We start from the raw sequence: 72,089 nt of genomic DNA, 5'->3' as shown, positions 1-72,089 counted from the left end.
TAAGGTTAGAGCTGGTCTTGTGTATTGCATTGTCACTGGAAAATCTGTTGATGCTGGGAGGGTGATTCAGGAGTCTATTATTGCTGCAGTTAGGGGTTCCTCGACTATCAGTTTACCCCACTCGTCTTTGATTACTCAACTATGCCGGTTAGCTGGTGTTGTGTGGGATGATACGGAGCAGATTCTTCCAATTCGAGGTCCTATAAGAATTACTGGTGCACTGAGACGGGACAAGAAGAAGAAAGCAGCCATTACTTCTGAACAGGCAGCTGAACCACCGCAGCCCTCTGAGCCACTACCACACTTTGAGCCAGCACCTTCCCATTTGGAAGGACCTATGTCACTACCGACGCATCCGGCCACTGAGTATTCTACTCGTGATGATTCTACGGCCGTGCTTACTCAGATGAAGAAGCAGTGGAAGATGATGCGAGCACACATGACATATATGCATGACTTTACTGCCGCTTTCGCCCAGAATTATCCGCCCACTGTTGTGCCTTATCCACCTCCTCCGCAATGGTCTTCTGATGATACTGCTGCTGCTGCACCTTCTTTCCATGGAGATGATGATGATGACGTCGAGTCCTGATGCTCGGTGTCAACGGTATGAGTCCCTTGTTCTTTTTATTGTTTTTAATCATTAGGGAAAATGATTACATTAAGTTTGGGGGGGTGAATCAATGTTTGATTTAGTTGTTTGGTTGATAGTTGAGTAGTTGAATTTTATTGTGTGCTTTATAGATAAAATTTTAATTGTTGTTTTTGTTTAGTTGAGTTGAATTGAGTTGAGAAAGAAATGGATGCATGGCCAACGAAAAACATTTTTGTGCTATAACTGAAATCCATGATTGTCTACCTATCAGACAAATATTTTTGAAAAAATGGAACCAATTAGATGAACAATTTCCTATATACTCTGTGATTAATACTTGAATCTGATTTTTGAGACATACAAACATAGATATGATTGAGGCATTGTTTGAAAGTTTTGGGCCTAATTTTCATTGAATTTATCCTTAGTTGCCTATTTGAGCCTACATTTGTATATTAGTACATTGAGGAACGAGAAAATCTGAATTTTTTGTGAAAATCATCGTTAACTGCTGATGATTATTTTTTTTTGCACTGATTGAATTTGTATGATTTAATTGTGGATTGAGACTTGTCTAGAACTAGTTCAAGCACTCTTCGAGGTGAAATATGGGCAAAACTGAGATTAGGAATGATTTAGGCGATTTTTCTGAATTCGTTTGAGCCTTTCAAGCTACCTATTACTATTTTATCCCTAGTACCTTGTTTGAGCTTTATTGAAAATCGAATGGCATGCGTGTAAACGTGTGATTAAACCCTCATTCGTCATTATTTCAAGGTCCTACATTGACTACCTGAATAGCCTATACACTATTTCCTACCTTTAAGGGAGTAATTTGAATGCTAAAATATTTTATGCTCCTAGTTTTATTTGTGAGAAAAAGGATTGGTGTGGTGGATGAATTGAAAAGATGAAAAGAGATAGTAGAAAAAAGAGTTGAAAAATGTGGTTGAAAAAGTTGTGAAAGAAAGAAAAAATTTGTGAGAGAGTTGTGAAAAAGTTGAGAAATGAAATGAAGGGAAATAGAAGTGGAATTGTGAATGAAAAAGGAGTCGTAATTGAGTATAAATATAAATTACTCCTTATTTTTGAATTCTTATCCTTCATTTGTAGCCATGAGCCAGGCCTTACATTATAAGCTGAATAAGTCTTATTGACCGAGTCTCAGTTGCCCAATATACTAGTGGAGAAGAGTTGCGAGAATTTAGCCTATGGACTGTTGATTGATGCTTTTAATGATTATGAATTTTGATCTAAACACTTACATGTTTATTCGTTGCATTTATCTATTTGTGAGTGTTTTTTATTTATATCCTATTTTTGATCCTATTGCTACCTTGAAAAGACCTCATGATCTATGAATGTTTGAATTGAATTCGGAAGAAGGGTGTTTTGAACTTGAGTTGTGGAGATTGTGAGTTTATGCGGTTATTATTTTGTGATTGGCCGAAACTTTCAAGTGTTAGTAGGTTGGATGAGATTGGATTTGATATTTTTTTGAAATCATTGCTGAGGCCATTGCTCCATAATATTTCTTGACTATTCTTGTTGGTTTTTGAGAGAATGAGTTTTTGGAATTTAATAATTTTGCTCGGGACTAGCAAAAGTCTAAGTTTGGGGGTATTTGATAAGTGTATTTTATACACTTAATTTATATATGCTTTTAATTGTTAATTGCTTGTTTCGAGCAGATTTATGTGGGTATTTTGTTGTTTTTGTGTTTACAGTGAATTATGGAATTTTGTGGAGAAAAGAATAATTATTGAATTTATTTGAAGAAATAAATTAAAGAGAAAAGAATTGAGAAAGTTGAGAAGAAAATAGAAGAAACGTACAGAAGAGAAGAAGAGAAAGAATGAACAGTGTTGGGTTTCTTATTGGGTTTTAAAAGTTAGCGCTTGATTGAGCGCTAAACAAAGAAGTGAGAAGAGCTAACGCGCAATGCTATATTTCTGAGAGAATTGAGATTTCAAGTTGAAGGCGCGCCCGCTCCGTTCTTAGAGCGCCCGCCCCGTAGCTGTTTGGAAAGTTTTATTATTTCGGGTAATTTTTTATGGGCTTGGTTTTGTGGGCTTTTGTACGCAATATAAAAAGGAATTCTTATCAGAGGAGAAAAGAGGAGAGCCGCCACACACACATTAGAATATCAGAAGGTTTGATCGAGAGATTTTCCTGAGGATTTATCTGGAGCTTAACTGAAGAACGAAGACGGAGTTTGATAGTCCGGACACGGCATCGACGACGGATTTGTTTCTTTTATCTTTTATTTTTTTAATTCTGAATATGTTTGGATTTATGATTTATTATTTTCAGAATTTTATTATGAACTAATTTTTATAGTCTAGAGGTCGGATGGAACCTGGTGTAGACACTTTCATGAATTTTTGATTTTATTGAATTGAATTTCTTCTAGATTAATTGTTTTTTCTAGAATTGATTGTCTTTTCAATTATCTGATCAATAATTGATTTGTTATATTTATTTGAAATCATTGCTCGGGAGAGGGGATTTTGAATAGGACATTAGAAAATACACTGTTAATTACTTATACAGCTCGGGAGAGTGTATGATTTTAACAGAGCTTTTAAAAAGAACATTGTTTTGTGATAGATCACTGCGATAAATTCTTAATTGGAATATTGGAATTGAATTGTAGTTGATAAACATTATTTGTTGCTCGGGAGAGGGAAATAATATACGTAAGTGTTCTTGGCTATTAATTGACTGAAATTCATGAAGATTAATTATTTAGGATTGACTGTTGTTGAAACCAGGTGAAATCTATACCTCTAGACCATTTTTCTCTGATTGATTTTTAATCTGAAAGTTGTGTGCGTGCTTTTAAATCATCTGATTATTTATTTTATTGCAAAATTCTCAAATTTTGATTTTCTAGATAAAGTTTAGACTATTTTAATTACAAGTACTAAATATTTTCATTTTACTCCCTGTGGGATCGATATCTGAATTAATCACTATATTAAAACTTGACACTCGTACGCTTGCGAGGAAATTTTCACAACAGTTGATCTGTTCCAATCCTCTCAATTGTCTGATGAAACATGTTGAATACACGTGAGAACTTATCAAAACAACAAGTGTCCAACTAAAATCACAATTTTGCACTTTGGCCCCTTAAATCTTCAAAATTTGCAATTCAGTTCTCAACTTCTCATTTCATTCAATTTCAATCCTAAATAATTTAAGAATATTAGAATTTAAATCAAAACTCCAAATATTCTCAAATTAAATATTCTCGGATTAAAATTAAATAATTCTGGGCGTTACAGAAGATTCATGGTTAGAGTAAACCTGGAAATCCATAAAGCAAGTATCAGTTGATCAAGTGATCGTTAAGGGAAAGCAAGAATTTGGCCTCTGCTCAAAACCAAGACTCATTCAATCAAGGTACCCTTCCCAAATCTCCTGCAGCCCTTAATTTAAAAAAATAGTCAAAATACATTAATCATGTCATCATCCTTTATAAGAAATGGAATATTAATAATAAAAAACTGGTTTGAAATAGAAGATGATCATGAATATGATACATTTCATGAATATCGTTTGAATACTTTTGATTTAACCATATTTAAATCAATTTATCAACTAAAATTTGTAATAATAACCTATGAATGGAACCAAATTAATCGAAAAACATTTATCTGTTATAAATGAATCAGATCTGTAAAACATGAATGAGAAATTCATAGATCTGTAAAACATCATAGAACATGAATGAGAAATTCATAAGAATTAAGAATTCCGCAACCTGGTATCAGAGCGGTTAAATAAAACAGATTATTAATGCCTGGATTAACTTTAGATATTGAGATTAAAAATTTATTTGATAAAATAATCTTACTAAAAGATTTACGTCAAATAGATCAATTATGAAATAAAATAAAAGATCTCCAAACCTTTTATTTCAAAAATCATAAAAAAGAACATTTTTCAAGCAACTGAAAAATGATAATTCAAAAATGATGAAATTGAAGACATAACAATATGTTATGAATAAGAAAAAACTTTGTTATCGAAATCCGATCAACAAAAACAAAATAATAAAAGTAACAATTTTTACTAAATGGAAAATGTATGAAAATACAAAAATAAATATCTTTAATTTATATTCTCAAAATATAAATTTTGATATAGAAAATTGTGAAAACAATTTGAAACATCTTAAAAATTGTCAATCTTCAATTGATAGTTTCAAAGATTTTCAGAATTTATTAGAACAGATAGATTCAATAAAAAGGCTTTTAATAGCCTTAAGAAAATTAAGAAGTTCTATCATCTGTTAAAATGACAGAAGTAACAATTCCAAATCAAAATAGTCAGATTGATGAATCCGAAGAGAACCAAGAGTATAATTTGAATATTATATTTAATCAGAATAAGTTTGCTGAGATACAGAAAACAGGATTTTCTAATTCAAAAACAAATCTAATAGACCAACCAGGAATATTAAGCAAGATTTCAAATTTTATTAATCCCAGAAAAAATTTAATTTATTATTCGATTCGTACAAAAGAACGATCTTGTAAAATAAATAGCGAATCAAGGTCTAATACTCTGAAGTTATTAACAACTCAAGATATTGATACCATCATGACAAAAGCCAGTGAAAAAGAACGATCTGAACTAAAATATGTTCATATCGGATGAATTGAAATAATAGGATCCGCTCACTACCGAGAAGGAATAGATACACCAATTAAAATCACAGTTCGCGACAAAAGGATACGTAATTTTGAGGATTCTATCCTTGGAAAAATTGAAGAAAACTTATGTTACAAAAAGATGAAATTTTGTATCTATCCACAATACAATATATCATTTTTGATAAAAACATAAATGACGTTTTAACATTAGATTATTACTTTTATAGAAATAATCTTATGTTAACAGGAAACCATCCGATCAATATAAACTATGTTGTCGGTTTAGCAATAAGTAATAATTCTCAAACATGAATAATTTCAACAAAACCAACTATTTCTGTTGAAAGAATGTTTGAAAATATTACAAGAATTGAACACCCTCGAAAAGTATTTATTGAAGAAATAAATCCCTATAAAATATGGAATTCAGATGACCTCTAAATCACAAAACAGTCTGTACCAAGAAGATCATTATCATTTGCTAGAAATGATGAAGATATTCTTGAAAAGATTGGAACCATGAATCAAAATATTCTTAAAATTAAACAAGCTATTGTTAATGAATCAACCTCATCGCAATGACGTCCTTAATAAAATTAGAAAAAGATCTAGGAGATTTAGAAAATAATATCAATAAGATCAATCTATCAATACAAGAATTAGAGAAGAATTTCAAAGAATATATTGATTTAGCAACGACTAAATTAATAATTGAACAGGAAAGACATAGTAATAAAATATTAAACTATCTTAAAGAAGTTCTTCCAATAGATAAAGGAAAAAGGAAAATGAAAGAAGAACCACCATTCAAAATTGAATCATGGTATAGAAATTCCCTTAGTTATGGCAAACATAAGTATGGAGATGTTTAGTGAAACAGACTCATATGATTTTGAACAAATAGGAGTAAATACAGAAGAATTATATCATTCACATCAGGAATCAGAACAATACAGAGATATGAATATTTCAAAATCAGAATCTGAAGATGGTTCTAGACCACGATTAAATCTACGAACGAATGTAGAAGGTAGTGATGGAAGAGATGATGAAGAATTTAAATATAACAGATACCAATACTCTGGATCTTATAAAGATGTTAGAGATATTCTGAGAGAATCAAAAACATCAGGATTTGTGAAACAGAATATCTTAGATTTAGGTTGTTCAACAGCCAAAGAAAGAAAATCAAAGATAGATCATTGGGCAAATGAACTATCAGTACAAATTCAATTAACAGCATTATTAAACAAAAGTGAGAATATTCAAGTTTTAACTCATGGGATGATAAAAATGACACTGGTAGGAGCAGTAAGAACTTGGGCTGAAAACCTAGTAATTACTAATCTACCACAAGGAATGACAGGACATCGATATTTCGAACTATTTTTTGATGCCTTGTACCAAGAATTTTTAGGAGTTTCTAATAATTACGCTAATTTAGTAGCCAAAAATATAAAACCAAATAGAGCAATTTTTATTCTAGATAATATTAAACTATGCAATTTATGTTATCTAGAAGAATTTATATGTGATTATGAAACAAACTATTATCAGTTAATAGATGCTGATAAAAAAGAACATTATAAATTAAGTATTTTTAATAAAATATCTAATATACCAATAAATAGTAAAGATGAATTCTTAACTAGCGCTTATGCCAAAACACTAGGAGGAGCTATTAAATTCATTAAAGATATTATAACAAAGAAATGTCATGAAGTAACATTAAATAAAAGAATATCCAGATCTTACAAACAAAACAATAAACTTTGTTGTGACAAAATGAAATTCACAGTAAAAGAATACGGTTGCAAAACAAACATGTCACACAAACATTTAAAACGACAGAAACAGAATAAATTTAATAAATCTTATAAATCTTTTAATAGAAAATTTATTTCCTATAAGAAAAAGAAATTTAAAAAGGAATTTTTTCAGAAAACTTTATAAAAAAAAATTTATAAAAAATTTGATAACAACCACCTAAGGAAAGAATTGCACATGTTGGTTGTGCAACAAAAAAAGACATTATGCGAATGAATGTCCAAAACGAAACGAAAAAAAAAATAAAGTTAAACTTCTTGAAGAAATATATACTATTGGATTCTATCCAGTAGAAACAATTGAATTTTCATCCGACGATGAAAATATTTATTATCTTGATGAATCAAGTGAATCAGATTTTGAATCTGATTCCACATTTGATAATTCAAGAAATAAAAATGATTAAAATAACGACAAGGGCATTTTTGAAAAATGCAATTCTAGGTACTAAACTCAAACTTTTGTTTGGCTTGAGTACCTATTTCCAAGTTGCCCTTATTATAATGTGACATAATAGATATGCTCCACAAATGTATTCATCAAGGCTCAGTTTATACCATGACTCCATTTTTCAAGTATCTTTTAGAACAAAATTAATTTTAATATCTCGTTATATAAAAATAACTTTTCTTTAATTTTAATTAAGTAGAATTCTATAAGATATTTACTCCGTTTGATTACACAGTCCTATTTTGTTTTTCACACAGATTAAGAAAAATTTATTGAGAAAACAAATTTTATGTAAAATTCCTATTTTATCCTTATTTAATGTATTAAAAAATAATTGCACAATTTTCAAGGTTTAGATAATAGGGATATATTAGTAAAGAAGTGTAAAAAATATTACTAAATATAATATATGATTATATATTTGGACAATATAATTAAGACGGATAGAGAATATTTTTGCACGTGCTTCGCAAGTTTTTTAAATCATGAGTTAAATTATGTACAAAAATATTTATCTATTAGGAAATACTTAAAAAAAATTTCAGAACCTTGTCGTTACCTGATACAAGTTAGCGAAGTTAAAACATTTTGGACTGTGATCCACTGATTTGCATGGGCCTGAAGTTTAGTTTATGCAACTAATTAACAATACAGAATTATAATAGTCGAAAAGAATTAAATGGGCTGGGCCGAAAAACCGCTCAATTCAGCTCAAAATAACCTTATGTTAAAATTATTATAGAGAGCGATCCAACATTTTGATGGATTGAGCTGAGTTCCAGCCCAAATCCAACAAGGAATCTTTTTACAAATGCAAATGCTTTCAATTTTCCTTGAAAGAGCGATGAGGAGAGAAACCAGCGGAGCACCGATCGGCTCCCATATCCTCCATTCAATATTCAATCCTACAGTTGGGACAAACCCCCATTTCTTCCTGTAATTTTTCCCCATTTTCCTGTAGTTTGATAGAATTTCGGGGCAAAAAAGAGTTCAATCACGGCTCTACTTGGCTTCATCGGTTGTCACTTTGAAGCTTCATCGGTCGAACGATATCAGGAAGCGGTGGCTTTCAATTGTGCAGTGGACGACAAGCACAGGAACCCATCTCCTCACGGAGGCCGGGGTGCTCTGCCCTCGGAAGGCGGCTGTCCCTCTGATCTTCTCTTCCTCGCCGGCGGCGGCTGCGTTCTTTTTGTCGACGCCGGTTTAAACTAATTATAAAGCTGTGAATCTTCGTTTACTGTTGTTTTTTTTAGTTCGCTTTCGGGATAAATATAGCTTTACAATGTTGACTATAAAGAGGGTGCCAACTTTGGTTTCAAACTATCAAGAGAATGCTCCATTGGAGGACAACAAAAGCGTGACTCTGGGCTGCGGCCGCAATTGCGTCGGAAACTGCTGCTTGCCGGGTATTTTCTTGGATTAGATATCGCTGTGTTATGACAATATTTGATGATAATTTCTATAGTTTTTATCGAGCTAAATTAATTGTGTTGGGAGCCCAGCGAAAGAAAATCACGAAAGGAACTTTTGAACTGCGTATATTTCTACGGTTTTATGGTGATCTGCTGATGTGCTTCGCTGAAAGTTTGCGAGGGTCATTGTTAACAAATCAAAGTAAAATGTGTTATTAGGAGTTAGGACAATCTTTAGCATCTGGATTGATTTCTTGCTTACGAGGAAGTAGCAAACTGTGAGGAAACCTTTTCATGATTTTGAGTTATGTTTGGATTCCTTGTTCACTTTTTTTCCCCTCCTTTTCCAGTTTCCAATTTACCCCTATACAAGTTCAAGAATGCTGAGCATGCCATAGTCGATGAAGATAAATGTGAATTTTGTGATGGTGGACTTTCTCAGATGTCCTTTTTAAACAATTTGTTGTTAGGACAGTGGGAGGATCGCATGGGTAGAGGACTTTTTAGGTACGATGTAACATCCTGTGAGACAAAGGTCATTCCAGGGAAGTATGGTTTTATTGCGCAGCTGAATGAGGGGCGCCATCTTAAGAAACGACCTACAGAATTTCGTATTGACAAGGTCATCCAACCCTTTGATGAGAGTAAATTTAATTTCACTAAAGTGGGGCAAGAGGAAGTGCTCTTTAGGTTTGAGCCAGGCACTGGAAACAAATCTTACTACTGTGCCAATGCCTCGGCATCTAGCGTGGAATCTTCACCCACAGTGGTTACGATAAATGTGAGTTGTTTTACGACATTCTTGAAATTCATCTGCATCGATGTCACATGTTTTGATTTAAATAATTTGTGCACCTGTTTTCCAGGTGAGCCCGATAGAGTACGGGCATGTGCTTCTGATACCCCATGTTCTTGATTGCATGCCGCAGAAAATTGAACCAAACAGCTTCCTGCTTGCGCTTTGCTTAGCTAGAGAAGCATCAGACCCCTATTTTAGAGTGGGTTATAACAGTTTGGGTGCATTTGCCACGATCAATCACCTTCACTTTCAGGTCATTGAGCAGCATTCTCTTTTTGTCGGGGATCACGTGTAATTTAGCTCTTACATTTTATCCACTTAATGATCATTTCAATATCTATTGTTTGTAGGCATATTACTTATCAGTACCTTTCCCATTAGAAAGGGCACCGACTCGCATGATAATGAACGGCGAGGGATCGGATGAAGTTGGAGTGATGGTTTCTGAGCTACTGGATTATCCCGTGCGAGGTTTTGTTTTTGAAGCTGGATGTAAATTGAGTGCGATATCTGACGCCATTGCAAATTGTTGTTTTTACCTGCAGAACAACAACATTCCTTTCAATATACTGATTTCAGATTTTGGCCACAGGGTTTTTCTGCTACCTCAGGTGATTTTTCTCAAAAAGTCATTTGCAGTTTTCTTGTTGATTTGAAAGATATTTCTCAAACTTATATATGATAAAGATACAACTCTTAAAGAAGTTCAGGCTACCATAATTATGTGCTAAAAACACAAGTGTGAGAATTGATATTCTACACTTCTATGAATACCCAGTGTTACGCCCTGAAACAAGCACGTGGAGAAGTGAGCCACGAACTTTTAGAATCACAAGTTAACCCTGCAGTTTGGGAAATGAGTGGGCATATTGTGCTGAAGCGGCGAAAGGATTTTGTTGAAGCATCTGAAGAATACACATGGAAGCTACTCAATGAGGTTTCTCTACCCGACGATCAATTTCTTGAGGTGAAGGAGCATATTATTGGGGTAACCAGTCTGCTGTCCCGAGAAGAACCTGCCTGGATACAACAGGAGAGTAACTTTGAGTCTACTTCACCAAAAGTTACCTCACATCTTCCTCAAGATTGCCTTGTCCTGCATTGAATCTCTTAAATTCCCTGCTTGGCTTGCTGAATGGTAGTTGTTATTCGTGTTCTTGTGCTCCCATGTTTGATCTGTGGTTCGAGTGGCTTGTCAAAGATTGTATGAACTTGGAAACAAACCCTTTTTCGTAAATATTTTCTTCTTTGTGATGCTGATTTGTATTGTCCGTTGACAGACCCGAGAAATTAGTCAAATTTGCTTGCGTCTTTGTCTTGTTTGTGATGGCAAGTTTCGGATATCCACACTACATCGAGTCTGAAATAATTTGGATAGTTGAGATTGCCTGAACTTGATCTCTAGCTAGGTTAGCCTTAGGGCCATATGAGGTTAAAGAGAGAATCACTGATTAAAAACAATTGTGGATTGTTGGAATATACATTCTGGGTAGCTTGAATTCAAGCCCCGTTGGAGGATGCCAACTTGGATGGATTCGTAATATATATGCTGATATAAAGTCTCACAACTTTAAAATATTAAATAAATGTTTCTTGATGAAGATTAGATACGTAGTCAAAAGGTGTATGAATTACAATTTGACAACCCATTATTAATATTGGATGATCTTGTCAAATGGCCAAATGCCACTCAAGATTGCACCCAATATTTCTGCATCTTCATGGACATTTGGCCTAATAAGTCATAAGAACTATTAATTGATTAGGCGGTTACTTTTAGCCAATCCCATTTTAGCTATTCCACGTACCTATCCCCGGTGTTGAATAGTGCAACCCCACAACACTATGTATATTTATACCACATAAAAATCGTACGTAATTAGGCAATTAATTATCCTATTTTTTAGCCTGGTATATATTTGTGTTAGTTTTCAAGTTATCTATGGCAGCTTGATACAAACAAATCGATTAATATGCATTTATTTCGAAATTAAGTTGAAACTGAATTATTATATATCCGCAAACTATATTATATAATGAACTGCGCACCATTTATTTACAAGCATGAAAAGAGAATTAAAACACGAAGCTCATGAACAATCTAAGTAAGTCAAGCAGATCAAATGAAATCACGAAGATCTTCCCATCATGGATATGAATTCGTCGAAGTTAACGCATCCATCGCCGTCAACATCGACGGAGCCGATCATCCTCCGGCAATCCTTGAGCGAGCACTTGTCTCCGAGGCAGCGGAGCACAGCGTGCAGCTCACTCGCCGAGATCTTCCCATTCTTATCCTTGTCGTACAATTCGAACGCCTCTTTGAGTTCCTTGATGTGGTCCCCTCCTCCGCGGCTGTGAAAAGCTTTGAACTCATCCAAGTCGATGAATCCATCCCGGTCCAAGTCTAGCTCGGACATCGCACGCGCCGCCTCCTCCTCCGGAGCCGTGGAGGAGCCCAGGCTCTTCAGAATGGCGCTGAGTTCGCTTAGGGAGATTTTGCCGTCGCCGTTGGTGTCGTATTTGTTGAAAATTTTCTGTAGTTGTTGTTGGGTAAGTGGAATGGCTTTCTCCATTGTTTTCTTCTTCTTCTTTTTTTTAGAATTGTAGTTTTGTATTGGGCATTTTGGGTATTTATAGGGCAAGGGGCAGAGGGGGTAACGTGGCTCGAATACGCGTGGAATGAAGAGGTTTGATTCTTTTTTAATTTAATAATATTAATTAATAGTTTTTTTCAGTTAAATGGAGCACAAACATATAATAATTAATTAATAAGCCTAACACACCTGACAGCTGTCCCATTATATTATTTTTACATATACGTTGCTTGGCGGATAAATTGCATATATCACCCTTGTGAAATTCCGTGTTAGCTAATAACCCTCTGTGAAAAATTTTTAAGCTAATAACCCCCTGTGATTCTAGATTTGTAGCATACGCACCCCTTCTGGCTAAAAAATGACGAAAATATCCTTGACTTTTATGAACTATTTAATTTATCATTTATTTTATGTATAGGTATTTTCGTCATTTTTTAGCTAAAAAGGGTGTGTATGCTACAAATCTAGAATTACAGGAGGTTATTAGCTTAAAAAATTTTCACAGAAGATTATTAACTAACACGGGATTTCACAAGGGTGATATATGCAATTTTTCCGTTACTTGGCACAACATTACAAAAAAAAAAAAAAAAAAAAATATATAAATATCTTATTAATCTCGATCGACTCTTAAATCCTTTTGCTTACGAAAAATAGAAATGAGTGATGACCGTGTGCCTTTAGGCCAAGTGGCATAGTTGATATGTTACTTGTCGACATAGTTTTTAGATTCGTATCTAGCGAGTCTATGATAACCCATATATATTCTGGTTCTTTTTTTTTTGTGTGTGAATATTTTAATTTTTTTTTTTATTTGGGCTTCTTAATATTTTTTTTACTTAAAATACAATATATTTCCGTGAACATTTGATACAAAACACATCAAGAATAGCACTTTCGAATAAAATAAAACAAAAGTGGAATTATTACTACATAAAAATTTATTCGATTAAGATACATTTCAAATCGAGTTATAATATTGTATTACGCTGGTTCATATGATTCTTTAGTTTCATTACAGCGATTCAAATAATTGAATCATGATCAACTCGAATTCTCGATTTGGATCAACTTGATTTTGTGGGCTGAAAGAACTACTACACATATTTTTTTTATTTCGTGAAATTATTAGTACATAGAAATTTTTTCGATTAAGATATATTTCAAATTCAGATTTAATGTACTACGTTGGTCTATATGATTCTTAGTTTCATTACTGAGGTTCAAATATTTCTTGATTCAGCAGCTTGATTTTGTGGGCCAAAAAATTTATTAGCATGATTTTGTGGAATATCACACGAAAATTTGTGGAACATCAAATCAAAATTTAATGTGCAATTGCACATTCAGCAACAGGCACTGACACTTTTTTTTTTTTTTTTTTTTAAGAAAAATGCATATTACACACCAATGTCTTTAAAAACAATAATACTAAGCCAAACAGGAAAACCAGAGAAGGTCCAAGTAGCTGGACGTGAACGCGAAGAAGTGAAGGAGGCAAGATTGTGAGCTATGTTGTTCGCACTTCTCGACATATGATTAAGACCCAAACTTACAAACGTATTTGGAGGTTGTTTTTCTTTTGCATAAGAAAATTGTTAACTTTCTCGAACATTTGACAAGCCAGAATCAAAAGTGTTTCGACTAAAGGTTTGAAAATGACAAGATCTTTGGGACATATGGCCTGGAAAGACTCCGGAAGGACGACGGAAGCGGCGTCAATAATGACGAGCAACCCAGATTGTGGACCGATGACTCTGGCTTGGCAAATATTCGAGAAAATGAACGATTTTCTTTTACAAGATAACGTCCATAAGATACTTGTAAATACAAGTGCATGTTGTAGTAGTGTGACCCTTTTTGTTATGGTTATCCATAAAATCCCGAAAAAAAATTCTTATTCTTAGAATCTATTCTAGAATACATTCAAAGGATTGATAATACGTTGGTAAGAAATTTTCTTAACGTATGTCTGTGTTGATGTGCTTTATATTTAAATATAAAATTTTTGGATTTATTTTCAGAAGGGTGACGGTGAGAAGAAGGGGTGAGAAGGGGGAGCTCAGTGGCGCACCCAAGGTTTTCAACCAGGAGAGACGATTTCAATAAATTAAAAAAAAATTATTACAACACAAAATGTATAATAAAAATTCATATATTAACTTCATATATTTTTACAATAACACACTTCGAAATCTTATAATTTGAAAATGTTGAATAATAGTTTTAATATCAACTGTATCAAACACATCACGCTTAATATACGATATCAAATCATCATCTAAAACATCATAGCTCCCAACCGATTCCGAGGTGATATTTTTATTATTTTTATTGTTGAAAACACTCGATCTCTACGGTATCAGTTGCAATAAGTAATAAAAATGTTAACTTAATTTAAAGTAAATATACTAAATGATATATTCGATCTTTATTCGATTGGAACATTATTTTAGCAAGTTTGATAATCCCCGCAACCTTAGAGAATTGATTGTTATTTCGCATGTCAAAAATAAAGTTATGAAGTTGATGCTCAAAGGGGTGGTCGCACAATTAAATATATATTTAAAATATATATTATGTATATAGTACTAAATTTTTTATAATTTCAGAGTGGACGGTCGCACTCTTTTGGGATTCCCCACAGTAGGGATCCTTTTCCATGAAGAGGGAGAAGCTCATTCTAACACTCCTTAAAAGAAAATGAAATTTTTTTAGGGTTTTGAAGATTTTTCGGCCAAGGGTTTTGAAAGTTATGAAAGATTTTGGACATATGGCTGAGAAATACTTTGGGCCGGCCGCGGAAGGGACTTTGACAATGACGAGCATCCCAGCTTCGGGATCAATGACTCTGTCTTGGCAAAGGTTCGAGAAAGTGAACGATTTTATTCTGCAAGAAAAAGTTCATAAGATTCTTTAAAATGTCGATGCCTGTTGATGTGGTATGGTCCATTTTGTTATGGCTTCCGATAACATTCCAAAGAAACAATTTTCATTCTTAGAATATATTCTAGAATGTATTCAAATTATTGATAATACGTTGGTAATTTTTTTTTTAACGTATGTATATATTGGTGTGTCTTATATGTAAATATAAAATTCTTGGATTTATTTTTTGGAGGGTTGACACTGAGAAGAAGGGGGAGAAGGGGAACTCGTTCTTAATGATCTCCTCAAAAGAAAATGAATTTTTTTAATGTTTCGAAGAGTGTCTCGGCCAAAGGTTTGAAAATGACGAGAGCTTTAGGACATATGACTGAGAAAGACTCTAGGAAGGCGACGGAAACAGGTTCGAAAATGACGAGCTTCCCAACTTTGGGACCGATTACTCTAGCTTGGCAAAGGTTGGATAAAGTGAACGATTTTCTTCTGCAAGAAAACATCCATATAAGATGCTTGTAAATGATGTTGCATGTTGCTATTGAAACATCCTAAAAGTACTACTGATTTTTTTTTTTATCTCTATCTCTAATTATAAAATAATGAATATAAAAATATATCTGCAATACATATATATATATATATACATCATACTTAAAAATAACTTTTCTTAATTTAATATGCATCTACACGATAAACATAAATAATAATAAAAGTACAAGCATGCAACTAAATACCTAACATTAATTACTAAATAATCATTTATAAAAATTTCCATAATAAAATTCCTAAATAATATCTCTTTCACAAAAATCCATGAAAACTTAGAAAATAAATACTTAAACGCATGCATATTCTAAAAATCCATAATAATAAAACATGTGCGGAAATACATATTTTATATCTCAACATAAATATCGTGATAGAGCTATGGTCACGGGTTTATCCGCCTAGAAACTCATACGCCCTCGCCGCCAGTCGGAAAAACTTAGAAAATAAATACTTAAACGTAAAATCCATGCATATATAAAAATTCATAATAATAAAACATGTGCAGAAATACATATTTTATATCTCAACATAAATATCGTGATAGAGCTATGGTCACGGGTTCTAGCCGCCTGGAAACTCATACGCCCTCGCCGCCAGTCGGGAACACATTATCCTTATTGACATTTTGCTCACCTGCACCATTTAAATCTAGTGAGCCTAGAGGCTCAGCACGTTCTATCCTTACATAACAAAATGAAACCACACACAAGCACACATCATATAAAATACGTGAATATAAATATACGTGCATGATCTTAAAATTATATACATATAAACATGAAATAAAATAATTATACTGATTTATCATAATTCTAAACATGTATCATCATACTTAATAAATCTCATAAAATAACTTATCATGATTTCTTAGTTCTCAACAGGTCGTATCCATGTCGGTGGCATCATACTAAGCGATTGATCAATCTATAAACCAACGTACGTGGCGGTGGGATTTCCACCCCTGTGCTGCCACTTCACCAGCCCTCTCAGTTGGATCCATAAGCTCATCATACATAAACATCATTAGGAAGGTCACCGGGCCCAGGTATCCCGGCCTCCAACCACATCACTTTCCACCTTCACTTCAACTTCCATAAAAATATATTTTTCTTAACATGCAATTAAACTTATCATAAAAATTCTTAATGATGCATGAACATAAAAATTCTCATTATTTCTTTATTTTCATGAAAATTTGTCCATAAATATATATTTAATTTATTTTCTTAAAAATCATACTTATATATCTAATAAAAATGCATGCATGAATTAAATATATATTTACGGACCTTTTAATTTTCCAAGGACTTGTTTGAGCTGCTGACCACTTAACTTAAACTCATAAATTCCTGGACTGACACAATAAGTAATTAGCCCAACATTACCTGACCCATTAATTCTCATGGACCCCTAGATCCATGTAAAACTAATAAGCTCACTAAAACCTTAATTAAATCCATTAAATTACTTAGAATTAATCAAATAAATTATTAACTAGTTCATTAACCTATAAATTAGACCATTAAATTACTAAACCCGACACATCTTGGCCCAATAATTCTCATGGATCACACGGCCCATGACAAGTTAGTGGGCTCACTTTATTAATTAATTAATCCCATAATTAAAATTAAACTAGTCTAATTAATTAATTAACTCGAGTCCAAACTCATTTATTATTAACTTAATCTCTTATTTAATTTAAAATAAAAATACCCGAGTCCAACTAATATAACCCAAACCCGGATCAAACTAACTTAACCCATTATATTTTAGACCCGACCCGGACCCGAAAACCAAGCCCGGCCCGCCAAAACACAAGACATAACCCTAGCCTTCCTCTCCCAAAGCCCAACTCACGGCAGCCCTGAGTGGCTTCAGAAAAACTGATCGTGCTGCCTGCGCAGGCCACCTTTGGCCGTGAAACCACTGCCCATACTTAGCTAACATCCAGGCGGTTCTAACGCAACAAATTTGACTTAAAACCGAGCTCTGTAGAAGGAGAACGAACCAAAACAACAGAACCTCTCTGCTGCTGTACGCGCAGAACGCGACTCAACACTTCAGGCCGTTTGGCCGCCCATATCCGGCCATCACCTGCCGGAACACCACCTGGAATACCTTCCCCAAGGTCTGGAGGTTCTAACCCCACCAGAACCAGACCCTAACTCACCCTATGGACCAAGAACGAGCCATTTTTCTGAAACTGCTCAACCTGCGCCAAATCTGTCTTCTATAGTGCACCCAGCCTAAACCAGCGATTAAGCCACATGAACCACCATACAATCACGACCCTAAGGACCCTAACTCAGCCCTCAACCAATGTGGACAGCCTTAGATCAGAATATATGAAGAAACATGGGTTATGCACCTAAAAATGTGAACCATGCATGATCATGTGAAGAATTTCATTCAAAACCACAAACGCATACATAATCTGATCATTCATGTTTAAAAAGAACTGTGTAATATGATTTAAATGGTGTTCAAAAATGGATTCGAGACGTGCCTTGTTGAAGATTTGGACAAAACGAAGAAATTGACGCGTATCGGGCTCGCCGGAACGAACGGCTTGAAAATTCCTTGCCGAAAAACGTCAAGAAAAATTGTGTGTGTTGTGTTCTCTGACATAGAACATGAGAGATGGGGAAGAAGGATGAGAGAGGCGGTTTAGAGAGTTTAAGCGTGAGATAGGGTAAATCTTTTTTTTTAAAAAAGATAATCTGGGTTTAATAAATAAATAGATAATTAAGATAAATATATACTCTAAACATATAGAATTTTAAAACTCTTAAATACAATATAAATTTGATATTTAACCTTAAATCCCGAAATTATAATTAATGGGATTTTTAAAGCTTAATAAAAGTCATTAAAATGACTTATCTTGGGTAAAAATGGACCTATAAATATATATATATATATATATATATATATATATATATATAAACACTATAATTTTCTTGAAATAATACCTTAAAATAATATTTTAAGGCTACTAAAAATCTCATAAAATATTTTGGATGAAAACAACATCTCGTCCGTCCACTGTCCCGCCTACGCGAATCATAAAATAATTTTTCTCAAATAAATTCATAAATCATATCATATAATTTAAATGCCGAAACAATATTTAAAGCATGCAAATAAATCACATAATTCACATACTAACTCATAAAAACAATTCAACACATTTTCACATTATTTTAAAATTATTAAATCTCCTAGTTATGCATGCGGATTTACGTGACGAATTTTCGGACGTTACAGCTATGGTGTGACCCTTTCTGTTATGGTTGCCGATAAAATTTCGAAGAAAAAAGTCTCACTCTTAGAATCTATCTACGAGAGTAAAAAATTTTCTTAACGTATGTTTGTGTTGTTGTGCTTTATATTTAAATATAAATTTTTATATTTATTTTTTAAAAGGGTGACAATGAGAAAAAAAAAAAAAAAAAAAGGGAGAAGGGGGAACTCATTCCAACTCTTCTCAAAAGAAAATGAAATTTTTTAGGGTTTTTAAGATTGTCTCGACCAAGGGTTTTAAAATGACGAGAGCTTTGGGACATATGGGCGAGAAAGACTCTGGGACGTAGTATTTTATAAGATAAACTATACATAGATATATAATATATACTACTGAGTACCAAACCGAACCTTAATATAGTAACTTGGATGTAATGGACTAAAAGTGATACTTTCAGTTAATCCCACATATTTTATATTACCAAAAATAAATATGTCCAAATTCGAATATATATATATATATATATATATATATATATATATATATAAAATATTGATCTCCTATATACACATCAGTGTGCAGGAATTTTGTGTGCACCGCATGATGTTCGCGCGAACATCTACGAACATCTGATTTTTATTTTCAGATGTTCGCGCGAACATCACGCGGTGCACACAAAATTACTGCACACCAGATCATTACTATATATATATATATATAGCTTGAATGTGATATTAAAATAGTATTTGAGATTGCTTAAAAATCCTTCAAAAGAAACATGTTTTTTTCGAACCAATCCCAAACAGTCAATTAAAGAAAATGATTCATATTTGTTTAAAAAAAAATTAATCATTCATATAAACATAATCAGTCGATTTCTAGTATCCAGATCAAAATCTATTCTAGTGTAGGGGCCCATAAACAGTTGGGCTGCATAGAAATTAATGGGCTTGGATTTGAAGACCGAGACGCTTCCTGCCAAGAAGCCCATATTTAGAGCCCGTGTGGTATAAAAGCCCAACAAAAAAGGTGTATTTTTTAAATTGTTTTTTTTAATTTGTAATATGTTGGGATGGACTTTTAGATCTTTAAAAAATATTTATTTAAATTAAAATAGAGTATTTTTTTTTAAAAAAAGATCAATATTTAATTTAAATTTTGATCGAACGTGTGTCATAGAACATTGAGCGTAATTTGGTAAAATCAGTTGAGAAAGTATGTCAGTCGACTTACAAAACAGAGCTACTTTTTCCCGTCAACCCATTTGTAATCTGAAAGTGTTTTTTCTTCCCCGGCAAGTTCATCGTTTCAAATAACTCAAAGTTTCCCAGACATGGCTGGAGTTCTCAACATAATTTTGGATGTGATCGAGAAAATCAACACTGTTTTGCAATGCATTAACCACGTTGCAATATGCCTAAGCTCAATGGTGACACTCTAATACTGGTGTAGCAGGAGGAGACAAGGTAACGCACCGGAGACAAAAACCACAAGGTTATAGATGGAAAGTTGGAAACGCAATGGGGATGGAGACCGAGACGAACAAGGTAGGAGCGAATGTATCATCGGAGACTGCAAATGCAAACGTAACGGAAGAAAACGAGGAAATAGCGATGGTCGCTGAAGAGTATCGTACGTCACAAATCTAGGATTCCAAGAAATAAGGAACACATCTATTGAATTTTTTTTTATTTTTTTGAATTGATTGATTATTTGCAGATGTTCATACTATAGTGCAGGAATGACAACTGAGCTGGTCTGGGGCGGGTTTAGCCACCCTTGAGACCCGCCCCACGAACCCGGCGGGTCTAATCCGGGTTAAATCCGTTGGACCTGTCACAAATTAAATAATTTTAATTTTATTAATTTAAAAAATTTAAAAGTTTGAAAACTAACAAAAAATATTAAATTTAATTTCAAATTTATCGATAATATTTAAGATAAAAAAATATTCTCACAAGTTAAAATTTATAAATTTGTAATAAATTAATAATTATTAGCCAAAAAAATATTATAATGATATATTTTTATACTAAATTTATCTGATAAAATAAATCATTTCAATCCAATAATATTATATAATAAAATTATGAATAAAATATTAATTATATAGTATAAAAATATAATTATGTATTATTAATATTACATATATATTTTATATTTATATATATACATGCATATTTTAAATTTATATATATAAATACTTTGACGGGGCAGGTCCGGGACGGGTTTGGCCAAACCCGAGACCCGCTTATGGACCCTCCCCGTCGGGGCAGGTTTTATGCGGGGTCGGGTTTAGACAAGGGCGGAACCAAGTGGAAGCTCACCCGGGCTAAACCCAAAATTTTTTTAAATTTTGTATATAAAATTTTTGAATAATTTTGGTTTAATTTGATTGTAGCCCGGGTAATCCAATTCAAAATATTATAGGATACAAGAGCTTAGAATTTTAGCCCTGATAGACTAAAATTTATGGGTCCGCCATTGGGTTTAGACCCGATCCATTGTCATTCTATGTATTATGAACTATGAGAACCGCTCATTAATATTTTAGATTATGAATTTGTTCAATTTAGAAATTTTTTTTCTGCTCGGTGGATTGGTGTGAATGAATGCTCAAATATAACAATTGTGATTGAATGGATTAAATGCTCATATTTGTACACTATTTGGATATTCATTCATTAGATTGAATTTTTAAAAATTTTCATACAACTGAATCTGGAGAATTACTCAATATTAAAAGGAGCATGCATGTGAAGTTATAAGACATTCAAAAATGCCTAAGCGTGTTGTTGCCTGGCCCATAAGATTTGTGACGCCTTTGATCTGGAAGTGTTGGAAGATCGAGAGCTAGGAGGGTGAGCTTGATATGTTCTGTTCTATATTCAATCAAATCCGTTATCGCCGTTGCACATTTGTTGCTTTGTATTCTCTATAACAATTGACTTGTGCTATATTTTTGTATGTGTCCTTAGACTATGCAGTGAAAATGTGAAACGTGAAGAACTAATGCTTGCAGATATTGTGTTATTATGCTTCTGTTATGTTAGTTGGTGCATGAAATTTGGTATAATGTATTGCTTTTTATGATTCATATTTGTTAAAAAAATTAGAAAGTTCATATGGTTTGCTGTAAAAGGCATTATCATCAATGGTTTCATATTATTGAAGAACGTCTATCTCCTTGATTTTTTTTCGACCTAATAGCATCATGTACTCGATTAAATTGCATCTTGGAAGTGTTTTACAAATTGTTATGTTGATCTGTTGCATCAATTACAAGGCAAGACATTATATTCTGAATCTTATTCAACGACAAGCACTCCACTTATAGAGTAAGTATGTGAAATCAACTACTTGTCGAAATTGATTAGTATCTCAGCTTGGGTAATGATGACTCTGGCTTGGAAAAGGTTCGAGAAAGTGAGCGTATTTTTTACTCCAAGAAAACTTTCATAAGATGCTTGTAAATGCCAGTGTCTATTGTTGTGGTGTGACCTTTTATGTTATGGTTGTCGATAAAAATTTGAATAAACAAGTCTCACTTTCAGAATATTTTATGGAATAAATTCAAAGTATTGATAATACGTTGGTAATAAATTTTCTTCATGTATGTCTGTGTTGTAGTGCCTTATATTTAAATATAAAATTCTTGGATTTATTTTTCAAAATATTATGAAGAATGGATTAGGATCCCCTACTATGAGGATCCTACAATAGGGGTGTTGTGGTTTCCTTTTCACAACATACCTTTCCTTTATATATATTTTTTTAATGTTTTTGTTTTTTTTTATTTTCTAATTTTTAAAATTTTATTAATTTTTGAAAAGTATCTTGGATTTTTTTTATGTATTCAATTTTTTGTTATAATTTATGCTTTTATAATATATAATTATGCACCAATTTTATAGATATTTTGGTCATTTTGATTAGCTGATAAAAATGTAATTTCATAAATAAATTTATTATAATCTATTTTTGAAATAAATGTTATTTCTTATAAGTAATTAATCAAAAATATGTATTAGATACATCTCCATTGAAATTAATAACTTCAATAAATATCGAAAAAAATCAAGCGACGTTTACATTAAATAGTGATAAAAATTATTTAAAAAAACACTTCATTTTTTATGAATGATTTTTTTCCGCATAAATTTTTTTACATATCAAAGTTTTTTCCTTTCTAATATCTCGAAGAAGGAAAATCAAAATTGTCACCCTCGAGTACTTGACAGAAATTATTTGACTGATTATCGGAGTCTTAGGAGCAATCGTTGCCTTGCTCAGAATATGGCCATACGTTCGTGGTCAAAAAAGAAAAGATGATAAAACCAACACTGTGATGCCGCCTGGAAAGATCCAAAAATTAAAGTAAAGATGGGTTTGATTTTTAGTAGTCATATTTTTCTTTTGTCAAAATATTTTAGTATGTTTTATTGTTATTTTGTAAAAAAAAAAATTAGAAAACAAAATAAAAAAATTCCGCTGCCATACAATTATAAGAAAATTGGAAATGTAAAAGATCAAAAAATTGAACTTTATTATATATTAGAGTCGCCTTCTCTATTGTAAATTTTCAAAAAATTATTGAATTGGAAAAAAAAATCCAAAAACAGACAAATTGAACATGTGAAAATAGAGAAGAAAAAACAAATAAAACGTAAAACATAAAGAAATGTTCTACTACTAAACCAAAACATTTTTTAAAAAATAGAAAATAGAAAATTAAAAAATAAAAACCCTAAAACATTAAAAAAAAAAAACAAAAAAGGGAAGCTATGTTGTGGGAACCGTTTGCTCTAATAGCCCCTACATTGGGATCCCCCACAGTACGGATCCTTTTTTGCGAAGAAAGAGGAGTTCATTCTAACACTCCTTAAAAGAAAATTAATTTTTTTAGGGTTTTGAGAGTTTTTCGCCAAATGTTTGAAAATGACAAAAGCTTTGGGACATATGGCCGAGAAAGACTTTGGGACGACGGCAGAAGCGGCTTTGACAATGACGAGCATCCCATCTTTGGGATCAATGACGCTGTCATGGCAAAGTTTCGAGAAAGTGAACGATTTTATTATGCAAGAAAAATTTATTGTAAAAGAATATTCTTTTAAATGCCGGTGCCCGTTGCAGTGGTGTGGTCCTTTTTGTTATGGTTGCCGATAACATTCCATAGAAACAGGTTTCTCTTTTAAAATCTATTCTGGAATGTATTCAAATTATTGATAATACGTTAGTAAGAAATTTTTTAAACGTATATTGTGTTAGAGTCTATGTTTGTGTCCCGCGTCGGTTGGTTAAATAACATGTGAACTATTTATATCGACAAATGCAACCTCACTTCTTGAGCTAGATTTTGGGGTGAGTTAGGTACAAGTCAATTTTTTAACATGATATCATAGCCCGGATTCCACCGTTATGTATTGGATGACCCATAGTTTGCCTCACCCATCTCATAGTTGGCCACCCGTTAATATCTCCACACTCAATTAGTTTCATTCCTAGGCATGACAGGGGTGTGTCGGTGTCTTTGTTTGTGTCCCACATCGATTGGCTAAATAACATGGGAACTTGTTATATAGACAAGGACAACCCTCACTTTTTGAGCTAGCTTTTGGGATGAGTTAAGTCCAAGTTAATTTCTTGGCATTATGTATGTGTTATTGTGCCTTATATTTAAATATAAATTTCTTGGATTTATTATTCAGTGGGATGACACTGAGAAGAAGGGGGAGAAAGGGAACTCATTCTTACTTTCCTCAAAAGAAAATGAAATTTTTTAGGGTTTTGAAAAGTGTCTCGGCCAAAGGTTTCAAAATGACGAGAGCTTTGGGACATATGACTGAGAAAGAATCTGGGACGGCGGCGAAAACAGTTTCAAAAATGACGAGCATCCCAGCTTCAGGACCGATGACTATGGCTTGGCAAAGGTTGGATAAAGTGAACGATTTTTTCTTCCGCAAGACAAAGTCCATAAGATGCTTGTAAATGATGTTGCATGTTTCTATGGGGTGGCCCTTTCTGTTATGGTTGCCGATAAAATTCCGAAGAAACAAGTTTCACTCTTAGAATCTATTCTGGAATGCATTCAAAAAATTAATAATACGTTGGTAAGAAATTTTCTTAACATATGTCTGTGTTGTTTGATTTATATTTAAATATAAAATTCTTGGATTTATTTTTCAGAAAGGTGACAATGAGAAGAAGGGGGAGAAGGGGGGGAGTTCTTTCTAACTCTCATCAAAAGAAAATGAAATTTTTTAGCGTTTTGAAGAGTGTCTCGGCCAAAGGTTTCAATATGACGAGAGCTTTGGGAGATATGGCCGAGAAAAACTCTGGGACGGCGACAGAAGTAGCTTCGAAAATGATGAGAATCCCAGCTTCGGGACTGATGACTCTTGCTTGGAAAAGGTTCAAGAAAGTGAAAGATTTTTTACTCCAAGAAAACTTCCATAAGATGCTTGTAAATGTCTGTGCCTGTTTTTGTGGTGTGACCCTTTTTGTTAAATGTCGAAAAATTTTGAAGAAACAAGTCTCACTCTTAGGCGGGCCTAGGCGAGGGAGATCATTCTAACTCTTCTCAATTGAAAATGATTTTTTTTAGAGTTTTGAAGAGTTTTTCGACCCAAGGTTTGAAAATGATGAGAGCTTTGGGACATATAGCCGAGAAAAACTCTGGGACGGCGACGGAAGCAGCTTCAAAAATGACGAGCATCCCAGCTTCGAGACTGATGAATCTGGCTTGGAAAAGGTTGGATAAATTGGAATATTTTTTTTTTTTGCAAGATAACATCCATAAGATGCTTGTAAATGATGTTGCATGTTGCTATAGTGTGGCCCTTTTTGTTATGGTTGCTGATAAAATTCTGAAGAAACAAGTCTTACTTTTAGAAAATATTTTGGAATGCATTCAAAGTATTGATAATACGTTGATAAGAAATTTTATTAATGTATGTCTGTGTTGTTGTGATTTATATTTACATATAAAATTCTCAAATTTTGTTAAGGGTGACGGTGAAAAGAAAGAGGAGAAGGGGAACTCAATCTAACTCTTCTAAAAAAAAATGAAAATTTTAAGGTTTTGAAGAGTGTCTCAGCCAAATGTTTGAAAATGACGAGAGATTAGGGACATATGGCCGAGAAAGACTCTGGGATAGCGGCAGAAGCAACTTCAAAAATGACAAGCATCCTAGCTGTAGTGACCCGTACCCAAGTATGATGATTAAAGAATTAATCATAATTAATTTTTCTAATTTCGTTTGTCCGAAGTAGAGGATCGGAGGATCCAAATTAGGAAGAGTTCGGAAACTACGATTAGGGATCGGAAGCTCCGAAGGAGTTCGGACGATCCAATCGGAGTTCGGAGGCTCCGAAATCTAGCAGCCAACTGTCCAAAATATTACGTCATTGGTGACATCACTGAAGGACGTTCGGATGCTCCGAAAGTGGATCGGAGGCTCCGAACTGGTGTCAGCAGACGTCCTCTAAAAGCAAGACACGTGTATGGCAAAAAGAGTTTGGACGGAAGGATCGGACGGTCCGAATCGGATTGGAGGCTTCGAACCCGAGATCGAGGCTCATTTCATTTGCACCGATCCCATTTCTTCTCTCTTCTTCTTCAAGATAGTTTTAGGATTTCTACGCGTCCTATAAACGAGCTGAAAGTGGCTAGGTGCTACCGGACTAGTAGCGGAGCTGTGCTTAAGTTTTGAGGCAGTCGTCATCAGTGGGCTGACGACGGACGCATGTATAACTTTAGCTTCTTAAAAATATTTAGGAATATGAAATAACTTAATTAAGCCTTTTAGAGCTTAAATAGTGATGCATGAGTATTTTTATTGTAGACGCGGTAGTGCGAACTTGTAGGCGTGGGATCTAGACTGGTGTGCTAGGGTTGGCCTGCAGTGTTAGAGGTACGTAAGTACTGACCGAGATAGCCGACATGATATATATATATACATATATGTTGCATCAATATGTGCTATGTGTTATCCATGTTTTACTACTTTAGCACATGCATATTTTTATACTAGACTGCATTTCGTGAGATGTGAGTCATTGATATTTGACAGTCTCCATAGGGAACTTGTATCTCATTATGGACTCGGGTCAGACATTGTCAGTTTCCATGTGAGTCTGTTATCCTGTTTTGGATTTGGGTCAGGTTTGGGGAGGTCAGCCCCTAATTATAGAATATAAGAGTATCCCGTGGAGTCGCTCTTTTAGCACGGTACTGTGTATTCATGGCGCCCCTGAGCAAACTATTTTACCCTTGTTTTTTTATGTGCGCATATTTGTTTATATATCATTGCTTATGTATTGAGTGTAGTGTTCACGCCCCTGTGTTTGGTGTTCTTGGGATACCTTCTGGCGGGGCAGGTTTGATGGTGGACGGTCCCGGAGGTTCGCACCAGGATTGAGGCCAGTGCCAGTTGCAGTGAGAGTTTAGTGGTAGGGATTGATACACTAAAACTTTCGATCTGGTTGTATAAGAATATTATACATTTTTATTGTCGTCGGTTGTATTCTGCCGATTAGATTTGTTATATTTTAATTTATCCGCTCTTTACGCTTTAAATTACTGCATGCATTAATTAACTCTGATTAAGTAGTGGATCCGGGTAGGATCTGATTAAGTAGTAGATTCGGATAAAGTCGCTACACTAGCTCCGAGACAGATGACTCTGGTATGACAAATGTTTTAGAAAGTGAACAATTTACTTCAACAAGACAACGTCCATAAGATTCTTGTAAATATTGGTGTTTATTGTTGTGGTGTGACTTTTTTTGTTCTGGTTGTTCATACAATTTCGAAGAAACAAGTTTCATTCTTAAAATCTATTCTGGAATGTATTCAAATTATTGATAATATGTTGGTAAGAATTTCTTTAACGTGTGTTTGTGTTGTTGTGCTTTATATTTAAATATAAAAATTTTGGTTTTGGTGTTGGTAAGAAACAAGATTTTGTATTGATTTTGGTGTTGAAGAAAAACAAACGATTTGTCTGTTATTTTGTTATGGTGAATTTCTGATGCATTTTCAATAATGTATAATATGATTGATTCAAATATATCTATGATACACAGTTTAATCAAATGTTTAATCATGAATATCAAATAAGTTGACATTTAAACTGTTGGGTTTTATTCGATTTTTAAAAATTATTCATAGACTCAGAGCCCGTTTGGATTTTGTAGAGATTTTTTAAAATAAGTGCTTTTAAAAGCTGCAATTTTTAGCTTTTGAAAAAGCTCTAATTTTGACTTAAAAAAGTGCTTATTTAAGCACTTTTTTGATCAACCAAACACCTTGTTAACTGAAAAACACTTACAAAAGTGCTTTTTTGGCCTGGCTTTTGAAACCAAACGGGGCCTCAATCTACCACAAGTTCACTAATCAAAAACTCCAAAACTCTCTCAACCAAATTTAAGAAATAAACCAGTCTAAGATAAGCATCTCAACTGATCGTACAATTCATTCATATAAACGGTAAATAAATTCAAATAAAAATGACTCAAGAATTACGTGGTCCGGCTGGTTATCCACGCCTACTCCACGGGAGAACAAATCACAACCATTTTCATTATTGATCACAAACTAGAAATTCAGTTTCGTTTAATACAATACGAGAATTTTATCAAGAAACAACGCAAATATAAATTCACAATCAAGTTCCAAATTTTCTTGATTTCTCTCTATTAACCGGGCTCTGTTTTTCCGTGTATTTTTTTTATCAGTGGAGCTCTCAGTTTTAGTCGAGCTTACATACTCTGCCATGTGTTTCAGTTGAGGTCAATTGACTGCTTTAAATAAGACCATAGCCTCTCCTTTTCTCCTAGCCGCTAGCCCAGTAATGATTTTCCTTCAATCTCCACCTGTTGGTCCGGTCATCTTATAGCCCATTTAACAGCCTTAATTTCTCGGCCCAATCCCTACTTATTTGGCCCAACATCGTCTAGTCCAACTCTTGTGTGTGATTTCAGAAATTTTAGTTTAGAAACATATTATAACACACACATCAAATTCAACCATTATTTTACACCTTTAATTATGTCCGCATATAGATTTCCACTTCTTGGACGAAATACATGGATGACCAATACCACATTTCTGCCGAGTTAAAAGCGTTACCATATCCTTCTCATTATAACCCAAACCCTATACATTATTTCATTCTTAACTTTCTAAACAACATATTTCCAAGAACCTAGCTACAAAGATTAGCCACTCGAAAATGGCAGATGATCCTCAAGACGTAGCCGACCGCGAACGAATTTTCAAGCGTTTTGATGCCAACGGTGATGGCAAAGTCTCGTCTTCCGAGCTTGGAGATGTCCTGAAAACCCTTGGATCAGTGACTACCGAGGAAGTTCAGCGCATGATGGCCGAAATCGACACCGACGGAGACGGGTTCATTTCTTTTGAAGAATTCGTCGATTTTGCCAAGGCGAATAGGGGGCTTGTGAAAGATGTAGCCAAGTTATTCTAGTTATTTATTGTTTCAGTACTAAAAAAATGATATTCCATGCGATTAACTAGCGTTTTATAATCAATTAAGGTCTCGAAAGTTAAATGTCTCGTTCTCATGTTTAGTTATATGGTAGCTAAGATATGATGTTGTATAATATATTTTCTTTTATCTGTTTGATATAACTGGTATAAGTAAAATATATGATATATATATGTTTTAATTATCTAATGATTTTGTACACTAACTATTACAATATAAAACATATGCAAATTATGCATCGAAAGTCTATACAATGTTGAGAAGAAAATATATGATCTGTTAAAATAAAAATGGCATTCTGACAAAACCCAACTTAAGCATCATAGCCCTCAAGAAACTCGACTCAACCTTGTTATAGGCTTTACTCATATCCAGTTTAAGAGCTGCAAAACCTTTCTTCGCCTTTTTATTATTTCGAATTCAATGCATACATTCAGAACCAACCACCACATTATCCAAGATCAATCTCCCTGTAATAAAAGCACTCTGGTATTAATCAACAACTTGTTCCAAAACTGGTCTGAATCCGTTTATAATAGCGTGAGCTATAATCTTATAACATGTATTACATAAGCTGATAGGTCTGAAATCTTTCAAGCTGGACGGTTCAAGTATCTTTGGAATTAGAGTAATGAGCGTAGAATTCCAATTAGTGAGCTCCCTTTTTCATTAAGAATCAGCAAGCATGCCTTTGTAATATCATTGCCAATGACACTCCACAGTTTGTAATAAAATTTTTATGCTTGTGAGTAGATCAAGTCGACGAGTGAAAAAATTTAGTATTTCTATCTCCATTTTGCAAACCAATTCAGTCTAGCTTTTTTTTTTCCAATGCATCTCTTCCTGTTTCAATAATTCTCGATTTTAAGAAAAGTAAAAGTTATCACCAAAAACCAAGTGAAGTTTTATGCTATATAATTTAATTTTCTTAATCAAAGTTTTTTAGATCGTGATTAAAATAATGGAATACGAACCATAGTCAATTATCCGCAAAATAAATCAATAGCCGTAGATGGACGATGATTACTTTGACTTATATATCGAATCTTATATGTTTAAATATAGAATTGTTAGGACCTTCAACATCAACGGTGAGCGTGCCGGAGTGGTTATCGGGCATGACTAGAAATCATGTGGGCTTTGCCCGCGCAGGTTCGAATCCTGCCGCTCACGTTTTTTTTTCCCCTCAATTCTTATTTAAGTATTATTATTAATGATTAATAAATTTATATATTTTTAAAAAAAGTGTTTTTTTTTTTTGCCTCAACTACCCAAACACTCATTGTTATCTTTAAAATTGGATAAAAGTTTTAGATTCAATAGACGAATTAAATGTTGATTCGATTGATTATACCAAAAACTCTAGCTTAAATACAGTTTCGTAATTTAAAGTCGAGACAAAAACAATAAGCGGAAATTAGAGTCTAAAGTTTGCTTAAAAATACATGCTTGACCTTAAATTCAGATTTACCATTTTGGTAATTCTATTTAAATTTGGCTGATTCAAGTTACAAATTCATATTTTTTTTAGTTGAATATCTATTTTTTACAGTACGTACTATTAAACTATATTGTATTGATATAAGTATCACATGCATGCGCCCGAACTCCGAAGTGACAATAAACTCAAACAATACAATGAGCTAGTATACTTCCAAATATAAATGATTCCGTTTATGGACCAGATATGTATATTTATACGGCTACTTAGGATTCAGTCCCTTTACTCAAAAAAAAAAAAAAAAACGATTCAGTCTCTAAGTTTAATAATAACTTAAGATTCAGTTTCTATGCCATAAATTTTTGTTTTGACTCTCTGGTCTCACATTTCTTTTCATGTATAAAAATTAGTTAAATATATGATATTAATATAACATATTTGAGTACTATCAATTTTAGATCTGGTACAAAAATTAAGATTTTGAGTATAATATTGGAACAAATTTTTTAACATCAAAACATAATGTACATACATGTTTTTATATTAAAGTATTTGTTCATTGTTAATCAGTACATACATTAGTATTTCAGAAATCACGAAAATTAACAATTTTATGTGTATTAATTTAAGAATTTTGAGTACAAACATATTTAATTTGAGTATTGATTTATATATTTATGACATCAATTGCCTCAAATTGAGTACCAAATCATGATTTATATTTTCGATTTTAGAGAGATGAAACATAACACAAAAAATTTTATACCAAGAACACTTGTTTTTATATCATATTTGAAATAGTTGGTACTAAAATTTCATAAATTTATACTTGATTTTTAATGTTGTATACCTATTTTTTACTTCGAAAATGCTTTGTGGGCCAGGGAATAAGGACAAACTTTTTGCTGAATTAGGGAGTGCAGAAAAACAAAATATCTGACAGAGATTGAATTATAATAAAACTTATGGAATGGGGACTGAATCCTAATTAACTCATATTTATATCACTCGATTAACTTTGTGACAACTTTCGGACACCTCGCCCGCGAAATCTTTGGATAGCAAAACACGTACTTTGTCGTTCTCTAATACGTGTCAATTGGACCCAAAAAAAAAATAATAATAATTGGGCTTCAATCTTAAACACGATTTTGTTGCGTCTTGATGTCGAAGAACCCGATTGATTTGTTGCAAGTTCAATGGTAGTCCAATTAATTATTTAAGGTTGCATGTCAGCATGTGGATTGAAATTTCAAATGCACAACTCAAGTTCATTACATGTTTTTTAGTCAAAATTATAACAAAGGATATGAAGTATCTTATATTGTTCGAGTGTATGTTTTTAAGCTTTGATTTCAAATATAGTGATAATTTGAAATCGATGTTTTTAATTTAAAACTGATCACTAATAGATCTAAATAATCTTTCGAAATCTATGAATTTAAGTCTATTGTGAAACGATCTTACGAATTAATTTTTGTGTTAATATAAACATAAGTACTCAACTTAAGAGAATATTAAGGTGGAAGATTTTTGGAGTTCACACCAAACAACACAAAGATCTCCATTTGTTTTAAATTTTATCAAAACAAAATTAGACATCATTATATTGTTCAAGACGTACAAATAAATTGGCAAGCTTTTAGTTGTAAAAATCGATTCGGTTCAACTAATAGAGCGGAAGGTCCTTAGATATAGCTAGCTAGGTAAATTAATTTTCAGCTCACCAAAGTACAAATTTGAATCAAATAGTGGATAATAAATTGGAGCAAATGAAATGGTGACAAAATAGGTCAATATTAAATTAAATTTTATACCTAAATATCTATTTAAAAGGAGATTAATTGGGCATTAAAGGATTTGAAGCATCTTATATCGTTCAAGTGTATTTTTTTAGCCTCGATTTCAAATATAGTGATTGTCACGCTTTGAAACCGGGCCTAGTTGACATCGGCGTTATTTTCAAATAACATTCCAAAATAACAAGCCTCACAGTACAGACTTTAACCACAAACCAGTATATTATTTCATGACAAAATTTATTCTTACATCCCATATAGAAAATCATAAACCAAAAACATCAATGGAAGCTAAAACTTATAATAATAGGGACAAAGAACTCAAATAACATCAGCACGTCTAAATGTCTTTTTTTTCATCAGCCCAAAAATTATGAAAGCTATTCCTCTTCGAGTTCCTCTTCATTTTTATCTGGGGAGGGAGAGTAAGGGGGGTGAGTGTTTTGGGAAACACCCAGCTTGTGGGGGCCAATCGTACACCATAATATCGAAATAAATATATAACAAGAGTTCAAAGGTGACATGTCTCAAAGAATGTCGCAACATGGGTCACGACAATGAACAAACAGAATCCGAAACAAGACATAACTGAGCATAAATGTATACAAAGTACTATTATTCATATCTTATCATAATGACCATGGGCTTTTACTGGTTTTGAGCTCCCTCTGGGGACTTTTACTGTAAATGGGCTCCCTCTGGGGCCTTTTTCCTCACAGAATTTTCCCAATGCGCCATTATTCAAATCAAAATCATCACAAACGAACATATCATATGGGTATCAATTGGAACGAAAAGGACATAATGAATCTGAACAAAGGCTTAGCAAAGGAATGCATAACGAATCACAAGGTACTTCAAAATGAAGCATAACAAGGGATTCATGTGGAACGAAACATATACGGAATCAAAGGACATGAAACAAACAGTGCACGATCAAAACTTGAAACGGATACTTGTGATTTCAAACAAAAATAAGCCCAAACAAAGATTTCGATGGTTTCTTAGAATAATGCTTAGAGAATCAAAATGAAACAAAAAGAGTCCAATAGAAACAAGACTCAATGATTTCCATCGAATTGAAACAAAGATGTCTTAAAGAAACAAAAACCCACTTACCGATTTTTTGCATGAAAATCAATGTCACGAATAATCGAAGCTTGGACCAAAAATGTTAGAAGCAAATCTCGAAAATTCACGCTCTTGTTTTCCCAAAATTGGCATATCAATGAACTTTTCTTTAAGCACCTTTCTTCCCAAATTCCTAGGCTTGATTCTCGAGCCAATTCCTTAGCCAATTATCTTCCCTAACTGCAACCTTAATTTCGAAAATATATGTAGAAAAATGGACCAAAGTTTTGGTGATTTTATAGGGCAAACAATATTAAATAATATTAAAAACGTAAGTTAGTGGGTAGAGGAAAAGTTAGAAAAATTTAATGACTATTTAGGATATAATTAAATTATTACTTGAAGACTAACTAATAATTCTAATAAATGTGAATTTAACTATATATATAAATAGTCTAATAATAATATATATATATATATATGTATGTATATATTCCCACAAGTTAATGTATTTTCTTGTAAATAAAAATAAATAAATCTATAGATATAGAAGCATGAGGTTTCTACTTTATTTTGTGCAAGAATTTATACCCAAGACAAACATAAAAGCTTTCAATTAAAAATAAGAAATTAATATCATAATGAACATGAATTTACAAAACCGGTTACAAATTTTAAACACTAATAATTCCACATTAATTTGACAATTAAGATGAATCATTAATTTAAAATAATACTACTCAAAAAAATAATAAGTTTCTTTAAATGTAAAATTTATTTGAAAAGTCTTAATATAAGTATAATATGAGAATCGAGATTTAGCAAAACATTGGAATTAAAAATATTTATTTTTTATTTTTTTAGTAGGTACAAGAAATTTATAAATATATTTTTCTTATTATATCGTGAATTTGGTCACGAGTATCACAATGATAATTTGAAATCGATGTTTTTAATTTAAAACTGATCACTAATAGATCTAAATCTTTCGAAATCTATGTATTTAAGTCTATTGTAAAACGATTTCACGAATTAGTTTTTATGTTAATGTAAACACAAGTTAGGAGAATAAGATGGAAGATTTTTGAAGTTCACACCAAACAACACAAAGATCTCCATTTGTTTTAAATTTTATCAAAACAAAATTAGACATCATTATATTATTCAAGACGTACAAATAAATTGGCAAGCTTTTAGTTGTAAAAATCGATTCGGTTCAACTAATAGAGCGGAAGGTCCTTAGATATAGCTAGCTAGGTAAATTAATTTTCAGCTCACCAAAGTACAAATTTGAATCAAATAGTGGATAATAAATTGGAGCAAATGAAATGGTGACAAAATAGGTCAATATTAAATTAAATTTTATACCTAAATATCTATTTAAAAGGAGATTAATTAGGCATTTATAAAGTAAACGAACTTTAACTACCAACCTAAACTAGCCCCAACCACAAAAAGACCGTTGAAAAAAGCCACCAGACCACCCTAACGTCGTCGAGTACAAAATTTATGGTGAGAAGATGTCAAATGTGAATTTACAAATTTATTTTTTATTTGAGTTATTTATAAAAAAAAATTATTATTTATATCAAAAATATTATTTTTTTGTTATAAATATAAAGAGAATGAACTCGTATTAAGGGCCTCGTCTATGATACCCTCGTTCGAATAGCGTGAACATCTCAATTACAAAAAAAATTAAGTCGTTAAATATAGCATATGGACCATGTGCTAACATAGACATACCCAATATTAAGACCCGCTCGATCTAGGGAACCCTACCACCCTGTAACCGTTGCTTAAAGCCTCCGCGCCATTAATTTCTAAATGGCTACGTCTCCGAATCTTCTTCACTCCAAAACAAACAGCAACTAAGCTAGAAACAGAGCAAACATGGGATCCGAGGCTGATTCAGAAACCGTCAATTCGTCATTGTCTTCTTCTTCTTCATCGTCCGCTGCCGCAAATCAGGCGCTTCTCCTAGTTCAATCCCACCACCCGGATTTGCGACTGCAGGCGGCCAAGGAGATTCGAAGGTTGACGAAGACATCGCAGCGGTGCCGCCGTGCTTTATCTGGTGCGGTGAAGCCGCTCGTCGGCATGCTCAGCTGTGACTCCGCCGAGTCCAAGGAGGCGGCCCTCGCTGCTCTGCTTAACCTCGCCGTCAAAGATGAAATGTAAGAGCCGATATATATATATATATACATATATATATATATATATGTTTGATGGTTTGAAATTGAAGTTGATGCAAATTATTTTTTTTTTTTTTTTTGGGAAGATGATATATCAAGAATTTTGAATTTGATTATTGTTCCATATTCCTAGCTTTCTTATGCTCGGAATTAGTTGTCAGTTCAACTTTTGATAATCTTTAGCTTCAGTCTTCGTTTGGTACTCTGTCTATAATATTATTCTTGGAGCTTTGATCACATTGAATATCACTGCTTTATGTTCTATTTTATAATTCGAAGATCATTTATTGTTCTCTGTGACATCACAGTAACTAAGAAGATTAAGCAATAAGAAAATTCGATATTGTTATCTTTAAGTTCACACTTCCTTTGGAGCCCTGTCTGTAATTTTGATCCTCTTGGAGCTCTGATCACATTGTTTGAGTTGTGATTTATTTCCTAAGAAGATATTTTTATTGTTCTCTCTGATTGATTAGTGCTGGCAAAAATTTAATATCGATTGAAGAATAAACAATATTAAAATCTGATATTTCTCAAAGGCTCTTTCTTTAACAGTTCTTCAAAAGATCTACAAGCCATTTCGTGTCTAAGAATTGTGTGGACCACATTCCAAATTTATTATTTTGATGGTTTTGGGGACTAAACTTTTGACTTAGAAAATATCTATACATGAAGTTTGAGGACACAAACTATCTTATATATGTTGCCTATTCATGGAAGGATGTTCTGCTATATTCCTCTGTTTTCATGTCATGTTCGTTGATGAATCATAGTTTCCGTGTTGATCAAAAGTTTGCTTCGAAGAAATAACTGTTTTTCCTCTTTAATCTCGATCCTATTTTACAGGAACAAGATAAATATAGTCAATGCCGGAGCCTTAGAACCAATTATCTTCTTCCTTCATTCGGCGAATCCGACTTTGCAGGAACATGCAGCTGCTGCTTTGATTACTCTTTCTGCTTCATCTGTGAACAAGCCAATAATCGGCTCTTCCGGCGCCATCCCTCATCTTGTGGAAGCCATAAGAGAAGGCAGTCCACAAGCTAAATCGGATGCTGTAATGGTTCTTTACAATCTATCAACTCATCAAGAAAATCTAAGCCTGATTCTTGAACAACAACCGATTCCTTCCTTAGTCGACGTGCTCAAAACTTGCAAGAAATCTTCCAAAACAGCTGAGAAGTGCACTGCTCTGATCGAATCCTTGGTGAGTTTTGAAGAGGGAAGAAGGGCTTTAACATGCGAAGAAGGTGGAATACTTGCAGTTGTTGAAGTGCTCGAGAGTGGGTCGTCTCAAAGCCGGGAGCATGCAGTTAGCGCGCTCCTGACAATGTGCGAAAGCGATCGGTCCAAGTACAGAGAGCCAATTCTGAAAGAGGGTGTCATACCAGGACTTCTGGAGCTCACCGTTCAAGGGATGCCTAAATCTCAATCAAAAGCACAGATTCTTTTGCGACTGCTGAGAGAGAACCCTCGTCCAAGATCTAATCTTGAACCGGATACGCTAGAGAATATAGTGTGCAACATCATATCTCATATTGATGGAGATGATCAATCAGAAAAGGCAAAACAGATGCTTGCTGAGATGGTGCAAGTGAGTATGGAGCAGAGCTTAAGACATTTACGGCGAAGGGCCTCGATGGTTTGCGCTCCCGTCGATTGAAATTCAGGTGATCACCGTGGATTGTTGCCCTTTAATTTCTCTCAAAAGGGAAAGTTTAAGTTTCTTTTGTTAATGCAAAGGGATCGAAAAGAACAAAAAATAATTTACTATGTAATAAATAGCACATATGATGCCAGTCCAGGCATTTTGTATGGATGCCGGGTGACTGGTAATTGTTGTAATGTTTATTTATTTTGCCTTTCTGAAATAACATGCTTGTTGGGGAGAAGTTGATAAAAGAGTAATGGATAATTGAGCCAGCTTTTCAATGTGAAGCTGACTCGAGAATATGAAAATACAAAAGTGATATATATATATATGTATATGAAATTTTCAATTAATTACTTATATATAATATAAATTGCAAATTCATATCATGATTGAGTAGATATATAACTGTATCATTCTTGTAACATATTGTCTGGTCGCATAATATTTGGTATTATCTGACTTTAAGAAAAAAAGGGGGGAAAAAAAACCGAACATGATGAAAGATAATGTTTTAAGTTTCTATGTTCGATATGGTCAAGATCATATTTGTACTTTCACAAAAGTTATTTATAACCGTTGCTAAAAAAAATTATTTATAACTATTTCCCGACACTTATTGAATTTTCTATTTTATTTTTTTGAAAGTGAACTGTTGTTAAGAGATGAAAATTATGAATTAATATTTTAAACATTATATATGAGCTTATTAATAATGTGTAGTAAATATAATATAAATCGAAAACCACTGTGTGTAGTGTATATTATTATTGTTGTTGTTGTTGAAGAAGCTTTATATATACTAGTAACCGATGTATTTGCTTTGCGTGTATGTAAATAATTTAATATCTAACTAAAATTTTATATATTAGCATAATCGCACACACGCGTTGCGTGTGTATAAATCATATAATATATTTAATATTGTATGTTATGTATAAATATTATTTTTTCGATAATATTTAAATTTAATTTTTTTTCATTTATAAAATAATATAAAAATAAATTTAAAATTTATTTATCAATTTATTTTATCTATAATGTTTAGTTGAAAAAAATATGGAAATTTAAAATATTAAAATTTTAAAAAAAACAAATAAAATAAAAGTGTAATATTTATATCACATAAGAGCAATTTCGGCAATGAAAAGATGGTGTCTAAGGAGAATATTTTTTTATGGGAAAATAAGTTTTTTGGTCCAGTAACTTTACCCTCTTTGGGTTTTGGTCCATTAACTTTTCTGATGTGGGTTTTGGTACATTAACTTTACATTTTCAGTGTTTTTGGTCCAACTGCATTAGTATCAGCTTCTGATTGATCCACGTCATAAGTCATGGACCAATCAGAAATTGACACGTATACAGTTGGACCAAAAAACACTGAAAATGCAAAGTTAGTGTACCAAAACCCACATCGGAAAAGTTAATGGACCAAAACCAAAACATGGACAAGTTATTGGACCAAAAAACTTATTTTTCCTTTTTTTTATATATATATACTAGTAAAAATCACGTGCGATGCACGTGTGAACATATTTTGTTGTCGATAAACGTTGTTAAATAAATTAATTGAGATGAGAAGATATTATTAACACGCAGTTAATAAAATGATTTTCGTGGTAATAATATAAATTTTTTGAAAAAAAACATATTATATGTCTTATTGATGTAATCAATATAATTTTTCGACATTGCAACTAATAAAAATATTTGCAACATTTTCGAACAATGTAACACTTGCAATTTCAATGTTTGTATAATTTACGATCATGATTATTTTACATCCATATTAATAGTTTAAAATTAGACATTATAAATAATTCATGTAAGCTTATAAATATAAGTGTTATGTTTATTGTAGTTTTACATTAACACAATATTGATATTGAAACTTATGTAATTATTACAGCTCGATCGAGTTTTATATTTTTTTATTAATCTTGAGAAATTATGACATGTTTCGTGACATGAATTCATCTTATTTTCTATCTCATGTATGTATGATTTATTTTTTATTTGTTAATAAGTGAGATATGTTAATCAAAGTATATTAAATATGATTTTGTAATTTTCTATGTTATATGTTGATCACTATTGATTTATGAAAAAAAAAAAATGGTATAGATAATACATTCTAAACCTTAATTTAAATTATTGCGTCAAATATTTTTTTATTTCATATTTGCGATTTTTCTCTCTTTAACGATTTTTCATATCATGTGTTTTTTATTCTCCATGAAAGATTCATTATTATCATCATCTTTAATAACAATTCATGTGATACTATCTTCATCAATCATTTGCATTTTTCTATCGTTAATTCGTTATTATTTAATCAGACGGTCTCTTTTTTATGCTAAAAATATTTACTTGCAAAGAATAACAATAATTTCATCATTCTCATCTGCATTCTGGTATGTTATCGTCTTACATTACTTGTATGTCAATATCGTTAACGATCAATGTACTTGTTGAACATCCTCTCTTCTTTTTTATTTCTCGTTTTTCGAAATCTACTGATCTCTTTTTGCTTATAATGCTCTCATTGCTGAAATTTTTGATTGAATTTTGAATGTCTTTAATTACAAATGTTAACATTCCATATTTTATTTCAATCGTTTTGTCGCATATTTTTCTTTATTAATTCATCTGATTGAAATTTGCAACAATGTAATTTTTTTACAGGATCTTTAATTTAATCTGAGACGTGTCATCCATAATTTTTCTAGACTTATTTTTTGATTTATTAACTAACTCGTAGTAGATTGATTAAAAATATATATTTACAGACTTCAATAATATTTAAATAATATCAATATTATAGTTTTGTTAAAAACAATTGAAGATATTCATCTCCAACTCTTGTAAAAATATTTTTTCGTTAATTGTAACATCATCTAATAAAATAATTGATATAGTTTTTAGATTTTTTGAGGAGAAAAAATAGTTAATTTTTTTAAATTTCAACTTCTACATATATGATATTTGTGTGTTGGTTTGTTTTTTATTTATTATTTTTGATTAAAACTTGACTTCACATGAATTGATTTATTTCAACACCGATATGTAATTTATATATATATATATATATATATATTAATAACGTTTAAAAATCTGATATTTTCTTATATTTATGAACTCATGATATAATTATTTAGTTCAATAGGTCCTTACGCAATTTAAAATACATAAGATTTTTTTTGAAAAAATATGTCATTTCATATACAAACAAATAAAAACTAAAGTATTTTGGTGTTTCAATCTTTTAGGAAAGTGGATAAGTATTTTATTTAATTAACTTTTTTTTTGAAAAAAATATGTTCACTTTATCTACACAAAAAATAAAAACTAAAGTATTTTGGTATTTCAATCTTTTTGGAAATTGAAACCTTATCTAATATGCACACATTATCAATTTTGACCTTATCATAATAATTGATTTTTCAAAAGCATCCTCATATAATTTATCAAGTGTGTACTAACCATGGACAAAGTTAAAAATATACAATGAAAAACTTTGACCTTGGTTCACACTTTTATAATTGGGGTATAGATAAGTAATATACTATATTACTTTTATGTCATAGCCAATATTTAACTTTTATATTTATATCCTTATATGTATTTATTTTTACATAAATTTGTGTAGAGTAAAAGAGCAAAATTATAGATTTACAATTGTAAAACTTTACTCTTTTATTCACATTTTTAGAAGATAGGTGAGGTAAGATAAGATAAAATAAGATAAGATAATATATATATATATAAAACAAACATCCTGCAAAAAAAATTAATTTCCCTATTTTATACTCATATATTGTCATATCCATTACATCGTATCTAATTAATTATTTGCACAAATCTATTTAAACTGATGATATTTATATTTACAAATTGATTATTATTATATTATATTATATTATATATTACTCGAGTTACTGAGTGCATGTCTTGAATGTGACACGAAATTTGTTTTCATTAATTTGAAAATAACCAAATTATTACTTGTAGATATATAATTATTCCAATTATATATGTACACACAATTAAGAGTGATCATTCGGTTAATTCGTTTAAAAACCAAATCGAGTTAGCCGAAATCGAATTGATCGAATTTTTTTAGGCTAACCGAACCAAATTTATGTTCACCAAATTAATCGATTTTTTACAAAATAAAATTAGAAATACAAAATTTATAAAATTAATGATTGAAATATGATATTTTTATAATAATAAAATACATTGAGCTTAAAAAATTTAAAATAAAAAAATTTAAGTAAAATATTAAATATAAACACGTTAAACAAACTATTATAATTAAATTGTATGTAAAGCTTAATCAAAAAATTCAAAATTTAATTATTTATAATTTGGTTAACCGAATTTTTTTTTGCTGAAACCGAACCAAATTAACCGAAATCTTTTAAAACTAAAATCGATTTTTTGAATTAACCAAAATTTTGAGTTCGGTGGATTAATTCGGTTTAGTGGATTAATTCGCATTAACCAAAATATAATGCTTACCCCTACACGTTCAAAAGAATACTAGCTAGCTAGATTATTTATATATTTTTTTTAAAAAAAGAAAGAGTGTTGTACATTAATTAATTGACCATTTCTTCCCTTCCAAGATCGCCTTCAACAGTTAGACGTATAGACCAGTTAACAACTTGTAAATTAAGATAGGGAAATGCTATATGTACATAGAAGATTACACATTGGGTTACATATTATATATGAAATTATAAAATTATCCTTTCACTTTATTTGAAAAAATTCTTTCCAAAATACATCAAGGATATTTATATAATGTTAAGTGTAACGTGTAACCCAACGTGTAACCTTTCGTGTACATGTAGCATCACCCATTAAGATAATATAATACTTCTTATTTGGCCATTATAGTCGACTTCAAGTCAATGGCTCGAGTCCACTTTTAACTGGTAAAACACGATAATCTATGTAGTCTTAATTAAAAAATCGTGATTTATGATAAGTGCCTTCAAGTTTCAATTTCTTCAAGCTAACTTAGAAAATCGTTTTGGTTCCATCAAACCTTTTCCAAGAATTCAATTTGGCTTCCGTTCAATCAAATTTATTATTTAAACGAAATTTACTTCACTACTTACCTAAGCTTAAATATAAATATATATATATATATATATTCTTTATAATATTAATATTAGTTTCGGATGAACAATATATTAAGTAATAAAATAAGCTGACTAGGAATCCAATTCCAATTTTCCCAGTTTATGTACAGATGGTTAATCAAAGGTTAATTGGGAAAAAAAGCTCTCTATGGTGTGGTGTGTGTGTTGATTATGATTTATTTTTCGTCTTTTTCTCTGTACTCTCTAATTCACAAAAAAATTATCTACATTCCTCGATCTCACATATCTTTTTCGAGTGAATAATATATTGTACAAATCAATACGTATTATTTTGTTTTGGTTTGTAAGATACTAATTTTGAACACGTGTGTAAACTAAGTTTTATTACTAATTAATAAAGTTTTCTATTGTTATAATGTACAAAACCTTAATTTTTGTATCAGTTAGTACTTAAACATGATATATAAACAACATATTTTTAATGTTTTGTATCATTCATTAAAAATTATAGAACCTAAGAGCTCAATCTAACGCGGAAATTAAATTGTAAATTGTATTTGATCCCTCTAATAACATACATGATACATGTAGGATGACACCATGGAAATAACACAGATAATTCGGACCGTTGGATATTGGACCATTGAATCTGAGATTTTACAAATATTTATTTCAACTTTGTACGTATTTCTCATAATTTGATAGTTTTATAATTACAATTAGCATATTGTTGTAATTTCAGAGACAACTGTCTTATTTTACAGGGTACAATATTCATCTTAAATAAATTTTTTAAACTATTGTATTGTCTAGCTCTCTGTCCGAACGATTTATTTATTTTTCTCCTAATTACATCTTTTCCATATATGTACTCTGTTACTTTCCCAATATTTACTAAATCACTGAAAAAATATCGCAAACAATATTTATTTATCTTTTCTTAATATTTTTAAAAAGTAAACATGTAATCGAGTCGAAATATATATCAGTAAAATGGGAAATTTGAAAGTTATAAATAAATAAAATCATAAATAAAATTGTATATATATATATATATATATATATTTTAAGCTGGCCAACAATGCCTCCTCACTTCATGTTCGACCAGGGTTTTAGTGATGCGAAAAATAAAAAACAAAAACAATTAAAACCCACCACTGGGTTTTAATGATCGATGATGAAGTAGGCAGGAATTTGTTGTATAATTTAAAACCTATATATATATACATATATAGAGTTTCGATCATATGGACAACCATCATGAGCAACTACATTGAGCAACAGCTAACGTAACAATCAATCATTGAATATACAAGATATCACGTTAGCCATTGATCACGTAGTTGCCACAATATATGTATGTATATGTACCAAACTGAATTGCCACGATCTTTTTTAATCTTAAATTATTGTAATGATAATGCATCATATTTCACTAATTTAATGGCCCACACGCCATTCAACACCACCTTTACTAAGTGCTCCAACTATTTAACTTCACTATCTCTCAAAACAACCTTAGTTACTTTCCTTCCTCTTCCATCGCCACCACGGCCTCCGACGCCGCCCCTTCTTTCTTGATCTTCCCATCTCTCTTTCACTTTTAATCATGGCGAGATTACCTTTGCCACTTCTCCCAACACAGAAACTCCAATTCTTGCCGGCACCAGTACTCAACTTCTTGATAGTTTTAGCAGCAGTTGTTTCTGTGTTTTCAGTGGTAACTTTTATGTGTGGCTCTCACAGAGAAGAGAGGAAAAGTATGAGATTGGGAGGTAAAAAGAAGCCTGTGATGCAAAAGTTACACAGCGGATTAAGCAGCAAAGCTCTGTTGATGAAGAAAATGATTTCTTGGAGAAAAGTTCAGGATGATCATGGCCAAGAAGACGAAGATCATGATCAAGACTACTCTGGCTATGGCCATCATGATGAGGATTTCGAGGAAGACGATGTTGTTTGGAAGAAGACAATCATCAAGGGAGAAAAGTGTCGGCCTCTCGATTTCTCGGGAAAGATTTTGTATGATTCTAATGGAAATCTTCTTCCAAATTAATTTGTATGATTGTGATATGGATAAATACTGCATGTGTTTAGTTTTTTTTTTTTTTTTGGGTTTATTAAATAAAAAATGTTGGCATGTAAAATAATCAACAAGTTTTATTATTTTTTAAGTTTTTGTCAAGCTTCCAATATTCATTTTCTTGACATGAAAAATATAACCATAAAATTGCAGAAGGTGAAACTTCTTAGTTCTTCCTTAACCTTTTTCTTTTCTTTCTTAATTTCAATTCCGTCTTTTTTTCTTTTTGAAAAGTTTGTATCAATTTAATGTAGCACGTTAATTTGCTTTGGAAAAAATGGGATATTGGACAGAGAGTGATTAAAAAGAGAGTTTAAAATTTTGTAAGAAATTGTCTGCTAGCTATATATATTATATATCGTGTAAAATTGGATATATATATATATATCATAAAAATGCATATATTCAAAAGTAGTTCTCTTGCAAGACATGGATTGATAAGAAACGAATCAGAACTCCAATTAATAGTTAATTCTTCTTGTTCTTCTTCTTTTTTTTTTTTTTTTAATTTTATGCACAAGGTCTATTTAAAATTTTAAATAATAAGAATTATATTTTAAAAATCATGACACTTAAAGTTGAAATTTTATTTAAAATCCAATATAATGTCATAAAGCACCCTCCCGCAAAAATAATGGAATTAGATTATTGGAGGCATATGGATCCGACGACCCGAGTCAATGAACGGGTGAAGTGGGCACTATAAATTAGAGTCAACTTTCCTTTGCGACCATGTATGCACCCAGCCCCCACCCCCCCAAGCCACACGTAGCGGGATGTGTTTCACAAGAATAAAATAAAAGTAATAAATAAATATTATAAAACTTTATAAAAGAGGGAATCAACAAAGTGCGGATGTGTTTTAAAGATTGCAATATTGAATTTTTATCTACTGCGATTAATAAAATGTTGCATGTTTTTCCTTCAATATAATATACGTAAAATAGAGCAAGTAAATCAAATCACAAGAGCTAATAAGAGTGGAGATCATTATTTTACACAAAAACTCGTATGAAATGATCTTACAGATTAATTTTATGATACACATATATTATTCGATTCAATTCATAAAAAACATTAGTTTTTATTTCAAAGTCATTGCTTTTAATTGTAGATATAAGCTGAATCGACCAATCTCACAACCATTGTTTTCAAAACCGGACCGGACCGGCCGGTTCGACCGGTTCGACCGGAAACCGGTCACTGGTCCAGTCCGGAATACCTCAAATAACCGTTTTATCGGTCGGACCGTTCAGAACCGGTCAAAACCGGTCGAACCGGCTAAGAACCGGCCAAGAACCGTTTTCAAGAACCGGCCAAGAACCGGTCCGACCGGAATTTTGAATTTTTTTTTAAAAAATTAGTTTTTTTAAAAAAAAATTAAAACTTTAATTTAATATTTTATTATATATATACATTATTAATGGAATTTGTACATTCTTAAAAATATTATTGTATTATTATTAGAGTTTTTTTAATTTAATTTTAAAATTATATATAACTATAATTAATATTTTTAATATATATATTATGCTATTTATTTTTAAAACTAGGATAAATATATTTTTTTGTCTATTTATATACATCTTTTAGGTTTTAAATTTTAAAATATATTATTAATTTTATTATATTATATAAACGGTTTTCCGATTCGACCGTCCGGTTAAAACGGTCCGACCGATTGGACCATTTTTCAAGGTAAACCGGTTCGATCACCAGTCCGGTTATGAAAACATTGCTCACAACTATAGATTCATGAGATCTAAAGATTTATTTTATTTTATTTAATAGAAAAGTTTGTAAAAGTTCACGATCGTGGGCCGTGGCACATATATACAAAAATAACTAGTTGGTTGTACAAACCCCAACTGTCTACCAAATCTTTATGAGGCTTAATTACAAGTTACGCCTCCCATCCCTTCTCTCTAAGCCAATTAATGTAGAATGGACCGATACTTATTAATTTTCTACATCCAAATTTATTTGTGCAAAGTGATAGATAAGTCTTTTTTCAACTTTAGAAACATTTTAAAACAATAAAACATCTACCGATAAAAAATTGCATAAACCAAGAAAATGGTATTTGTATATCATAATTATAATTATCGGTTGTTCAGTACATTAATAAGGTGAGTGCATCAACTAATGAAATTTGAATGGAACTTTATTTTACCAAGCAACACTCACGTGTCTCATTCAAGGTGCATAAAGTACCAATCTCGTTCATTTTTTTTAAATAGTTTTTTTCATCTATAAAAGACGCAAAAGTGACAAATTCCAACTCGCTTATGGTTATTCATAAATTGTAGCTGATGAAAATGTACACCGATTGGCGTAGCATATGGTGAAGCAACTTATTTGCATAATCATCCATTAATTGTTCATTAACATTATTTAACTAGCAAGATTTATCTTAAAGATTGTTTTACTTTAACACAACAATTTGCAACTGATCGACGAGTTAGACTTAGAAATAAGTTTGAACAAAAAATTTTTCCAATTATTTTAGAATGAATCGAATTGTAACATTCAAATGTATTACTATGTTAGACATTAATAATAAATTACGTATAAACTTCGATAGTATATGCAATACAAGTTATTTTATAAATTTATTTTAAATGGAGTGTAGTTCACATGCATATTTGTGTCAGAGAAAAAAAAAAAAGAAAAAGGGAAAGGGCTCCTCAAAATCAAGTCAATAAATATTACTCCATGAGAGCCGGAAGCAGCTTTGTAAAAAACCAAGAATATAGCAAGATTACTCTCACTATTGAGGTCTCTGCCGGTTCCTTAAGCTTTCAAATGGAAGTTACAGAATCACCATCACTACTTTCACTGTCGCTGCTGCTGCTTCCGCTCCCACTTCCGCTTCCACTACCGCTGCCACTGCCACTGCTCTCACTTCCACTGCTGCCACCAGAGGTAGAAGTCCCGCTTTTCCTTTCTTCCGCATTGACCTGTGCTCTCAGTGCTTCGGCAGCATTTGGACCCTTATCTGCTTCATCGTCACTGACATCAACATCGGCAATCTCATCATCTGTATCAATCGGTATATTGATATCAATGCCAGTGGCATACTCTTTTACATCAACAGTGCCGCGATCAGATGCTGCATTATCATCATCGTCGTCGTCATCATTCATTATATCCAACTGCTCCTCCAGGTCATCCTCATTCTTATGGTCTGGTGATGGATTTGGAGGCTTTGTTTGGGATGCAGGATAGTCGACAGTCTTTTCTTGCTTTGGTTTTGTATCTGGTTCAACAATAGCAAAAAACATCACTCACTGGATGAAGAATTGCCTCAACATCACCATTTTACAAAGATCATCCCCGCGCATGCTGATTGGATTCGACATAAATAAAGCATGGTTTGGAATACAAAAGGAGGATGTCTAACCTCAGTAAATACAATGCTACCTTTCATGAAATTATAATCTTAAGCTTCCTCAAAAGAGTAAAATTGGTTGGACTCATCAGGAAGGATGGTTACATAATAAAGTTGCAGAAATAATTCTAAAGACAAATCATAGATAATAAACGAGAAAACTCACGTTTGCCACACCTAAACATCTCCAGAAATAATATATATGAACATATCGCATCTCATCCATGGAAGGAGGGAGATGAAAACATTTTGCTGTTTTCATATTTTGTGAGTGAAGTCATATGTAAACTTCTTCAAAAATCAGGGAAAGTATATATTTTTATGATTTCTAGAAGGGAAACTTTTATAATTTTAACATAAAGCATATTTTTTATGTGCCCCTCAACTATGGGATCAACCGAGCTGTCCGAGCATATGGCTTTTCCCTTTGGTTAGTGATAATAGGCGGGAACCACAACCATACCCAGTTCACAAATTATGGAGTAAACAAAAACATGCCTGATTTATTGAAGTCCCCAATGTCAATTCGTTCAACTTCAACCTGCACAAGTATCATAAAAAATAAAAAGCTTCAGTCGAGTTCAACAGCAAGAAGCATTTTCAGCCATCAATAGCAATCATTCAGAACCAAAATACAAACCTTCTTTTCAATCCCTCTTTTTATAGATACTAAAGGAAGCATCCAAATGAGAAATTGAAAGTAAAGTTTTCCTAGTGAGATAAAAGTATGCTACAGCTATTTCAAAGGTCCAAACTGAACTAGTTTTCATACGATAAAACAATCAACAAAAGAGTTCCTTCCAGAGAGAGCACACACCGGCAATGCATGAATGGCATCTTTATACATTGGTTGATGCCTCACCCCTTTCCCAACAGGTGGTGAACTTGCATCAGAAAGTCCAGCTGATGCAGCTACAGCGGCCGTGGACTCACCCTGCATCCGGTTATGCCTCAAACGCTTAACAGCCCTGTGCAACCGCTCTAATCTGAAGGATTCACCATCAAAGAAAAGAACGGCATCGTTTTCCTTGTAATCCTCGCTTATACCCTCAAATGTCACCTTGGGTTTCCCAGGTTGATTGTTTTGAAACTCAACAGTAACCTTATTATCCTTGCTCTTATGCAACGTGCCACGCTGGTTCTTATCAATTGAAGCTGGCTTGAATTCATCTGTATATATATATATATATATATATATATATAATATTTTGCAAGAAAAGAGAGAACTCAGTATTCAGCAAGGAACCTCAATACAAAAGCAGAACCAACAGGGAATAATTTTCTCCCAACCACAATCAAACATCTCAGCAAAAGAACAATGTAAATTAAAAGAAGAAACTTGAATAAAGGGATAACACATCATCAATATATATGGTTGAATCCAGCCAGTAAACACATACAGCGAAGAGTGCAGAACTTTGAGGAGTGATGAGGATCCTTCAAGGAGGAGCCCAGGGTCAGATTGTACCATCGATCGGCTTGCGGCGCAGTACTGGGCTCATTACTGTTGTTGATCCCTGCCATCTTCCTTGCGATTATTGCCCCCAATTCCACAATTGCCTTATTGCCTAGGGATTGAAAAATGTTGGATTGGATTGGATTGGATTGAAGGAATAATGGATTAGGGATGAGGTTAATATTGTGTTTTAGTTTTAAACGGCTTCTTCGCCGCTCGTATTTCAACCTAATCTTTTAGCCGACGAGGCCTTCGCCTTTGGCTCAACTAAGGTCGAGGTCTTGCGACTCTTGCCACCAGTTCGTTTTACGTTAATTTTTGTTGACTGTAAATTTTGATTTTTAAGTTGGGATCCGGCAATATTTTCATATTTTTTGTGTCCGTCTAATTTAATTATATTCATTCTCCTTCTCGTTTTACATCATCGGATATTGTCAACCTATAGGCATATTTTTTAAAATTTGAATTACGTCGATGAAGTTGTGGATATTTAGTATTTACTAAATTTTTAGGAGAACACTAATTAAAAATAATAATAAAGATAAAAATAAGTAAATAGATATTGATGCGATTATCACAAAATGACTACCCGGGGATGGGTAAATTTCCGAGCGGAAAAGGTAGGTGAAAATACAAAATATATGAATATCTTATCCGTTTGGAGACGAAGTTCTACCAATATTTTTTAGAGAGTGAGTCTATGCCCCTACCATGCCCCCCAGGATGGGCTTTTATACTCGCCCACTCGGGTCCTCAATGATTACTGGGTATGGCCTTACTGAAAACTTTTAGGGTGATAAGATGGTTATCACGTGTGATTTAGACCCCCACAATTTCCGGACAGAGCCCACTCCTTTGGATCGTGTTTAGTAATGATTGGATTTGTGATTTGAACCTGACACACTTCAAATAAACGTGGCCGTTTCCTGGCCCTAAAAGTAGAAAGGCCGGGGCCCCACTGGTTTTCCTTTCCTTTCCTAACTTTCGAAGGCTTATTTCGGGAGGTTCTAGCTCCCAGGCCCCTCACCTGGGTCCCAGGCCCCTTACCCGGGTTCCTTTCGATCTCCTGTATCGGTTCGGGTGCTAAGGCCTCTCAGGTTAAGCCTTCCTCGTAGATCCCAGGTTACTGCCACCCAGTCCCGGGTTTCTTAATATGTTGCGGTTACACCATCCTCTCGGGTCCAATCCACCCGGGGTATCGTAATATGATATCACCACACTTCCTAAAGATAGTCGGGCTAGGACCTGCTCCGCTGTTCCGAGAAGCTAATACCATCTTCCCGGATCCTATCCACCCGGAGTATCATCATCCCAGGTCCTATTTACCCGGGATATCTTAATGTGATATCACCACACTTTCTAAAGATAGTCGGGTTAGGACCTGCTCCGCTGTCCCGAGAAGCTAATACCATCATCCCAGGTCCTATTTACCCGGGACAGAAGCTAATACCATCTTCCCAGATCCTATTCACCCGGGGTATCATCATCCCAGGTCCTATTTACCCGGGACAGAAGCTAATACCATCTTCCCGGATCCTATCCACCCGGGGTATCATCATCCCAGGTCCTATTTACCCGGGATATCATCATCCCAGGTCCTATTTACCCGGGATATTTAATGTGATATCACCACACTTCCTAAAGATAGTCGGGCTAGGACCTGCTCCGCTGTCCCGAGAAGCTAATACCATCATCCCAGGTCCTATTTACTTGGGACAGAAGCTAATACCATCTTCCCGGATCCTATCCACCCGGGGTATCATCATCCCAGGTCCTATTTACCCGGGACAGAAGCTAATACCATCTTCCCGGATCCTATCCACCCGGGGTATCATCATCTCAGGTCCTATTTACCCGGGATATCATCATCCCAGGTCCTATTTACCCGGGATATCTTAATGTGATATCACCACACTTCCTAAAGATAGTCGGGCTAGGACCTGCTCCACTGTCCCGAGAAGCTAATACCATCTTTCCGGATCCTATCCACCCGGGGTATCATCATCCCAGGTCCTATTTACCCGGGATATCTCGGGACAGCGGAGCAGGTCCTAGCCCGACTATCTTTAGGAAGTGTGGTGATATCACATTAAGGTATCCCAGGTAAATAGGACCTGGGATGATGATACCCTGGGTGGATAGGATCCGGGAAGATGGTATTAGCTTCTCGGGACAGCGGAGCAGGTCCTAGCCCGACTATATTTAGGAAGTGTGGTGATATCATATTACGATACCCCGGGTGGATTGGACCCAAGAGGATGGTGTAACCGCAACATATTAAGGAACCCGGGACTGGGTGGCAGTAACCTGGGATCTACGAGGAAGGCTTAACCTGGGATGCCTTAGCACCCGGACCGATACAGGAGATCAAAAGGAACCCGGGTAAGGGGCTTGGGACCGGGGTGAGGGGCCTGGGAGCTAGAACCTCCCGAAATAAGCCTTCGGAAGTTAGGAAAGGAAAGGAAAACCAGTGGGGCCCCGGCCTTTCTACTTTTAGGGCCAAGAAACGGCCACGTTTATTTGAAGTGTGTCAGGTTCAAATCACAAATCCAATCATTATTAAACACGATCCAAAGGAGTGGGCTCTGTCCGGAAATTGTGGGGGTCTAAATCACACGTGATAACCATCTTATCACCCTAAAAGTTTTCAGTAAGACCATACCCAGTAATCATTGTGGACCCGGGTGGGCAATTATAAAAGCCCATCCTGGGGGGCAAGGTAGGGGCATGGAATCACTCTTTAAAAAATATTGGTAGAACTTCGTCTCCAAACGGATAAGATATTAATATATTTTGTATCTTCACCTAACTTTTCCGCTCGGGAATTTACCCATCCCCGGGTAGTCATTTTGTGATAATCGCATCAATTACTAAACACGATCCAAAGGAGTGGGCTCTGTTCGGAAATTGTGGGGGTCTAAATCACACGTGATAACCATCTTATCACTGCTTTCACGCAATGGCTTAAAGAAGGAGAATTCTTCCGGTCTTTAGTCAAGAGGTTTCCCAGATATTTTGAGGACCTCTTGGCTCGAGCCGAGAAATTATTCAATATGGAGGAGGCCCAGCGACAGAAGAGTGAAAAGGACAGGAGGGAAGAACAGAAGGAGAAAGGAAACCATAGTAATCAAGGAAGAAGAAGGCAGGATCAACCAGGGAGGCTTGCCGCTTTTGCTCCTCACAGGGTAACCCGGGATAGGGAAATCCACTTGTGTGAGGAGAATGTTCACCTGTTACCTCCAAAAAGGCCAGGAAAATACTGTTCGATACACCGGGTTAACACACACGACACTAATGAGTGCCGGAGGCTCATCGTGGAACCGAGGCAGTCTATACCCGAAGAAACAAATCATGTGGAGAAAAAATAGAGGGGACGCCTCTGGTTACCCCGGTTTGAAACCCCGCAAAACAATAGGCTCGACCCTTCAAAAGACCAGGAGGTAACGCCACGGGGGCCTGACAAAGGACCCCGAGAGGGATCTTCCAAAGGGGTAATCAATATGATTTTGGGAGGATCCACTGACGGGGACTCTAATAGGGCTCGGAAATCTTGGAGCAAAAGAGAGGTCCTGAGAATCGAGGCCCGGAGACCAGATCCCTGCCCAATCATTACATTTGGGCCCAAGGATTTGGAAGGAGTGTGTCTACCCCACAACGATGCTTTACTTATCCGAGCGCATGTGGCTAACTATGACATAAGAAGGGTGTTTGTGGATTCGGGGAGTTCTGTGAATGTCATTTTTCAGGATGCATTTGAGCAAATGGACTTGCGGGGATGTGAGGTTAACCTTGTAAAAACATCCCTGTATGGGTTTGCAGGACATACCATTCGGCCTAAAGGAGAATTGCGGTTGCCTATTACGTTAGGAACGGGTGATTACCAACTGGTTCTGCATCACCTCCGCGGAAGCCTGAAGCCCACTCACTGCGTTCAAAGCCAGGTCTTTTTCCTGCCGAACTTGACCAAGCTCCCGGGTAATTTGCTCTATTTGAGCCTCCAGAGATTGAATCTCGGAAGAGCGGTGATCTTGGATCTCAACTAGTTTACGCTGCCATCTTTCCTCCACTCGCGCCACATCTGCCCGGAAACCCTCCAGCGACTCTCTGTGGGATCGGACCTCCGCTTCATGAGTCTCTCTTAGGGCGGCTGCCTGCGATTGAAGCAGAGTGATATGCTCTTCAAAAGAGCTACACTTTTCGCTCTCTCGGGCGAGACTAGCGTTCGCCTCATCAAGGGCATTGGCCAGCATGCAGAAGCCCTGCATCCAAAGCAACCAATGGATTAAATAAAGACGTGCACAAGCACCTTTTTTTCAGGTATCTAAAGGGCAGAGTTTACCGTATAAGCATGGAAAACACCCTCCGATAGTTTGGAGGTGATACCACGAGCTTCCAGTAAAGAGTGATCTTCCGGGGAAAGCAAGCTTTGGATTTGGGCAACTTTGGAGGAGGCTGTCCCTGATAAGAACAGAGGAAATCGAGAGCCCCAGGAGGTAGAATACACTCGGTCACCCCAGGCGTGAGAAGTGGGGTCACCCGCAGAGACAAAAGCGTCCCAGCCCGAGGCCCGAAGGGCCATATAAGAAGTAAGAGCAGATGAGGCCGGGTCCTTGGACAGAAGGACGTCCTCCGAGTCCGTCAGGTCAATCATCTCGGATACCTGGCCGATTTTTCTTTTACGATGGGAAAGCGGTACCTTATCTTTCAAGTCCTCCGATGACAAAGATAGCTGGGCTTGGGAAGCAAGTTGAGGTGGACATAGCGCCATGACAGAAGTCCTGGCAGCGGCAGCACTTGAAGGGGGAGAGAGCACAGCTGAAAGAATCGGCACTGTAGACGGAGGGACTACCACGGTGGGTAAACGCAAAGGACTTTGCAGATGAACAGAACTCTCTTCCTCCCTCCGGGCCTTTTTCCTTCGCTCGGCTAGGGCTTGGGTCTTCTCTTTAGCAGCCTTTCTCTCGGCTGCCCGCCGGGCGAACTCTTCCCTGATCATATCTGATGGCTCTGAACCAAAGGAATAAGTGTGAGTACATGTACGTATTAATAATAAAGCAGTGTAAAGAAAGTCAGAGAGCAGCCATTACCAGGTTGAGTCCCCGGGTCGCCGTATGCATTGATCACCTGGTCAAGGGGATCTTCCACCTGGGTTCCCAACCCGTAGGCTATGATGTTATCGTTCGTTAATAAGGCGTGGGAGGAAAATGTTCTATTCTTGACTAAGGCCAAGCTACGAGTATAAGGCTCCTCAACCTCATAATGTTCGGGAAGCTCAGGTTGAGGAGGGAGAATAAATAAGAACCCGGTCCTAAAAGTGAAAGGAGCCGGGGGTTGAATAAAAAAATACCATTCTTTCCATCCCTTTAAAGATGAGGTGATATCGGAAAGAAAACGAGCATTCAGCCGTGCGGCCAGGGAGAAAGCTCCTTCATTAAAGCGGCAAGAAAAAAAGTAGTGCAAAATCAGAGGGGTGATGGCTAAGTTGTACATTTTAAAGAGGATATAGGTCGAGGCCATTATTCGGAAGGCGTTCGGGTGGAATTGATTAACAGGAACTTGAAAGAAGTCGGCAACAGCTAGGTAGAAAGGAGGAATGGGAAATCGAAGGCCACTCCGAATTTGGTCTCGGAAAAATGTGTAGCAACCGGGAGGAGGAGTATCAGGAGAACTCCCAGGTAGAGGACGGAATAAGGAGTAGGATAAAGGGATTTCCCCTGAGCCACGAAGTTCCTCCGCGGCCCCTTGGGAGAGGGTGCTAGGAAGGTAAGTGTACCAGCCCAAGGAAGAGGGAACAGAAGATAGGGGTTTTGAGTTCTTCACTTTTTGTTTGCCTTTTCCCTTGGGGCGAGAGGAAGAAGCAGCGGAAGGCTTAGTCGGGAGTCGGGAAGCTTTCTTAAAAGAAGAAGGTCGGGAAAGCAGCGCAGAAGCAGAGCAAGCATTGCTTGAGCTACCGCTTGGCTCCTCGTCTCTGGGCGAGCCTTTGGCGTTCGCTCTAGAGGTAGATGAGGTACCTGTAGACATTCGAAAGAAAACTTACAGAATTAAAGCGAATTAGGGATGCAAGGAAGCGAACAACGGAATTGGAAGCACAGTCGCTGAAAACCAAAGGGTAATGAGTTCGAGAAGAAAGACAGTGAGAAGAAGAAGGAAGGGTCGCAAGGATTAAATACTAAAAGGGGCCAAAATAATCTGAGCCGTATATTTTGAAATGAATGGTAGAGATACGCTAAACGTGCTCAAGAAGCTGAATCTCTGACAGGCGCACTACGAAGCATCTAGGGCTGACGTAAGGGTAGCGACTCCCGGGTAGATACCCCGAATGGATATATCACATTAAGATGTCCCGGTTAATAGGACCTGGGATGATGATATCCCGGGTAAATAGGACCTGGGATGATGATACCCCGAGTGGATAGGATCCGGGAAGATGGTATTAGCTTCTGTCCCGGGTAAATAGGACCTGGGATGATGGTATTAGCTTCTCGGGACAGCGGAGCAGGTCCTAGCCCGACTATCTTTAGAAAGTGTGGTGATATCACATTAAGATATCCCGGGTAAATAGGACCTAGGATGATGATACCCCGGGTGGATAGGATCCGGGAAGATGGTATTAGCTTCTGTCCCAGGTAAATAGAACCTGGGATGATGGTATTAGCTTCTCGAGACAGCGGAGCAGGTCCTAACCCGACTATCTTTAGGAAGTGTGGTGATATCACATTAAGATATCCCGGGTAAATAGGACCTGGGATGATGATACCCTGGGTGGATAGGATCCGGGAAGATGGTATTAGCTTCTCGGGACAGCGGAGCAGGTCCTAGCCCGACTATCTTTAGAAAGTGTGGTGATATCACATTAAGATATCCCGGGTAAATAGGACCTGAGATGATGATATCCCGGGTAAATAGGACCTGGGATGATGATACCCCAGGTGGATAGGATCCGGGAAGATGGTATTAGCTTCTGTCCCGGGTAAATAGGACCTGGGATGATGATACCTCGGGTAGATAGGATCCGGGAAGATGGTATTAGCTTCTGTCCCGGGTAAATAGGACCTGGGATGATGGTATTAGCTTCTCGGGACAGCGGAGCAAGTCCTAGCCCGACTATCTTTAGGAAGTGTGGTGATATCACATTAAGATATCCCAGGTAAATAGGACCTGGGATGATGATACCCCGGGTGGATAGGATCCGGGAAGATGGTATTAGCTTCTCAGGACAGCGGAGCAGGTCCTAGCCCGACTATCTTTAGGAAGTGTGGTGATATCATATTACGATACCCCGGGTGGATTGGACCCGAGAGGATGGTGTAACCGCAACATATTAAGGAACCCGGGACTGCGTGGCAGTAACCTGGGATCTACGAAGAAGGCTTAACCTGGGAGGCCTTAGCACCCGGACCGATACAGGAGATCGAAAGGAACCCGGGTAAGGGGCCTGGGACCCGGGTGAGGGGCCTGGGAGCTAGAACCTCTCGAAATAAGCCTTCGGAAGTTAGGAAAGGAAAGAAAAACCAGTGGGGCCCCTGAAACGACCCTAGCTCTATAATTAATAAATAATTGTGCGGAAATTTTTTTTTTTATACTTACTAAATAAAATATGTACATATATGCCCATACATATATGCACAGAATAAAAAGATTTAAAAATAAATAAATAAATAAATAACTCAAATAAAAATGCATTCTTTAATAAAATAAATATCTGAGTCAAATATTGAATTAAAATACTGCATAAATAAAATGATTAAAGTTTGCATGCACTGAAAATATTTAAATAAAATATTCCAAACCACAACCACTGAATATAATTAAAATGTATAACATGCTGAAGTATTCAAAACATGCAATGTGACTCAGACATCTATCACGGTCACGGGGATCACTGCCAGTCTGCTCATACGTCCTCGCCTCCGGTGGGTACTACGTCCTCTACGTACTCACCTGCACCATACCAGTGTAGTGAGCCTAGAAGCCCAACATGCTAACATAACAAGGATTTAAAATAATTTAAATCACTTTAATACTAATACATAACATATACATGAATGAGCATGCTTAAAATAACATCATGACATAACATAACTTAAATTAACTTAAATATCATAATACATAAATATTGTTGAGCAGATTATTTTCTAACATCGCATGGTTGTATCCGTAGTGTAACCTTAAATCATACATTAAATACTGATCAGCGTGGAAACCAACGTACGTGGCGGTGACGAATCACCTCTTAAATTGGCAGTAAACTGCCCTTCAATAGTTCACATATGGGGACGAATCCCCCTCAAATCTCAAATTGTCACACTACTTCAACTTCCAACATAAAATATTTTATTTTGCTCAACCTTAAACATTAAATCATGCATAAAATTATTTTATGAATGCATGTACTTAAATAAAATGTGTGTCCTTCATATATATTTAATTTACTTTCATACTAACATATACATATTAAAATAACTTCAATGCATAAAAATAATTAGATATATATTCAGGACACATGCAATTTCTCATGGGTTGTACTGAACTGCTGGCCCTAACACTTTAGCCCAATTACTTAAATCTGACCCATTAACACTGAGACTGGCCCATTAACATACTGAGACTGACCCATTAACATACTTAAGCCCAATAATAATTATTCTAAGCCCAATTATTTAATTAAAGCCCAATTAATTTTCTTAAGCCCATTAAATAATTAATCTGGCCCAATGGGCTCAAAAACCCAAAGACTGGCACAATAATTTCCATGGGCCCTAAAGCCCATAAAAATTATTGGACTCACTTAATTAAATTAATTAAGCCCAAGTAATTATTTAAATGTGGCCCATTCATTAATTAAATCTAATAGCCCAAATAAAAACCCATTAACATTAATTCACTTAAAATTAAAATACCCGAGCCCGACCCACCTAACCCGGACCCAGACCACATGACACGACCCAAGACCTACCAGACCCAACCCAGGCCCCAACCCAACCCGGGAACCCACCCTAACCCGAAACCCGTAACCCCCCCTTTCAGCAGCTCTCGGCCGCGGGCAGCAGCCATTCCATGGCTGCTGCCGGCCTGCTCCGGCCGCCCCTGGCTGGAGCCCGCCGCCCAGACGTAGCCCACGTCTGAGCGGTCCAAACCTAACCCTAGCCCTGACCCCATGCTGCTCCAAGCACCGAACCCGAAGCCACTTCCACAGAACCCTAATCTGCAACAACAAGGAGCCCGATCGAACCACTGTGGTTTCCTGGGCTCGTTTGGCTCGAACCACTCGAGCCATTCGAGTCCAAGAAACCCCCACACTCCCTCTGAACCTAGACCAGCAGCCTAGGCGCAACCATGGAGGAAAAATATGAACATGAACCATGAAAACATCAAAGAACCGTGCGTCTTCAACCTAGATCAAATTTTTTTTTTTCTGAAAAACTTTGAAATTTCGATGCCTACACAATGCACACACTTTAATATCTGATAGGTACGAAAATAGGGAAGAAAAATCATGCCTTGCACCGTAGTTTGAAGAGAAAGGAGTGCGTAGAACGATTCCGGGACGACGGGGCGATGACAACCGACTTGGAAGCTTCAAAATCGAGCTATGGAGGCTGAAGAACTTGAAGAACACGATGGAGATGGGGGTGAGAAACTGATGGAGGCGGCTGAGTGAGTGATCGGTTGAAGGGTTTGGGTAGGATAGGTTTAGGTTTAAGTTTTTAATTAAAATAGGTTTTAGGATAATTGAAAATATTAAAAAGGATATTAAATATATAACTTAAAAACTCTAAATAAGAAGTAAAATCTTATAACTAAATTAAAATCCCAAAATATTAAATTAAGGGAATTTTAAAAAATACTAAAAAGTCATTATTTTGGCTTATTTTGAATAAAAACGGACTCCTAAAATTATATAAAATTAAATACTAAAAATATTGAGGAAATAAAACTCAAAATAATATTTTTGGGCTCTAAAAAGACACATAAAATAAATTTGATAGAAAGTTGTCATCTCGTCCGTCCACGGTCCCGTCAACGCGATAAAATAATTCAAATACCAATAATTCATGAAAAATCACTAATTATGGGTTAAATACTTAAAATAACTTAAATCATGCATAAATAAGTTCACATAATTATTTAACCCATAATCTAAAATTCTAAATAAATAAAATTCCTAATTATGCTTGCGAATTTACGTATTTAAAATACCGGGTGTTACAATTCTCCCCCCCCCCTTAAATTGGATTTCGTCCTCGAAATTAAAGTACTTACCCGAACAACTCCGGGTAGCGAGTCCTCATATCTGCCTCGGTCTCCCAAGTAGCTTCCTCCTCCGAGTGATTCAGCCACTGGACTCTGACCATCGGTATGACACGCGTCCTAAGCCTCCGCTCCTCCCTAGCCAAGATCTGTATAGGCCTCTTCTCAAATGCTAACTCCGGTGTCAACTGAAGAGGCTCAAAATCCAACACATGCAACGGGTTGGAGACATACCTCCGAAGCATGGATACATGGAAAACGTTGTGCACTGCCGCTAGCCCTGGTGGTAGAGCTAAACGGTAGGCCAACGTGCCAACTCTCTCCAAGATCTCGAATGACCCTATATACCTTGGATTAAGCTTGCCTCTCCGGCCAAATCGCACTACTCCCTTCATAGGTGACACCTTCAGGAATACGTGATCACCTACAGCGAACTCCAAATCTCGTCATCTGGTATCTGCATAACTCTTCTGACAACTCTGAGCAGTCCTCATCCGATCTCGAATCTGAGTCACAATGTCAGCTGTCTGCTGCACAATCTCAGGACCAAGTAAAATCCTCTCACCAACCTCATCCCAATGCACAGGAGATCTGCATCTCCTCCCATACAATGCTGCATAAGGAGCCATACCTATAGACGACTGAAAACTGTTGTTATAGGTAAACTCCACTAATGGCAGTCTAGTCTCCCACGAGCCCTGAAAATCGATGACACAAGCTCTCAGAAGATCCTCGAGAACCTGAATCACTCTCTCAGACTGACCATCTGTCTGGGGATGGAATGCTGTGCTGAACAAAAGTCTAGTCCCCATAGCTGTGTGCAGACTCTTCCAAAACGCGGATGTAAATCTCGGATCTCTGTCTGACACAATTGACACTGGTATGCCATGCAGTCTAACAATCTCCTTGATGTAAAGCTCTGCATACTGTGTCAATGAGTAGGTAGTCCTCACCGGCAAGAAATGAGCTGACTTGGTGAGTCTATCCATAATCACCCAAATCACTGTGCAACCTCTGGCACTCCTCGGTAAGCCAACCACAAAGTCCATCGTAATATTCTCCCATTTCTATTCCGGAATAGGAAGAGGTCTAAGAAGTCCTGCTGGACGCTGATGCTCTGCCTTGACTTGCTGACAAGTCAAGCACTCTGACACCACTCTCCCGATGTCTCTCTTCATCCCGGGCCACCAATACAATAACTGCAAATCTCTGTACATCTTCGTACTTCCGGGGTGAATGGAGTACGGAGATGTGTGAGCCTCTGCTAAAATCTCAGCTCTCAACTGATCGACGTTCGGTACCCACATCCTACCATGGTACTGAACAATGCCATCCACCACTGTATACAAGAGGTTACCCCTAGCCTCATCTCTCTGTCTCCATCGCTGCAACTCCTCATCAGTAGACTGTCCATCCCTGATCCAATCTCGCAGAACTGGCTGCACCGTCAACACTGACAAGCTCGGTGCATGACCACTCGGATAACACTCCAAGTCAAATCTCTGAATCTCGCTCTGTAGTGGTAACTGTACGGTCAAACATGAGACCACTGACGACTTCCGACTCAAAGCATCTGCTACTACATTAGCTTTACCCGGATGGTAGCTAATGTCACAGTCATAATCCTTCACCAACTCCAACCATCTCCGTTGCCTCATGTTCAACTCTTTCTGGGTGAAGAAGTACTTGAGGCTCTTGTGATCAGTGAAAATATTGCACTTCTCGCCATACAGATAGTGCCTCCAGATTTTCAAAGCAAAAACCACCGCTGCTAACTCCAAGTCATGCGTCGGGTAATTCTGCTCATGAACCTTCAGCTGCCTCGACGCATACGCGATAACCTTGCCACACTGCATAAGTACTGCGCCTAAACCCAGCTTAGACGCGTCGGTGTACACCACTAACTCCTCATGTGGTACTGTCACTGCTAACACCGGTGCAGTAGTGAGTGCTTCCTTCAACTGATCGAAGCTCCTCTGACAGTCTGAACTCCAGATGAACTTCGCGTTCTTCTTGGTTAAGGAAGTCAAGGGTACTGCAATAGAGGAAAAACCCTTGATGAACTTCCTATAATATCCTGCCAAACCCAAGAAACTACGAATCTCCGAAGCATTCTTCGGAATACCCCAATTCTGCACTGCCTCAACCTTCGACTGATCAACTGCAATCCCATCTCTCAAAATAATGTGGCCAAGAAATGCCACCTGCTCAAGCCAAAACTCGCACTTGCTGAACTTGGCATACAAACGATGCTCCCTCAAAGTCTGCAAGGCTGTCTGTAGATGCTGTCTATGCTCCTTAATGCTCCTAGAGTAGATCAAGATATCAACAATGAAGACTATGATGAACTGATCTAGATACGACTGAAAAACTCGGTTCATGAGATCCATGAAAACCGCTGGAGCATTGGTCATCCCAAATGGCATCACCAAGAACTCGTAATGCCCATACCGTGTCCGGAAAGCAGTCTTGGACACATCTTCATCTCTAACATGCAGCTGATGATAACCAGATTGCAGGTCGATCTTGGAGAACACTGAAGCTCCCTGCAACTGATCAAATAAATCCTCTATCCTCGGCAGTGGATACTTATTCTTCACTGTGACCCTATTGAGCTCTCGATAATCGATGCACAGTCTCATACTGCCATCCTTCTTCTTCACAAATAACACTGGAGCCCCCCATGGAGAAAAGCTAGGACGAACAAAGCCTTTCTCTAATAACTCCTGAATTTGCTCCTTCAACTCTTTCATCTCGATCGGAGCAAGTCTGTACGGTGCCTTAGAGATAGGCACGGTGTCTGGCACCAAGTCGATGCTGAACTCCACATCTCTCACTGGTGGAATTCCTGCAACATCCTCCGGAAAGACATCCGGAAAGTCACGAACCACCTCTATCTCTGATAATGATCTGCTAGATGGTTCTGAGGTCGTGACAATACTCGCTAGAAACCCTTGGCAACCCCATCTCAACAACTTCCTCGCCTGAATAAGAGATATCACCTGAGGAAAATCACTGCTCTGAGATGCATGGAAAGTAAACGGGTCGCCTCCTGACGGTTTCACTGACACTGACCTCCGACGAAAATCAATCGAAGCTCCATTGACTGTCAACCAGTCCATACCCAAAATCAAATCAAAACCACTCAATGGCAAAACCACCACATATGCTCGAATGGAGTGTCCCTGAAGCTCCAACTCCAGTTCTCGAATAACCTTCGAGGTAGAAATAATCTGCCCTGAAGGCATAGTAACATCATACCCACTGTCAATAATCTCAGGTGTGATGCCTATCCGCCTGATAAACTCCAGGGAGATAAACGAATGCGTAGCCCCTGAATCTAGCAACGCAAACGTGGAATTGCCTCCAACTAGAATTCTCCCTGCACGCAGAAAATTCCCAACAATTTCATACCACTACTAAACTTTTCCCCCAACAAGTCACTACTAACCCTTAATTCTAATCACAAGTAAAACATGCTTCTTATTCTAACATGCAGATAGATAACCCAAAGAACAACAATTTCATAAAGAAAACGAAATTCCTAACCAAAGGAAAAATTATAAAATACTAGGGATAAGATATACCGGTGATCAAAGAGGTGTCTGGGTCTGCCTCCTCTGCCTGCATGACGAACACTCTACCAGCAGTGTTCTTCTTCCTTGGGCAGTTAGCTATCTGATGCCCTGGCTCTCTGCAGTGGTAACAAACTCCTGCTCCCAACAGACAAGGTCCCGAATGCATCTTCTGACACTTCGGGCAAGTAGGAAAACCTATAGCATTAGGGGCCCCGCCCCTCTGCTGCTGTGGCCTCTGCTGCTGCGGCCTCTGCTGCGGATTCGGGCCCTTAGCCGGCCCAATAAACTGCTTCTTCGCAGGAGGCTACGAAGATGGTCGCTGATACCCCGACTGAAACTGTCTCTTCCCCTGCTGCTCTCGTTGCATCTCTCTCCTACCCTCATCTGACCTCAGTGCTCTACTAACTGCCGCCTCATATGTAGCGACGTCCATCATACGTACGTCGTGCTTAATATCCGCTCTCAGTCCCTCCACAAACTGTCTCATCTTCTCCGGTGGACTGTCTGCAATCAGAGGCACAAAATGACAGCCCCTCTCGAACTGGCTCACGTACTCCACCACTGACCTGTCCCCCTGCCGGAGACTCATAAACTCCTGGATCATGCGACTCCTCACATCCTCCATGAAATACTTGGCGTAGAAGACACGCCTGAACTCCGCCCAAGACAGTGTAGGGAGGTGTACTCCCCTGGCAGCACCCTCCCACCAAAGAGCTGCGTCTCCCCTCAACATATACGTCGCACAGTTCACCCTGTCCGCATATGTGATCCCCATATATGCAAAGATGGACTCCAAAGAACGAATCCACCCCTCAGCCACCAATGGATCGGTGGTACCAAGGAACTCCTTCGGCCCCTTCTTCTGGAACCGCTCAGCTACGTCCTCCTCATGGGACATTATGGGACGTGAAGCCTGCTGCTCTAACAGAGCAGTAACTCCTGCCATCAAAGTAGCATTGGCCTGCTCCAATGCTGCAAGTGGGTTCTGCGGAGGTAGAGGTGGAGGTGGAGGTGTAGGTGGAGATCCCCCACGTCTGTTCATCGGTCTGGGAGGCATTCTGCACCACCACATATTTTTTTACGTAAATCGCCATGCATAACTAAGTGGTTTAAAATTAATGCTAACTTAAATCCTTAAAAAAATAAATCATACTATAAACACTTAAAACTTACAGACCGGTAGCGTGGATTTCTGAGCTCGCATAGCAGTAATGACCCCTCCAAGGATCATGCTCTGATACCAACTGAAACGACCCTAGCTCTATAATTAATAAATAATTGTGCGGAAATTTTTTTTTTTTATACTTACTAAATAAAATATGTACATATATGCCCATACATATATGCACAGAATAAAAAGATTTAAAAATAAATAAATAAATAAATAACTCAAATAAAAATGCATTCTTTAATAAAATAAATATCTGAGTCAAATATTGAATTAAAATACTGCATAAATAAAATGATTAAAGTTTGCATGCACTGAAAATATTTAAATAAAATATTCCAAACCACAACCACTGAATATAATTAAAATGTATAACATGCTGAAGTATTCAAAACATGCAATGTGACTCAGACATCTATCACGGTCACGGGGATCACTGTCAGTCTGCTCATACGTCCTCGCCTCCGGTGGGTACTACGTCCTCTACGTACTCACCTGCACCATACCAGTGTAGTGAGCCTAGAAGCCCAACATGCTAACATAACAAGGATTTAAAATAATTTAAATCACTTTAATACTAATACATAACATATACATGAATGAGCATGCTTAAAATAACATCATGACATAACATAACTTAAATTAACTTAAATATCATAATACATAAATATTGTTGAGCAGATTATTTTCTAACATCGCATGGTTGTATCCGTAGTGTAACCTTAAATCATACATTAAATACTGATCAGCGTGGAAAACCACGTACGTGGCGGTGACGAATCACCTCTTAAATTGGCAGTAAACTGCCCTTCAATAGTTCACATATGGGGACGAATCCCCCTCAAATCTCAAATTGTCACACTACTTCAACTTCCAACATAAAATATTTTATTTTGCTCAACCTTAAACATTAAATCATGCATAAAATTATTTTATGAATGCATGTACTTAAATAAAATGTGTGTCCTTCATATATATTTAATTTACTTTCATACTAACATATACATATTAAAATAACTTCAATGCATAAAAATAATTAGATATATATTCAGGACACATGCAATTTTTCATGGGTTGTACTGAACTGCAGGCCCTAACACTCTAGCCCAATTACTTAAATCTGACCCATTAACACTGAGACTTGCCCATTAACATACTGAGACTGACCCATTAACATACTTAAGCCCAATAATAATTATTCTAAGCCCAATTATTTAATTAAAGCCCAATTAATTTTCTTAAGACCATTAAATAATTAATCTGGCTCAATGGGCCCAAAAACCCAAAGACTGGCCCAATAATTTCCATGGGCCCTAAAGCCCATAAAAATTATTGGACTCACTTAATTAAATTAATTAAGCCCAAGTAATTATTTAAATGTGGCCCATTCATTAATTAAATCTAATAGCCCAAATAAAAACCCATTAACTTATTAATTCACTTAAAATTAAAATACCCGAGCCCGACCCACCTAACCCGGACCACATGACCCGACCCAAGACCTACCAGACCCAACCCAGGCCCCAACCCAACCCGGGAACCCACCCTAACCCGAAACCCGTAACCCCCCCTCTCAGCAGCTCTCGGCCGCGGGCAGCAGCCATTCCATGGCTGCTGCCGGCCTGCTCCGGCCGCCCCTGGCCGGAGCCCGCCGCCCAGACGTAGCCCACGTCTGGGCAATCCAAACCTGACCCTAGCCCTGACCCCATGCTGCTCCAAGCGCCGAACCCGAAGCCACTTCCACAGAACCCTAATCTGCAACAACAAGGAGCCCGATCGAACCACTGTGGTTTCCTGGGCTCGTTTGGCTCGAACCACTCGAGCCATTCGAGTCCAGGCAACCCCCACACTCCCTCTGAACCTAGACCAGCAGCCTAGGCGCAACCATGGAGGAAAAATATGAACATGAACCATGAAAACATCAAAGAACCGTGCGTCTTCAACCTAGATCAAATTTTTTTTCTGAAAAACTTTGAAATTTCGATGCCTACACAATGCACACACTTTAATATCTGATAGGTACAAAAATAGGGAAGAAAAATCATGCCTTGCACCGTAGTTTGAAGAGAAAGGAGTGCGTAGAACGATTCCGGGACGACGGGGCGATGACAACCGACTTGGAAGCTTCAAAATCGAGCTATGGAGGCTGAAGAACTTGAAGAACACGATGGAGATGGGGGTGAAAAACTGATGGAGGCGGCTGAGTGAGTGATCGGTTGAAGGGTTTGGGTAGGATAGGTTTAGGTTTAAGTTTTTAATTAAAATAGGTTTTAGGATAATTGACAATATTAAAAAGGATATTAAATATATAACTTAAAAACTCTAAATAAGAAGTAAAATCTGATAACTAAATTAAAATCCCGAAATATTAAATTAAGGAAATTTTAAAAATACTAAAAAATCATTATTTTGGCTTATTTTGAATAAAAACGGACTCCTAAAATTATATAAAATTAAATACTAAAAATATTGAGGAAATAAAACTCAAAATAATATTTTTGGGCTCTAAAAAGACTCATAAAATAAATTTGATAAAAAGTTGTCATCTCGTCCGTCCACGGTCCCGTCAACGCGATAAAATAATTCAAATACCAATAATTCATGAAAAATCACTAATTATGGGTTAAATACTTAAAATAACTTAAATCATGCATAAATAATTTCACATAATTATTTAACCCATAATCTAAAATTCTAAATAAATAAAATTCCTAATTATGCATGCGAATTTACGTATTTAAAATACCGGGTGTTACAGCCCCGGCCTTTCTACTTTTAGGGCCAGGAAACGGCCACGTTTATTTGAAGTGTGTCAGGTTCAAATCACAAATCCAATCATTACTAAACACGATCCAAAGGAGTGAGCTCTGTCCGGAAATTGTGGGGGTCTAAATCACACGTGATAACCATCTTATCACCCTAAAAGTTGTCAGTAAGGCCATACCCAGTAATCATTGAGGACCCGGGTGGGCGAGTATAAAAGTCCATCTTGGGGGGCAAGGTAGGGGCATGAACTCACTCTCTAAAAAATATTGGTAGAACTTTGTCTCCAAACGGATAAGATATTCATATATTTTGTATCTTCACCTACCTTTTCCGCTCGGGAATTTACCCATCCCCGGGTAGTCATTTTGTGATAATCGCATCAATTACTAAACACGATCCAAAGGAGTGGGCTCTGTTCGGAAATTGTGGGGGTCTAAATCACACGTGATAACCATCTTATCACCCTAAAAGTTGTCAGTAAGGCCATACCCAGTAATCATTGAGGACCCGGGTGGGCGAGTATAAAAGCCCATCCTGGGGGGCAAGGTAGGGGCATGGACTCACTCTCTAAAAAATATTGGTAGAACTTCGTCTCCAAACGGATAAGATATTCATATATTTTGTATCTTCACCTACCTTTTCCGCTCGGGAATTTACCCATCCCCGGGTAGTCATTTTGTGATAATCGCATTAGATATAATTAGAATAAATAACTAAATATTAAAAATAGTTTATCTTAAGTCAGTCATTATCAACAAAGTAACAACTTTATACCAATAATTTGCTTTTTTTTTAAAAATTATAATTCGCTTCATTCTATCATCTTATTCCCGCTATCATAATTCAACAAAAGTATATTAAAATTATTTTGAAGTAAAAATTAATTAAATAAATAATGTGTATGAAAAGATACATACATATACATACATGTGTGCGTCTATTAAAAATGTTCAATTAAACTTTTTTTTCTTCGAGTTGACCTCGAACACAAATTATTTTGTTTGATACTTTCTGAATTTTAATATTTATTAATTTCACTAATATAACGTATATTAAATAAATATATTTTGAGCTTTATTTTCAAGTAACTTGCAAACATGTTTGAATATTTATCGTCAAATTTGAGCTTTGATTCGAATCGAATTTGAGCAAAAAAATATTAAAATTTTAAGTTTCTAATTAATTAAATAAATAATGTGTATGAAAAGATACATACATATACATACATGTGTGCGTCTATTAAAAATGTTCAATTAAACTTTTTTTTCTTCGAGTTGACCTCGAACACAAATTATTTTGTTTGATACTTTCTGAATTTTAATATTTATTAATTTCACTAATATAACGTATATTAAATAAATATATTTTGAGCTTTATTTTCAAGTAACTTGCAAACATGTTTGAATATTTGTCGTCAAATTTGAGCTTTGATTCGAATCGAATTTGAGCAAAAAAATATTAAAATTTCAAGTTTCTAATCGAACTTGAGATTGAGTATGTCTGATTCGACTTTAAAATTTTCTTCGTATTTAGTTCCATTTCGTTCTTTTACATATCTAATCGATATCAAAGTTCTTAAATTTGAAACGAAGTCTAGAGCTGATACCCAATCATAACAAACTCACCCACTAACCAAAAATAAAAACAAATAAAAAATTGCACATTAATCGTATCAACATTTTTGTTTGAATTCTGATCGAACGATTAAATTATTTTCCAAAATTATAATATGTAATTAATATCATTAAAAAAATGTGTACATTCATTTTAAGACGTGGCAAATTATGAATTGTTAGATCTCCTATTAGGGTAATATCCTTAAAGTAGGTTGAACTTAACCAAAAAAGAGTAATGGTAAATATACATTTTACTTTTTAGGGAGTGTTTATAATCACTAAAAAAAATTGATTGTTAGATTTAGGCTTTAAAAAATCACTTTTGCGTATTTTTTAAACTCAAATTATGTGTTAGTTTATGTTTAAATTAATTAAAATCCAAAATTTAATCATATGATGATTATAATTCTTCAAAATTGATTCTAATAAAAAGACCAATGTTAAAATCACTCTGATCACTTATTTATCAAACACTACCCAACTTTGATTTTTATATTTCATATTTGTTTTCAAACACTACCAACTATTGATTTTTTCTTAACTTTTTTATAATTTATAAATATAATCACTTCTACAAAAATATAATCTTTTGCAAACACTCTCTTAGTATAAACCTTGATTTACGTCACTCTTTATTAATTACAAAACTTTCTTTGATCAACGAGATTAATTTTTTATCATGAGTAATTTTATATTTAATTAAATAAATTATAAATTGTGTAAGTTAAAATGTACAAGATATACATCTAAGAATTTTTTTTGGGAGAAAATACATAACGTGGTATGACATGATTTGGGTACAAAACAATTGTTTTTATTCTAAAAAGCCAAGTTAATAATTGTACAACAAAAACATGTGTACACGTGTTAAAATATAATTGAAACGATGCCCCAACCGTCAGCTAAAAAACTGGACAAACAAGTGGCTGTTTTTGGCTGATTGGACCCCACCCTTTTTCTTCTTCCAAAATCCAAATCCCTAATCAAAATCTCTCCGTCGGTTGAAGAATCCTATTTGGGATTTGTTGTGAGTTATTCTATCGGGAATTTATGGAAAAGTACCTAAACTTATGTTTCAATTGTTGTTCAGTACCTATATCAGAATTTCGTATTATTCAGTCCCCACTGCAACCAATTTTTTAGTTTAAGCTCCCTTTTGAAGACAAGAATACCATATTACCCTTAAATATATTCTAAAAACCAACAATACCCCTATGTATTATATTATTGAGATTAAAAAAATCATTATTTTCTTTTCTTTTTTATTAAACGGCAACAACATGAAAGAATGAAACTTTAATTTTTTTTTTATAAAAGTGGTGCAATAGTTTTCTACAAATTGTTGGATTCGGTAATTCATTGTAAATTTTTTTTTATCTTTTTATTTTTGGTTTAGTGCATAAAGTATTTGCATTTTAAACCCAAATATAGATTATGTTGACATATTAGTGAGTTTAAATTTTATTATTAGATTTAGAGGTGATCAAATATTTTTTAAAAATGTCATGATCGAATTACACCATATCAATATTTGTAATTTATTTAAAGAATTGCGATTAAAAAAATAAATCATAAATCATATTACATGATATGGTGCGGTGATATTTTTTTATGAAATCGCTTCGGTCACGTCATTTATTCAATTATACACACACGCACATATATATGATATGTATTCTATGTAATATTCACGAGAATTTTATTAACAATATGATGATGTCGAAATTTTACCTCGGGTTCGGTCTGGTAGAATGGATCCTCCGAATTTCCAATGAAGCAGGTCGGGTCGGGACAACCAGTTCTGCACAAACAACAACTAGGTAAAGGGGCGCCGAAAGTGTTTTCGGCGTGACCCCTCCGATGCCTAAGTCAGTGTCTTGAAGACAGAGGATATGATTAATGCGAAAACTGAAAAATATGAATGCGTGGATGTAGAAGTGAGTAATGAATAATGAATAATACAACCATAACAATACCTGTATTTATAGGAAAAATAGAGTAAGTTACCTAGTCGAATTATAACATGTCCTGTACTGGGACTCTTCATCCATTGGACCGCCTTCAAGTTTATCCCCATCTCATAAATATCTCGAGATGGTCAAACTTATCCACAATGCATGTAAGAGAAGTCTATCCATCCCATTAGGGGCCAGCTCTGGTCGGCCCATAAATAACAGCCCAATTTAAGTAAAGCCCTAACAGGTGTAAAGCTGGGCTGGACCTTACCTAATGATTATAATTCAATAATTGGGCCAACCCTCATAAACCCATAACGAACGGATTCGGGTTAAAATAATTTCACGGGGTATCAATAGTACCTCCCAAACTGGTCTAAAAGAAGAATGAGTTTAGACTAAGAATGGAGTCCGGTCCCCGCACTGTACATGTGTCCCTAGAACAGTCCAGCATTTTATTCATGAAATGTGTTTCTTTTGGACGGTCCAGATCAGGATCCGCGTGATGTGTTTTTCATGAACGGCTTAGATGTCGCCTGATGGTTCATTTATCGAAGCCAATAAACCGTTTGAATTTGTTCCGTTCCCGAGACGTAGATTCGCAGTAAAAATATCAAGCGTGATCCAGATCGAAGCTTCAACCATCTCTATATATATGAATCTAGTTAATATTTTGTTTGTTAACCTTTTACTTTTGTACTGTGTTATCACTGCACAGAATTTGCGAGAGCTCGCTACGTAACCCGGACTTTACTGGCGTCTGTCTTGTTTTGAGTGTCACTTCCGAGCTATTAATCTATTCAACCTGTAAGTACCTACACGTCCTTACACATAGGTTGAACTTAATTTGTCCTCCCCTGACGATGGACGTTCTGTTCGGGAAATAGTAGCCTTTTTTTGAAGCATCAAGATTCTCGCCTTATAACAAACCCCTGAGCCCTCCCGATTTCCTATAATCCAAAGCATCAGAGCATAGATCTTGTCGGAGGACTCGTATTTGAAAAATTAAAGCGACTG

General features: G+C 35.3%; 5 protein-coding genes and 1 non-coding gene across 7 annotated transcripts; 4 read left to right on the top strand and 2 right to left on the bottom strand.

Annotated features, from left to right (window-relative positions):
* Positions 1-8,361: 8,361 nt before the first annotated feature.
* LOC140890827 (GDP-L-galactose phosphorylase 1-like) lies at positions 8,362-11,004 on the top strand. Of its 2 annotated transcripts, none has more exons than XM_073298935.1 (5): positions 8,362-8,945; positions 9,302-9,732; positions 9,818-10,003; positions 10,101-10,361; positions 10,529-11,004. In XM_073298935.1, the coding sequence occupies exons 1-5, from the start codon at positions 8,822-8,824 to the stop codon at positions 10,853-10,855; spliced, it is 1,329 nt and encodes a 442-aa protein (XP_073155036.1). In that variant the 5' UTR covers positions 8,362-8,821; the 3' UTR covers positions 10,856-11,004. The 2 variants fall into 2 exon arrangements, with proteins under 2 accessions (XP_073155036.1, XP_073155038.1); XM_073298937.1 differs by having other exon boundaries at positions 8,818-8,945; positions 9,427-9,732.
* An 875-nt stretch (positions 11,005-11,879) lies between these two features.
* Positions 11,880-12,326, bottom strand: LOC140888702 (probable calcium-binding protein CML18). The gene has a single exon (XM_073296400.1). It carries the CDS (start codon positions 12,324-12,326, stop codon positions 11,880-11,882), a length of 447 nt encoding a protein of 148 aa, XP_073152501.1.
* Positions 12,327-29,236: 16,910 nt separating this feature from the next.
* LOC140892679 (polcalcin Ole e 3) lies at positions 29,237-29,604 on the top strand. Its single transcript, XM_073301633.1, has one exon. It carries the CDS (start codon positions 29,265-29,267, stop codon positions 29,517-29,519), a length of 255 nt encoding a protein of 84 aa, XP_073157734.1. The 5' UTR covers positions 29,237-29,264; the 3' UTR covers positions 29,520-29,604.
* Positions 29,605-30,631: 1,027 nt separating this feature from the next.
* On the top strand, positions 30,632-30,713 carry TRNAS-AGA (transfer RNA serine (anticodon AGA)). Its single transcript has one exon. It is a non-coding gene; the product is annotated as a tRNA-Ser (tRNA).
* A 5,061-nt stretch (positions 30,714-35,774) lies between these two features.
* On the top strand, positions 35,775-37,812 carry LOC140893322 (uncharacterized). Its single transcript, XM_073302375.1, has 2 exons — positions 35,775-36,028; positions 36,893-37,812. The coding sequence occupies exons 1-2, from the start codon at positions 35,952-35,954 to the stop codon at positions 37,707-37,709; spliced, it is 894 nt and encodes a 297-aa protein (XP_073158476.1). The 5' UTR covers positions 35,775-35,951; the 3' UTR covers positions 37,710-37,812.
* Positions 37,813-47,477: 9,665 nt separating this feature from the next.
* LOC140891496 (uncharacterized) lies at positions 47,478-50,043 on the bottom strand. The gene is made up of 4 exons (XM_073300014.1): positions 49,683-50,043; positions 49,100-49,452; positions 48,781-48,823; positions 47,478-48,150 (listed from the first exon to the last, which is right to left on the bottom strand). The coding sequence occupies exons 1-4, from the start codon at positions 49,804-49,806 to the stop codon at positions 47,693-47,695; spliced, it is 978 nt and encodes a 325-aa protein (XP_073156115.1). The 5' UTR covers positions 49,807-50,043; the 3' UTR covers positions 47,478-47,692.
* Between the last annotated feature and the right edge of the window lie 22,046 nt (positions 50,044-72,089).

The sequence above is a fragment of the Henckelia pumila genome, chromosome 3 (genome assembly GCF_033568475.1).
Source record: "Henckelia pumila isolate YLH828 chromosome 3, ASM3356847v2, whole genome shotgun sequence".
NCBI classification, from domain to species: domain Eukaryota; kingdom Viridiplantae; phylum Streptophyta; class Magnoliopsida; order Lamiales; family Gesneriaceae; genus Henckelia; species Henckelia pumila.
The sequence above is the reverse complement of the archived record's forward strand: the minus strand, read 5'-3'. Positions and strand labels throughout refer to the sequence as shown.

Bases quoted from the DNA above. Each gene is read 5' to 3' on its own strand.
- LOC140888702 (XM_073296400.1), bottom strand. From the start codon at position 12,326: ATGGAGAAAGCCATTCCACTTACCCAACAACAACTACAGAAAATTTTC.
- LOC140890827 (XM_073298935.1), top strand. From the start codon at position 8,822: ATGTTGACTATAAAGAGGGTGCCAACTTTGGTTTCAAACTATCAAGAG. The intron at 8,946-9,301 runs GTATTTTCTTGG...CTCCTTTTCCAG, and splicing joins CGGAAACTGCTGCTTGCCGG to TTTCCAATTTACCCCTATAC. The intron at 10,362-10,528 runs GTGATTTTTCTC...ATGAATACCCAG, and splicing joins GGGTTTTTCTGCTACCTCAG to TGTTACGCCCTGAAACAAGC.
- LOC140891496 (XM_073300014.1), bottom strand. From the start codon at position 49,806: ATGGCAGGGATCAACAACAGTAATGAGCCCAGTACTGCGCCGCAAGCC. The intron at 48,824-49,099 runs GTGTGTGCTCTC...ATACTTGTGCAG, and splicing joins ATGCCATTCATGCATTGCCG to GTTGAAGTTGAACGAATTGA. The intron at 48,151-48,780 runs GCATGTTTTTGT...TTGTTGAACCAG, and splicing joins TGGGGACTTCAATAAATCAG to ATACAAAACCAAAGCAAGAA.
- LOC140892679 (XM_073301633.1), top strand. From the start codon at position 29,265: ATGGCAGATGATCCTCAAGACGTAGCCGACCGCGAACGAATTTTCAAG.
- LOC140893322 (XM_073302375.1), top strand. From the start codon at position 35,952: ATGCTCAGCTGTGACTCCGCCGAGTCCAAGGAGGCGGCCCTCGCTGCT. The intron at 36,029-36,892 runs GTAAGAGCCGAT...CCTATTTTACAG, and splicing joins CTCGCCGTCAAAGATGAAAT to GAACAAGATAAATATAGTCA.